Source organism: Triticum aestivum, chromosome 4A, assembly GCF_018294505.1.
Source record: "Triticum aestivum cultivar Chinese Spring chromosome 4A, IWGSC CS RefSeq v2.1, whole genome shotgun sequence".
Taxonomy (NCBI): Eukaryota; Viridiplantae; Streptophyta; class Magnoliopsida; order Poales; family Poaceae; genus Triticum; species Triticum aestivum.
This window is the reverse complement of record NC_057803.1, coordinates 72,214,244-72,277,767: the sequence shown is the minus strand read 5'-3', so window position 1 is coordinate 72,277,767 and position 63,524 is coordinate 72,214,244. Positions and strand designations below refer to the sequence as shown.

The 63,524-nt window shown below is 48.6% G+C and overlaps 2 protein-coding genes across 2 annotated transcripts; one reads left to right on the top strand and one right to left on the bottom strand.

Annotated features, from left to right (window-relative positions):
- The first annotated feature begins 3,906 nt into the window (after positions 1 to 3,906).
- Positions 3,907 to 9,954, top strand: LOC123085216 (RNA demethylase ALKBH10B). Its single transcript, XM_044506839.1, has 8 exons — positions 3,907 to 4,593; positions 6,512 to 6,607; positions 7,070 to 7,170; positions 7,316 to 7,433; positions 7,782 to 7,892; positions 7,978 to 8,093; positions 8,169 to 8,320; positions 8,946 to 9,954. Exons 1-8 carry the CDS (start codon positions 4,092 to 4,094, stop codon positions 9,694 to 9,696), a joined length of 1,947 nt encoding a protein of 648 aa, XP_044362774.1. The 5' UTR covers positions 3,907 to 4,091; the 3' UTR covers positions 9,697 to 9,954.
- A 333-nt stretch (positions 9,955 to 10,287) lies between these two features.
- On the bottom strand, positions 10,288 to 13,344 carry LOC123085217 (probable xyloglucan endotransglucosylase/hydrolase protein 28). Its single transcript, XM_044506840.1, has 4 exons — positions 12,890 to 13,344; positions 12,680 to 12,780; positions 12,343 to 12,551; positions 10,288 to 10,877 (listed from the first exon to the last, which is right to left on the bottom strand). The coding sequence occupies exons 1-4, from the start codon at positions 13,092 to 13,094 to the stop codon at positions 10,421 to 10,423; spliced, it is 972 nt and encodes a 323-aa protein (XP_044362775.1). The 5' UTR covers positions 13,095 to 13,344; the 3' UTR covers positions 10,288 to 10,420.
- Positions 13,345 to 63,524: the final 50,180 nt, after the last annotated feature.

Genomic DNA, 63,524 nt, shown 5'->3' with positions numbered 1-63,524 from the left:
TAAAGAAGGCGAGGAGGAGCTCGTTATAAAGAAGGCGCTCCCTCCACACACTGTCCGCCGCCCACTCTCGCCGCCTCTGCGCCACCATGTCGAACCGCCGCCTGGGCGCTTCGGATTTTCGTGGAGTCCGCGAGCGCCGCTCCGGCGCCTTCTCCTCTGAGATCTGGTTTCGCGAGAAACGTCTCGTCCTCGGTGTTGGGTTTCGTAGTAATTTCAAAAAATTTCCTACGCACACGCAAGATCATGGTGATGCATAGCAACGAGAGGGGAGAGCGTGTTCTACGTACCCTTGTAGATCGACAACGGAAGCGTTAGCACAACGTGGTTGATGTAGTCGTACGTCTTCACGGTCCGACCGATCAAGCACCGAAACTACGGCACCTCCGAGTTCTAGCACACGTTCAGCTCGATGACGATCCCCGGACTCCGATCCAGCAAAGTGTCGGGGAAGAGTTCCGTCAGCACGACGGCGTGGTGACGATCTTGATGTACTACCGTCGCAGGGCTTCGCCTAAGCACCGCTACAATATTATCAAGGACTATGGTGGAAGGGGGCACCGCACACGGCTAAGAATATGATCACGTGGATCAACTTGTGTGTCTAGGGGTGCCCCTTGCCTCCGTATATAAAGGATCAAATGGGAGGGGGGTGCGGCCGGCCAGGAGAGGGCGCGCCGGTAGGAGTCCTACTCCCTCCGGGAGTAGGATCCCCCCTATCCTAGTTGGAATAGGATTCAGGAAGGGGGAAGAGGAGAGAGAGAGGGAAGGGGGGCGCCGGCCCCTCTCCTTGTCCTATTCGGACTAGGGGGGGGGAGGGGCGCGCTGCCCAGCCCTGGCCACCTTTCCTCTCTTCCACTAAAGCCCACTAAGGCCCATATACCTCCCGGGGGGTTCCGGTAACCTCCCGGTACTCCGGTAAAATCCCGATTTCACCCGGAACACTTCCAATATTCAAATATAGGCTTCCAATATATCAATCTTTATGTCTCGACCATTTCGAGACTCCTCGTCATGTCCGTGATCACATCCGGGACTCCGAACAAACTTCGGTACATCAAAACTCATAAACTCATAATATAACTGTCATCGAAACCTTAAGCGTGCGGACCCTACGGGTTCGAGAACAATGTAGACATGACTGAGACACGTCTCCGGTCAATAACCAATAGCGGAACCTGGATGCTCATATTGGCTCCTACATATTCTACGAGAATCTTTTATCGGTCAGACCGGCATAACAACATACGTTTGTTCCCTTTGTCATCGTATGTTACTTGCCCGAGATTCGATTGTCGGTATCTCAATACCCCAGTTCAATCTCGTTACCGGCAAGTCTCTTTACTCGTTCCGTAATACATCATCTCACCACTAACTCATTAGTTGCAATGCTTGCAAGGCTTATGTGATGTGCATTACCGAGAGGGCCCAGAGATACCTCTCCGACAATCGGAGTGACAAATCCTAATCTCGAAATACGCCAACCCAACATCTACCTTTGGAGACACATGTAGAGCACCTTTATAATCACCCAGTTACGTTGTGACGTTTGGTAGCACACAAAGTGTTCCTCCGGCAGACGGGAGTTGCATAATCTCATAGTCATAGAACATGTATAAGTCATGAAGAAAGCAATAGCAACATACTAAACGATCGGGTGCTAAGCTAATGAAATGGGTCATGTCAATCAGATCATTCACCTAATGATGTGATCCCGTTAATCAAACAACAACTCTTTGTTCATGGTTAGGAAATATAACCATCTTTGATTAACGAGCTAGTCTAGTAGAGGCATACTAGTGACACTTTGTTCGTCTATGTATTCACACATGTATTATGTTTCCGGTTAATACAATTTTAGCATGAATAATAAACATTTATCATGATATAAGGAAATAAATAACAACTTTATTATTGCCTCTAGGGCATATTTCCTTCACTCGGCACCTTCGACACCGCAGAGGAGACGGCCCGCGCGCACGACGCGGCGGCGTGGCGCCTCCTGAGGCCTCGCCGGGATATGAATTTTCCCAACGTGTCGAGCCAGCGGGCGCAAGATCTGGCGCCTCTCCCACGACTTTTCACCGACGAGGATCGTCGTGTCCACCGGAGGCGGCAGCGTCGCCTCGCCATCGCAGAGAAAGACGTGGAAACCTTGGTGGTGTGGCGCGGAGACTTCCCGCAGGACATCGTCGACGAACGCCAGTTCTACAAGCAATTGAGATCGGAGAGGGACGCGAGGAGGAGGGAGCGAGCCGCCTATCGGGAGGACAAGCGTTCGCGGAAGCAGGCAGCTCAATTGAAACTGAAGCTACGAGAAACGTCGGGTTGGGACTTTGAAGACGAGCAGCTTGCTGACGTCTACCTTCAGACGTCGGAGGAGGACATTACCGAGTCGGTGACAGAAAGCGACGAGTAGTGGTCTTTTTCTTTTATCTGTGTACACTAGAACTATCTATGTACTGAAAAAATGGCCGGCGACGTCGGCGACGTAGCAGACGGGCGAGGGGTGTGAATCCACAGTGCCACCGACAAACGAGCCCGGTGAGAAAAGAGGGCGAGCGCGCGCGTCCGTCTTATATCCGCGCCGATGCAAATCAGGCTAAAAAATGGGCCGGAAATGGGTCGGCAGGCAGACGAAAACGGACGCGCATACGTTTAGGTCCGCATTGGGCCGGCTTTTTTGTCCATGCCGACCCAAACGGACGGTCACGAACGAAATGGATCACACGAGCGTGGCGGCGGGTCTCCATTTTGCGGGGAAAACACGGCAGCACGCACCTGGCAGTCACACACTTGACTCGTAGCACTACCGAGCTCAGCTCCCGTTCGACACGGACCGAAGACCGTTCCTTGCATTTTCCTCAACAAACAGGGTACTGGCAAGATTGTCATACAAGGAACCTCACGCTTTCCGCAGCAATAACGTAATCTAGTGGCGAACATGTCTCGGTGCGGCCACCTTCGCACCCTCGCCGCCGATCCCCTCGTGCTCGTCTTCTCTCCACACCACACCACAACATAGCCACGGTCACGCGGACGAGAAAATCAAACCATTTTCACGAAAAGCACACGGCGCCACACCCTGCCGGCCTAGGATCGCCCGCTCACCAAACCGAGCGGCCCGCGCCCCGGCGCGCAATCAGCGTTAACTGACTAATCTCCTCCCCTCGCGCCGCGCCGTGCCGTGCCGTGCCGTGCCGGTCACGGTCACGGTGGGGGTGGACAGGAGTACAAGCACAGTACAGTACGGCGTTGGCGTGGGAGCCAACGTAGGAGTAGTATACTACGGTTACCAACACTCGGTCAACACGGGATTTTCTCCAGCTGAACCGAGCGACGGAACTCACTCACTCACTCTTTGAACGAGCCGTGCCGGAGAGCCGAAGCCAGCCAAAGGCGGCTGACGCAGGGCCCGGCGTGAGCGGGCCGGGGGCGGTTCGCCCTCCATGACGGGTGGGCCGCCCACGCCGTGGTAGCGTAAAGCGTGTCCACGGGCGAGGTACGCCGTCCCGTCCTGTCCCGTCGCGTGCCAACGGCCCCATCCGTCAACAACCCGCATTAAAGCGTCGGCCCGCGCAGCTGACACCCACTTACCGGTGGGCCGCGAAGGAAAAAAAATTAGCGCCGTTGTTACTACTACTACTACCCACCTGTCCGGCCAAACGGTCTTCTTCCCCCGTAACCGCACGAGTGTTTCCGCTCCGCCTTTCACTGCCCCCGGTCAAATCCCGAATCTCAAAGCCCACAAAACCCCGCACGCCGACGTGCGGGTCCCGGGGGGCCGGCGCGTCGGGCCATCGGGGCCGTAGGATGGTTAGGTTTTGCGACCCGTCGAGCCGTCCAACGCTCGGCCTTGCATTTCGGGAATCTCCGCTCCCCCAGATCCGCCTCCGCTTCACATACCGCGGCCTCCTCCTCCCCCCACACTAGCACACACTGCCGCTCGCCTCCGTCTCTCCTCCCCCGTCGCAACGCTGCCACCGGGCCGGGCGAAATAAACCATCGGAACCGGGGGGAAAAGCACGCCAAAACCCTAGATCTCCAGCTCGCATTGCCCGTCTATGACCCTCGGCCCCCGCTGAGGCACGGCCATGGCCTCCGCGGCCGTCATCCCCTCCCCCGCCGGCGGCGCCGCGCCCGTGCAGGGGGCCGCCGAGCCCGCCGGCTGGCTCATGGACGAGCGCGACGGCTTCATCTCCTGGCTGCGGGGCGAGTTCGCCGCCGCCAACGCCATCATCGACCTCCTCGTCGTCCACCTCCGCGCCGTCGGCGACCCGGGCGAGTACGACCACGTCTTCGCCGCCGTGCAGCAGCGCCGCCACCACTGGGCGCCCGTCATCCACATGCAGCAGTTCTTCCCCGTCGCCGACGTCGCCTACGCGCTGCAGCAGTCCGGCTGGCGCCGCCGCCTGCCGCCCCCGCAGCAGCACGGCCCCGTCGTCTCGCCGGCCCCGCCGCCGCCTCCGCCGCGCCGCCCCTCCTTCGCGCCCTCCCACAACCACTCCCACTCCCACCACCGCCACGCCGCCCACCATCGCTACGATCCGCCGCGTGGCGCCGGCAACGTCCCCCCTGCCGGATCCGATAAAGATGGTGAGACGCCTTCTCTTGGTTTCTCTCTTTGTTTGGTACACCTGCTAGTGTCGTCTGTTGTTACAAAGGACGGCGCCTTTTCTCGTCTTTTGTTTTGTTGGGTCCTAAAATGGGTCGATCCATGAAATGGGTTTCTGGTGTCGAGACACCTGCTTGCTAATTGAACGAATAGAGGTGTGATCTCGGGTATGCATAGAGTTATCTTCCTCTTCCCTCCAGGTGAGGGTGTCTGCCGTCAAAATTCCTGTCCCGATTGGTAAAGTGCAGTCGCTTCTCTTTGTATTTTTGTATTTTTCTTGTTTAATAATAATATAAGTATTCAGGTCCTAAAAGGGTAAGCCTTTTTGCGTTGTCTTGTGTAGCAGGATGCAAAATTCTAATTGGGGAGGTCCTAACCTACTGGATAAAGTTGTCCAAATATAGCTTTTCTGTGCAAAGATATCTATGTGTAGGGTAGGTACGTGTAAGATCAATTTGAGTTGCTTCACGCTCAAACATTTTCCTTTTTAGCATTCCGCGTTTCTGTTTGTTCAATAGCTGAATCAATCAATGCGATGGCTATTACTTACGGCAGAAGGTATGGCGCAAACTTTCGGCGGAACGTCCTAAGACATGATTCCCGCCCAAGCGGTCTGATTATGCCATGCGGTTACTCCTGTCTGTATTTCTTTTTTGCTTTCTTGTTTAATACTAATAAGTATTCAGGTCCGAAAAGGGTAAGCTTTTGCGTTATGTCTTGTGTAGCTCTATACAAATACTCCTAATTGCACAGGTCCTAAGCTACTGATAAAGTTACCCGAAAATAGCTTTTCTGTGTTAAGATATGTGTAGGGTAGGCACATGTAAGATCACTTTGAGTTGTTTCACACGGAAACATTTTCCTTCTGACCATACAACGGTTTTGTTTGTTCAGTAGCTGAATGGATCAATGGGATGGTTATTTCATACGGCAAAAGGTATGGCGCAAACTTTCGGCGCAACGTCCTAGGGCATGATTCCACCCAAACCGTCCGATTATGCTATGCATCACCGTTGGAGGCGTTGCCGGTGTCGTGCTAACTCATCATGCCGTAGTCTGTCATTAGTTTTGGCTATTTATTATACGATAAAAAGTTGGTTACCTGTGCTTTACCAATGATTCCTGCCCAAGCGTCGGTGCGACGTCCTAGAGCATGATTCCTGCCTAAGTCGTCCGATTATGCCACGTAGCAGTGCGCTCTCGCTCCATGTTGGGCTTCTGGCTGACATGGGAGGCTTTATCAGTGTCGTGCTAACTCGTCACGCCATAGTCTATCATTAGTTTTGAGATATATTTATATAATAAAAGTTGATGACCTGTGCTTTACCAATGCCATGATAAATAAAGCAGTATGATATTATTAGCTTTGCGGGCTAGAAACGCTACATTAATTATATTAATTATAAAAGAAAAATGCCATATTTCTTTTTATTATTAAGTGAGATGAAAAGAGAAGAATCTAAGTTAAGCACCAGTAACTTTTTTGGGGCCAGAATCTGAGGGCATAGAGATATACTCCCTCCGTCCCAAAATAAGTGTCTTGACTTTGATACAACTTTGTACTAAAGTTACTACAAAGTTGAGACACTTATTTTGGGACGGAAGGAGTATATGACAGATATTACACCTGTTTCGTTTGTATAATATATATACTAGAACTCAATTTTCAATTATATCATAACAAAATGGCTACTTATCGTACATAATATCTACGGGCTTTGGTAATCATACTATCCTTATATGTCTTCCGCCCAATGATTTCTGTAGGTGCAATAAGTTTGTATTTTCTGTTCTTGCTGATATTGTGATTATGGCATGATTAAAAACTGTACTTCAAGTTTACAGCTATTATTGAAAATCATGTCCAATTAGTTTCTCATGTACTCTTGATGCTTCTAGGGCGTGAATTTCATAACAAAGAAGGGAAGGGACTGAAGGAAGGGGAGAACATCGCTGATGCTAAAGGTCCACGGTTGGATTCTCCTGTTACTGATGGTACCCCCCCGCCCCCCTCACACAAACATTGTGCAACTTCATTTCTTTATTGCTATTTGACACATCAGATAGTATTTGAACCAAAGAAGTTTGTGTTAGGGTTTTGTAAATAGTGTGCTGCCATTGTGCTCCATATTAAACCTTGTTTCTTCACTTCAAGTGTAAAACTGCTGAGCTACATTTTCAGTTTTTTAGTTGTCAATTAATATTCTGCTATTTTTTGTTTAGTTGTCAATTTATAGAACTATAGACAATCCCGAACTTTTGGATCCTCCTTGTTGTTTATTTGTAATTGAGTGTCCTTAGGATGGACAACTGAACTTTCTGATACATACTATTTTACTTGCATATGCTATTAAATCTTTATTTTGTCAAACTGAAGGGATGCAATTTAATGTTTTTAGTAAGGATTGCAAATTACCCTCTCTGAGCCATGTCCTTGTTTTGTAAATTGTGTGGCAGGTGAGAAAAATTCTAGCCTGCAAATTATTGCTGAAGGAAGCAGCAAGGTGGTTCCAACTCCTGTAGAATATACAACCAGTGAAATCATTGATGGCAAGCCGGTATGTTGCCCTGCAATTCAGAATTTCAAAATCTGCACTTCAGTTTTCTCTTTCATGCAGTTTCCTTGGAATCTCAAACTTCAGTCGAACTTCATTATCCTGTTACAAAACACGCCATGATGAAATGTGCTCTATGCTTCTTTAGGTTAATACTGTTGAAGGGCTCAAGGTTTATGAAGGGTTGGTAAATGTGACTGAGATAAACAAGATTGTTTCTTTAGTTAATGAAACAAAAGCTTCTTCTCGTCGAGGAGGGTTCGAAGGTAATTATGTAGCCTCTAAAGTTATTTGTTTCTGTGCCTATGTGCATCACCCGTGTGATCGTGTGTGTGTAGTGTGTTAGTGTAACTGTGTGCACTTTTGCCACATTGAATTCTGAATTTATATCTAAATTGCATACTGTCAGAGTATTGCCTAGTTGAACATCTAGGGAAATGTCACAACTTAGCAGAGTCTGTTACCCTGGGCTAGTTGGCCATTTGCCTCTAGTTTTTGTTCTTCATTTCTGTACAAACAGATAATGTCCTAATCTGTCTTTATCTAATTTTGGGGGTACTGTGATTCAACTATTTTATTGGACTTCACCATTAATTTTTGCTTGGTGCAAAAAGTGGGCCAGACTGTTATTGTTGGTAAAAGACCACTGAAGGGTCATGGAAGCGTAATTATTCAGCTGGGAGTTCCTATCATTGAAGGCCCTCTTGAAGATGAAAATCAAAGAGGTATGCCAAGCTTTTACCACAGAATCTCATGTTATTATTCTCGTATTCTGATGCCTTCCTTCTTTTATTTTAAATGTGGGTTCAGAGACAACAAGGGTGGAGCCTGTTCCTGGGTTGCTGCATGACCTGTTTGATCGCTTCTTTCGGCAGGGAATTGTACCTTCTAAGCCAGATTATTGTGTTGTTGACTTCTACTATGAGGTAACTTGTTCACGCTGTAAGACGTTCTTCTCTGAAAATGCATTCTAATAATGACCAATTGATTTATTTTTTCAGGAGGAATATTCCCATCCTCAGCAACCTCCCTCTTGGTATGGTAGGCCACTTTGTACCCTCTGCCTGACAGAGTGTGATATGGTGTTTGGCCGAGTTATTTTTGGAGAACGAGGTGATAACAGAGGCCCTTTGAAGTTCTCTCTCTCTACAGGGTAAGCCTTTCCCCAGTAATTTTCATGTCACATTGAAGGGGAGCCTTGGCGCAGTGGTAAAGCTGCTGCCTTGTGACCATGAGGTCATGGGTTCAAGTCCTGGAAACAGCCTCTTACAGAAATGTAGGGAAAGGCTGCGTACTATAGACCCAAAGTGGTCGGACCCTTCCCTGGACCCTGCGCAAGCGGGAGCTACATGCACCAGGTTGCCCATTGATGGTATTCTTAAGAGGCTTGTACTGACCCTTCTTCACTCTCCAATTTTTTCTAATTTACATCTTCGGTAGCAGACATCATATGCCGTAACGTGAGAAGCCTGTGATCATGTCATGTATTTTAGTTGGTACATAAACACATGTTTAGCTGTGCAAACAGTCTTCACGTTTTGAATTTCTCAACCAGGACAAATTAACATAATATCGGTCATAATTAAATTAAAATAGTCCTTTGTAATAAGATGATATGGTAATTATTGATTGGTCAATGCCTGTTATCATCAGTTGTGCGTTCGTAGCTTCACTGGGCTCCATATATAATTCGTAATGTTGACCATGTAGTAAATTTAATAGGTAAACCCTGTTTGACTACACTTTCTAAACATTTTTCTCCTATCTCTCAATTTCAGGTCTCTTGTAGTGTTGCAAGGGAGAAGTGCTGATGTAGCCAAGCGAGCTATTCCTGCTACACGTAAGCAGCGAATCCTTCTAACTTTCGGGAAGTCTGTGGCAAGAAAAGTTGCAGCATCGGAAAGTGCTTCACGGCCTTCCGCCCCGTTAACACCTCCTTCTATGCCCTGGGGTCCACCATCAAGGCCAGCTAATGTGAGGCCACATTCTCCAAGTCCGCAGCACTTTGGATGCACCCCGACCAGCAGCGTACTTCCAGCACCAACAACTGGACCTCATCACATCCCTCCGTCTGATGGGATGCAGCCACTCTTTGTAGCACCTGCTCCTGTTGCTGCCGCAGCCATACCTTTCCCAGCAGCTGTTCCCTTGCCAAATGCAACGGCAGCTTGGATGCCAGAAGCTGCCCCAAGGCCTGCCCCACCTCGATTCCCTGTTCCAGGCACAGGCGTCTTCCTTCCTCCTGGATCAGCTCACCAGCTGCCCCATCAGATGATACAAGCTTCCCATGCTCATGCGGAACCTAATTCTCCAAGAGGTTCAGCAGCTTATGTGCATAACAAGGGTACTGGCATGGAGGTGGCTAATGGCAGTGCTTCTCCAAGGAGCTCAGGAACAACAAGAAGGGCCGATACAACCGAGGCAAAACCAGAGTGCAATGGGAGCTCTAGTTCTGCGGGTGAGGAGCAGCAGAACGGTGGTACGAAGAATGCTGGGCTCAGCAAGGTTGAGCCAAGTGCCGCTAAATAGAAGGAAGGAGGTATAGTACATAGAGAACAGAAACGTGAGATGAGGAAACCTCAATTTTCCAGGTCATGGTTGCGGGCAACTCTCATATCCTTGACAAGCGCAAGTACCTTGATGCCGTCGAGTTGTCTTGAGAATGAATGAAAAGCCGTCTTAAATTTTGTAGCCGATCGATCTGTAGCAAAACTGTATCATGCTGCTTTAACTTATCGCCTGCTTGCTACAATTATGGGAGTATGGGCTAAGATGTTCAACATGTTATCTGGTGCCTGTTCTGTTCTTATTGTGCTGGTGTTACTTGTTCGTCTCATGTGCATATTTCGTCGATTCTTCTCGAGTTGCAATCCTGTGACAAGCTGAAAATGTTGCCCCGCTGACTAGTCTGTGAGTCTTAATTTGTCTACTCGTGCCGTCTTGTTTGTCCGTCTGATGTTAGCTAGGGTCGCCTTCGTTTGGTCATATTCGGTGGCCTTCCGTGGCAACCGGTTGACGAAGCGTTCAATTCGCCTAGATAACATCGCCTCCAAATTCTCGTCCTAGGTATGGGCGTGGCGTTGTGTGGCGCCGGCACCGCAAAGGATGGATACGAAATGCTGAACAGATCAACACAACTGCTACTTACTAGCTCAGTTACGCAACGATGAAGCTACAATCACGTTACACATGCATGACACGGCATGACCCGATTACACGAGCGCACTGCCTACAGTCGGCAACGGTCGTAAGATCAGAGGGCGGCGCCGGCACGGCGGTGGCGCTTGCCGTGCCTGCGCCGGTCCGACGACCTGGCCTCGCCCGACGGGAGGTACATGGCCGCCTCGGTGCCCACCCTGCACTCCGGCAGCGGCGCCGGGTACCGCGCGCGGTCGTAGCAGTAGCCGTACGTCATGTGCCGCGCCCGGACCCTCTCCATCGCCGCCCGCTGCCTGGTCGGCATCGCGCTGCCGCCCTCCGGCTCGCACGCCGACTGGGCTTGATCATGGGCGCAGCCGTGGAGCTCGAGGTCGGTGAACTCGGCGACGTAGGGCGCGTACTTGTAGTCCACCTTGTAGCGGCCGCCCGAGGTGGCCCAGCTGGAGCCGTCCCAGATGGTGGCGTAGAGCGACATGGGCTTGGACGGGAACTGCGCCCCCATCGCCTCGCTCCTCACCACCTCCCTGATCGGCGTCCCGTCCACGTAGAACCTGCACACACACACACACACACACACAAAAACGTCAGACACACCGTCAAACCAACGCATCAATCCAAGCATCCAACACAGCACATTCACGTGAACATATTTGCGGTGAAAACCAGACTTGGGTTGGGCATGTGAACGGTGAACCTGAACAGACCGAGTTGGCTCATGTGAAAACGCACGGTGAAAAGTGGAGGAGGTGGTGGTGGTAGCTTTCTTCCCCATCAATTCAAAAGTTGGCGAGCTGCGAGTGATCACACAGGACTTGCAGGGTAGGGGAGAAAGCAGGTGCAATGAGGAAAAGGCAGCGGCACGGGGATCCTGGTGGAAGGATCAGGCGCAGCCATGGCCCTAGCCATGCACATGCTGTGATGAATGAATGCTCAGGCTCAGCTTCAGTGGATGGATGGAAACTGTAAAAGCCGACGCCCCCATTTCTCATGCCAACTTTATTCACCCACACGATCAGGCAGCATGACTGTGTGAGTAGGAGTGAATGACTGTGAGTAAGTGTGTGTGACTGTGTGAGTAATTTTACGGACCATGCAAATGGATCCGTGATCTGAATTAGATCAGGTGGAGGAAGAAATAAATGGCTTTGATATTGAGATCGATGTTTCTTGTTTGAAGCCAGCAGTGTTGAAGCGTAGTAGCGGGGCAGCGCTATCTGCATGCCCGTTGTGGCAAGGCTATCTACTCGATTTCGGGCCCTCGGTACTTGAAATTATTAAAGCGGCGACGGCATGAGGAATCTGTAAGCTGTAAAGAACAAGAGCCAATTTCTCTCAATCATGTCATGAGGGTGGAAAAAGAAAGGGGGAAAAGGAAAGGGGAAGAGGCAGCAACAAAAAAAGAGTGCCTGAAGCTAGCTAATACCAGCAGCAGAGATTATCTATCTTGCTACATTGTTGTATAGCACATGCAACATTGCTAAGCTGAACTACCATGGCGAAGAGCAGTCAGGTACTGACACTATTTTTTTATGAAAGGACGCAAAGATGGTAGTACTGTGTCCTGTAAGCATTGAAAATATTGATATGTGCTTAAAGGATCACTAATTTGCTGCGTACACGTGTACTTGGAACTTGTATGTACAAAGTACACGACCACAGTTGTGGTTCAGGCATCCACGAGTCGTGTCCACAGAATTCAGCCTACGGGCTATAATAGTTCAGAAACATTCAGAAATGCCGCTTAAGCAACATTGATCCTGGCTGTATAATGATAGCCCTGGAGCAAGCAGAGCCAATCGAAGTCAGGTAGTAATTGGCTACGGCTGTTGCAGCTAAAACTATTCTACATTATGCCAGAAGCCCCACTTGAGGGGGCTCCCAGTCTGAAGTTCTGAAACTCGTTAACTGCTCAAGGTTCAGGCCGATCAAACCTTGCAGCGAATGCAGTGTCGATCGATCGATCACGAGTAAGAGTAAGTGAGATTGGTGGAGGTGAGAGCGGGGGCAGGGGCTTACACGATGGTGCGATTGGTCCAGAGGATGGCGTAGCGGTGGAAGTCCTGCGTGGGGTCGAACCAGAGGCCGTACCGCTCCTCCCGGCCGACCGCCGTGCTGCCGTCGCCGTACACGTTGGTCTGCACCCTCCACTCCTTCCCCTTGACGTTACCCAGGAACTCGAAGTCCAGCTCGTCGTGCGTCTTCTCGTACACGTCGCCGTTGGACATCTGCCGGAATCCACGCAATGCCAAAGTTTGTTAGTAATTCCCTCGCCGCTCTCTCTCTGCATTACATCGGTTGTTTTCCAAGAAGTGCAGTGCAGTGTAGTGAAGGGATGATGCTAATGTTTACTCACGTAGAAGGCGACGACGACGCCGGCGGCGTAGTCGGAGGGCAGCTTGATGCTGGCGCTGAAGAGGCCGTGGAGGTACGCGCCCTGCGACGCGAACCCGGAGCCTGAAGAATACACCAAACAAACAGAGGCAGGCCCGATGAGGATCGGAACTACGGAAGGCGGCGACAAGAACAGGTGGATCGATCGATCGATGAAGCATCGGGCACCTACCGGTCCTCTCGTCGAGGGAGATGTGGACTCGCTTGCCGTCGCCGTGGAGCCTGAGGTTGGAGTCCCCGAACAGCTGGGTGTAGCCCTCCCCGAAGGTGAGCGCCGCCGCCGGGCGGGGGACCATGACCTCGTCCCCGGCGCCGGCGGACGCCGCAACCCAAGCGGACGACGCCAGGAGGACGGCCAAGAGGAGGCGAGACGCCATTGGTTCTCTTCTCTCCCCTGCTTCTCCCCTCTGTCCCTTCCTCGACTCCCCTCGGCTCTCCTCTATATCGTGCTGGCTGGCCGCAGCTCACTGCTGCTTCCTCTCTCGCCTCGTCTCTAGTGCAGCGACTACTCCTAGGCCGCCGATGGATTGCAAAGGAAGCTAGCTTTCCATACGGCGTTTTTATCGGGAGTTGCGCCTCGCAGTTTCGTTTTGAGCGAGCAGCCTGCGCCGCGCCGCGCCGTGGTGGCGGATCTTAATTAATTATCACGCCCACCCCAATTACTTAGACAGGATCCGTATCCTGATTGAGGCCTTGATTGCTGTGGATAACCAAATATATCCCGCCCAATGGCCCAACCATTCTCTCGCCCCGCCATTAATTCGCAAATCAAAACCCTAGTACTACCCACGTCACAACCTCTCCGGTGATTCGATTATTATTGTGTAGTACTCCCTTCGATCATTTTTAGTTTGCATATAAGATTTAACTGAAGTCAAGTCTCGTAAAGTTTGATCAACTTTATAGAAAAAAGTCTTAACATTCACAATCTAAAATCAATATCACTAGATGTGTCATGACTTAAAGTTTCATATTATATAACTTTAGCATGACAGATGTTGATATTTTTTCATATAAATACGGTTAAACTTTGTGAAATTTGATTTCAGAGAATTATAATATGGATAGTAAAAAGGACCGGAGGGAGTACCGTTGAATGCCCGCACGAGCTTCCCGTTCCCTCGGTTGTGACTCGACCGGTCCATACTGATACTGCTGTTAGCACACCACATACATACTGCCCAGGGCCTGGGCCTGCAGGTTGCGGCATGAGGAGGAAGAGTGCAAACGGCACGTCCAGGGACAGGCTGGTCGACAGACATTCGACGTATTGTAGCATTGGGGTGGCGAAGCCATCGTATTCGTGGGGCGTAGCGTGAGCCAGATGATGGGACGCATTCGGGGTCCAGACGACGCGACGACCGGCAAGGTATCCTAGGAATGTCGAGCCGGACGGGAGGAGGAGCAGGCGGCTGCGGCGCCGGTGTCCTGGAAATGGCTCGTCGGGGTTTGGAGCGCTGCCATCAATTGCGCGACGCAGTGTCGACCGCAGGCGCCGGAAATTTAGGGGGCGGGCTGGACTGGATCCGACGGCCGACACAGGGGCCCCGGCGTACTCTACGCGTGGTGAGGTAGGTTTTGTAGCTTTCCCGCTCTGACGCCGTCGTGTATGTGTAGCGGCCTGAAACGGAAGCGGGACAGACAGACAGGCAGCCACCTTTGCTCCTGTGTGCTCGCATCACAACACCTGCGTCTCTTTCTGAGCACTTTCACCGTGTGTGCATACATACAGTAGCACTCCTACTCCAGTCTGCTCTGCTCACATTGTGTGAGAGTGAGAGGCGAGAGCTAGCTACCCTTGCACGGCGAACCACGGAGAGGGTACTGGTACTAGCAGTACGACACTCAACAGTGCAAAGGTTAATCACGATTGAATGTGAGCCTGTCAGTGGTAGATCGAGTGAATGCAGCGGCTACAAACAGCTGTGGGGGAAAAGGGGATACACCGGGGCCTAGTAGCGAGCGGGTAATCCTCACCCTCTTCCCCCTTTTGGACCATCGATCCCGGGGCGGGCAGGCAGGCTGTCAAGCCCAGCCCAGCGCCATGGATTGTCGCTGGGCGGGCGCCCTGCCCGACGCCGATCGGGTCGCTTTCTCGCGGGGGCGCCCGCCCGCCTGCCCGCTTCTTTTCCGCTTGCATTTAGGTCATCTCCATCACGCGACTTCAAACGAATGTCCAGTTTGATCAGATTTTGTTTTTTTAGGGCGTCGATGGGTTTACCCGTGTCTGGTCTTGTCCGTGGGTCGTGCGTGCACCCATCGAACGGCCGTATCCCAAATCACGTTCGCGTTGGACATGATTTAAAAAAATAGAAAAATGTAAATAAAATGACAAAAAAAATTAAATAAGCGCAGTTTTAATAAACATAAAACTTAGTTAGGGTCGCCACGGCCACAAAACGGCCCAGTTTCACATCCAACTTGACATAATTCAATATAAAAAAAGGAAATAAAAAACGGCCGCTGCCAACGCGCTCCTGCCCGTGCCTGTCGATGCCGTCGCCGTCGCCGTCTTCAGTGGCCGCCGGCGTCGTCGTCGTCGCTGACGAGGTCCACGTAGGCCGGCAGCGTCCAGAGGTGGGCCGGCGGTGCGTAGTAGACGGGTGCGGGCTGGACGACAGGAGGTGCCTGCACGACCTCCTCTCGTGGCGACGCCTCCCGCTCCAATGACCGCGGCGGAGTGGCGCACCAGTTCATGCCCACGGCGGCGACCATCTCCGGTGCCGTGCAGGACCAGCCCCACCCCTGGCCCAGCAGACCCGGGTGGCACGCGACCACCAGCTCCTCCTTCATCGCCTCCTCCTCGGGGATGGCTACCTCGCCGGCGGCGGAGCGGGCCATCATCTCCTCCAGGCCCTCCCATTGCCGCTCATCGTGCATGTACATGGAGTCCTCCATGACACGCGTCATGAAACGGGCCTCCTCCTCCGCTGTCATGCGAGGAGGTGGTGGTGGAGATGGCGAAGGCGACGGCGAGGGCGTGGGCGTGAGGCCGCGCACCAGCCTCCGCCCGCGCTGCGCGCTCCCGACGTGGTCGTCGTGGCCCAGACGCCGTGCCGGCGAAGAAGGAGGCACGTCACACGTCGTGCTCGTCCCTGAGTCAGGTATCCCAGAGGTAGGAGTCCGGGGCGTCCTGTCGTTGTAGTACAGGTCGTCCGGGAGGAGGCGGCGGCGGCGCCCGATCTCTTGACGGCGTGCACGGCCGCTCGCGGGACCGGCGGGATCGGCACACGGTCGGCGCTGAGGTGCCATCCGTTGGGGAGGTGGACGTCGCTCCAGGGGAGCGGCGTCCTCGTCTTCCAATAACGGCGGCACACGACGCGTGGATGTAGTGCCGGTCGCGCTCGCTGGCGGACGTGGGGGCGATGAAGAAAGCGGGCGGCGCGGGGGCACGACATGGTGGTGATGCGGCCTCCTTCTTCACGGAGCCGGCGCGGCGCCCCGACGAGGAGCCGGCCTCGTGGTCGTGCTTCCCCTTGCGGTTCCAAAAGCCCATGGCTTCGAGGTGGCCGTCCGGCGAGCTCGACAAGGGAGGGCTAGGGTTTAGCGCGGTCGGGTTTCGAGAAGGCCGCGGGATGGAGTGGGGCAGTGTGGACGACGACCGGTCCACGGGTTCCCCATTTAAGAAGGACGGCGATTTTTCACTGGGCCGATGACAGATGGGGTCGGCCACCCGTGTGCATTGATGTTGGCGGGAGAGAGGTAGGTGGCCGCCCCGCCACACGGGGAGACGCGGACGAGCGGCGCGTCCGTTCGATGTCCGCGGTGACCCAAACCCGGCGCAAAATGCGCTTGAAATGGGTCGGTTCGGACACAAAACGGACTAGATGGGTCCGGGCCGTCGCGCGTTGGGTCGCCTCGTTTATCTGTTTTACCTTAAACGGACGGTGTCGGATAGAAAAGGGTCGCGCGGTGGAGTTGGCCTTAATCAGTAGTTAATGAGTAGGGATGGCCCGACGGGATGAGGAAGCGAAGCGAGTGAGGACTACTGACTGCTGCTTTGCCTTTGTGTGGGTGGGCGACGATGCGTTGGAGCTTTGGCCCCGAGCGTATCTTTTCTGGTGGAGGTTTTGTTTGCTTGCTGTTAGATGTTTATCCTCCATGGCGCTACTGTACTCTCCCTGTCCCCCACTCTCTATATCTCTCGTGTCGTTGTGCGTGAAAGGTCAATGAGAGCATCTCCAACGGCAGAGGGGAAAACATGAATTTGCCATGCCGATCTGAAAACGTCCCATGCCGATCGTTCATGCTCGCCCATCTGGCACGCAAAGCAGTAAACCCAAGTACATAGAAAAAAGTCAGGCACAACCCATTTGCATTCTGTTACGCCCACAAGAAGCCCCAAAACGATAAGACAGTGAGGAAAAAGAAGAAGAAAACAATATAACCTTGCAAAAACAAAACAAAATGATTGCCATGATATATAAAATGGAAATTGCCGGGCCACACCGGACCTCCCGCCTGTACGTCGTTTGATCCAGGCAAACATATTGCAAAGCCTATGACATTTTTGAACTACAACACAAATGTCCATGGCAAAAGTAGATGGCTTTGCGCAAGAAACAAACAAGAATTTGCCATGATCACACTACTTTGCCATGGCAACAAAATTTCATGAAAAAATGCCATGACAAAACAGACTACTTACCATGGCATGATGCTATCCTCGGTAAAGGTCCATGTACATTGGGCTATAGCATTTCTTTACTGAACACAAAATGTACATGGTTTTTGCATATGAAAAAGCAAAAAATGCTATAATGCAAGCAGTTTGCCATGGCAAACACGTGATAATTAACATGGCATAATTTTTTTTATCATTAGTTAGATTTTTTGCCATTATCAATTACTGAATTTGCCATGGTTAAACCTAAAAATGCCATGATGAAAAAACTAAATTTACCATGGTCATTTACTAAATTTGCTGTGTTCAATAAACTAAATTTACCGTGACCGTTAACTAAATTTGTTGTGGTATATGTAATAAGTTTACCATAGTGTAGTTAAAAACTAGTTTTGCCATGGCAAGACTTGTTGTTCTTTGCCATGCTATAAAACTAAAACTAGCATGGCAATAAAACTAAATTTTTTCATGTATGTTAAAGTAAATTTGCCATGGCAAGAAAATAAAACTTTGTGAGGGAAAGAAAATAAAAATTTTCCATAGCAATGAAGAGTTAAGTTACGGACGAGGTCGAGCTCTCTCGCCCCCGCACCCCCGCGTCGCCCGCGTCTGGCGACACGGGGGGAACCAGCGCCGCCGCCCAAGCTCCGTCTACACCGTCGCTCCCCGCAGCGCCGTCGCCGGAGGGAAAGAAATTTGGCTCTCCAGAACAACTGTCTTCTCATGAAATTCGCATTCAAACTTCTTCAAAAACCCGACCTACATTGGGTCAACTGGTTCTTTCAACACTACTCTCTCGACTTCACATCTAGGCCACCAAACCCCCCTACCTCTGGAAAATCGTTAACCAACAGCTATACCACCTTCGTAAAATTTCTTTCGTCCTTACTAACAATGGCACTTCCACTTTCTTCTAGCTCGACACTTGGATTTTGCCGACTCCGCTTGCAGAAAAATACCCCCACCTTTTCTCTCACTCCACTGCTCCCTCTGTCCTGGTATCTCATGTCATGCATAATGGTTTACTCGCTACTCTGCGGAACCGCCTAACCAATGTGGCTTCTGCCGAGCTTGCGTCTGTTTTGTCTTTGTTGCAGGATGTTACCACAAGCAATGCGCCCGACGACAGGTTCCTCACCCACGGCTCCTCGTTCACCTCGAGGTGCGCCTACTCTTTGCTCTCCTCCGACCATGAGCTTGACCTCAAAGCAGGGCACATTTGGGGATCCAAGGCACCAATCAAGGTGAGGATCTTCGGCTGGCTCCTCTGCCGTGATAGGCTAAGCACGATGGCGAACTTACATCGCAAGATCATTACCTCAGGATCGTCTTTCCCTCGCTGCTATTTGTCTTCTGAGGATGCGACGCACCATGGGAAAGAAAATGAAAAGTTACGGACGAGGTCGGGCTCTCTCGCCCCCTCACCCCCGCGCCGCCCTCGTCTGGCGACACGGGGGGAACCAGCGCCGCCGCCCAAGCTCCGTCTACACCATCGCTCCCCGCAGCGCCGTCGCCAGAGGGCCGGCCGCGCGAAGCCGCGCCGTGCCCGAGGAAGGTGGCGGCGGGGCGGTCTCGTTCCCATCTTCATGCCAGAACCCCTTCCCAACCCTCGATCTGGCCTGAGCCGCTCCACCACCGCGCCCCCTCTCCAGCGCCTCCTCCCTCGTCCACTCGACGGCCACTTGTCCCCTCCCTGGCCGGTTCCGGGGCGGCGGCGGCACCCTGATGTCTTCCCCGCGCGCTCGGCCCAGCCCGCCCAGATCCAATCTAGCGAAGCTCCTCCCCTATGGTGGCCGATTCGTGGCTGCATCGGCGGAGTCCTGCTGCTCCTGGCGCTGTGCCCCGCCCCCTGCTCCGCGTCCTTGGGTCGGGCTCCGCGGCCTCCCGCCCTCAACCACTCGCCGTCGGCGACTATGGTTCTGCCGCCACGTCTCCCTCCTCCAGCGCCCCCTGCTCCGCGTCCTTGGGTCGGGCTCCGATGCCTCCCGCCCGCAACCACTCGTCGTCGCCGACTGCGGTTTTGCCGCCACGTCTCCCTCCTCCAGTGCCCCCTGCTCCGTCGTCGTTGTCGTGCTTCTACGTGGTGCTCGCCAACGAAGGTGGCGTCGTGTCTCCTGCGACTTTGGAGCCCTCCACCTCCCAGTTCCCCTGGTGGGTTGCTGCTGTTTGTGGCTTTACCCGCTGGGGGCGCCGCACCGGTGGTCCTCACTGGTGCCCTCCGCGTCAAGGGTGCCTGCCGGCATTGCTCCACCGGTTGGATTCATCTGGATCTAGGGCCGTCCATTTCAGCGCTACCCGGCGCTATTGGCGGTTGTTCTGTGACTTATCGTGTGGCGGATGTGATCGGGGATGGGGAGAAATCCTTGGTCGGCCTGCTGCTGGCCGAGACAGTGGCGACGCTTCCCGTCGTTTCCATCTTGATGGTGTTGTCTTCATCCCTCGGTCTTGTGATGTATGGGTTGTGCTCTGTGGAGTTCTATGCTTGGTGATGCCCTTCGACTACGCCGGTGGCACACAGGTTCTGTGGCGTCGTCTCGGCTCGGCGCGACCGTTCAAATGTATCCCATGACACAGGTGGTGTCTCGGCATTGTGCAGTCTTGGTTTCCCGGTGCTTTTCGATTGCGTCGACGGTGCAGTGTCATGGTTTAGTCTTGGCTCCCCGCTGCAGTTCGAGCACCCGTGGTGCCCCTTGTTGTGTTGTTTTAGGTGTGCTTTGTGGAGTTCTATGCTTGGTGTTGCCTTCCGACTACGCCGGTGCCACACAGGTGTCGTGGCGTCATCTCGGCCCGGTGTGACCGTTCGAATGTACCCCATGACATAGGTGGTGTCGCGGCGTTGTGCAGTCTTGGTTGCCCGGTGCTTTTCGATTGCATCGATGGTGCAGTGTCATGGTTTAGTCTTGGCTTGCCTCTGTAGTTCGAGCGCCCGTGGTGCCCCTTGTTGTGTAGCGTCCCCCTCGCCATGTGTTGTCTGTGTGTTGTTTTCTCTTTATTTCTCCCTCATGTGCCCCCCTGTAGTTCTGGTTCTCTTGAACCCTATCTTGTATTAGGCTGCAAAGCCTATAGACAACAAATGAATACAATTCAGGTGGGGAGGATTTCTTCTCCCCCGGTGACAATTCAAAAAAAGAGTTAAGTTACAAAGCTAAAAAGTAAAAGCTTTTCATGTGGTCAAAAGGTAATAATGTTATGATAATTTTTCATACATTTGTCGTGTGACTATTCCCAAGAAAATGCGTTCTGATTTTCAACCCAAATTATAAGTGCCACACGTCAGGTGCATGACACTCCAACCGTGACGTGTTTCGGTGGCAATTTGAGTCACACAAGGATGGCAAATTCCAGTGACACGCGACAAATTTCTGTCAAAAATAAACTGAAGCGCGAAAGTTGCCATCCTCGCGCCACTCAACTTGCCATAAAAACATTCGAAGTTTCCATGTGCTCGTACCTAATGTTCGGTACTTATCCAATTCCTTTTTCTATGGTGTATGAGACATACTTTTTTGAAAAAAATGCCATATGACCATTGCACACCTTATTTTGGCCTTGTGTTTTGCTGAACTAGAACATGTACTGGCGAAAACTGAACAAAAAGTTGTCATGTGAGATGCATGTTAAAAAAATTACATCGCATTTTTATTAAAATTGTGATGTTATGTGTAAGAAAATTGCCATTTTTCTGTGATACATAGAAAGTTGCCACAATACTTGAATTAAACTTGCCATGATACATAAATTTAGTTTGCCATGATGCATAAATTAAGTTTGCCTTGTTTGAGAAAAAATGAAAATGATTCTTTATTTAAATTTCCAGGGCCCATGTAATAATATTGCCATGATAAGAAAAAAAATAAGTTGCCATGGTCCATTGATCAAATTTGCCATGGTAGTATAAACGAAATTGCCATGGTGCATGAAGTAAATTTGCCTACATTACGCATATGACCATTACAAACAAGTAACTAAAAACTTGCTATAGTTTTAAGACACAAAATGTTTCTAAAACTTGCCATGTAAATGAACCGAAAAGAATGCAAAATTGCCATGATGTTTGGAGTGTTACAAAAAAATGTCTTTTGACATGCCAAAACCTATGTTGGGGACATGGCAAAAACACATCTAAATTGACATAGCAAGAAGTATATGTTAATTTCCATGTCAAAACACAACGTGAAAAACTCCAAACTTACCATGGCAACACATCTTGAATATTTGGATGAAATTCATCATGTAACAATCACAACATAGAGCAATACACAACAACGCCAATCCATCAATTAAATGTAGGCATGTATTTCGTATGTAGTCAGACGTGCTTATAATAAGAACTTGCATGCCATCTTTTATCCTACCATTCCGTGGCAGCTAGGTCCTAATGAAAATCTAAGGTAATTAAGGCATCCTTTTAATAGAGAACCGTAACAAAGTGATGTCTACTACACAACCTTCTTTTTGTAGACGTTGTTGGGCCTCCAAGTGCAGAGGTTTGTAGGACAGTAGCAAATTTCCCTCAAGTGGATGACCTAAGGTTTATCAACTCATAGGAGGCGTAGGATGAAGATGATCTCTCTCAAGCAACCCTGCAACCAAATAACAAAGAGTCTCTTGTGTCCCCAACACACCTAATACAATGGTAAATTGTATAGGTGCACTAGTTCGGCGAAGAGATGATGATACAAGTGCAATATGGATGGCAGATATAGGTTTTTGTAATCTGAAAATATGAAAAGAACAAGGTAACTAATGATAAAAGTGAGCACAAACGGTATTGCAATGCGTTGAAACAAGGGCTAGGGTTCATACTTTCACTAGTGCAAGTTCTCTCAACAACAATAACATAATTGGATCACATAACTATCCCTCAACATGCAACAAAGAGTCACTCCAAATTCACTAATAGCGGAGAACAAACGAAGAGATTATGGTAGGGTGAAACCACCTCAAAGTTATTCTTTCCTATCAATCCGTTGGGCTATTCCTATAAGTGTCACAAACAACCCTAGAGTTCGTACTAGAATAACACCTTAAGACACAAATCAACCAAAACCCTAATGTCACCTAGATACTCCAATGTCACCTCAAGTATCCGTGGGTATGATTATACGATATGCATCACACAACTCATATTCATCTATTCAACCAACACATAGGACCTCAAAGAGTGCCCCAAAGCTTCTACCGGAGAGTCAAGACGAAAACGTGTGCCAAACCCTATGCATAGATTCCCAAGGTCACGGAACCCGCAAGTTGATTACCAAAACATACATCAAGTGGATCAATAGAATACCCCATTGTCACCACAGGTATCCCACGCAAGACATACATCAAGTGTTCTCAAATCCTTAAAGACTCAATCCGATAAGATAATTTCAAAGGGAAAACTCAATACATTACAAGAGAGTAGAGAGGGAGAAACATCATAAGATCCAACTATAATAGCAAAGCTCGCGATACATCAAGATCGTACCACCTCAAAAACACGAGAGAGAGATCAAACACATAGCTACCGGTACATACCCTCAGCCCCGAGGGTGGACTACTCCCTCCTCGTCATGGAGAGCACCGGGATGATGAAGATGGCCACCGGAGAGGGATTCCCCCCTCCAACAGGGTGCCAGAATGGGTCTAGATTGGTTTTCGGTGGTTGCGGAGGCTTCTGGCGGCGGAACTCACGATCTATTGTGCTCCCCGAAGTTTTTAGGGTATATGGGTATATATGGGAGGAAGAAGTACGTCGGTGGACCTCTGGGCTGTCCACGAGGCAGGGGGGCGCGCCCATGGGGGTGGGCGCGCCCCCCACCCTCGTGGGTAGCCCGGACTCTCCTGGTCCAACTCCGATACTCCGTGGGCTTCTTCTGGTCCAAAAATAAGTTCCGTGAAGTTTCAGGTCAATTGGACTCCGTTTGATTTTTTCTTTTCTGTGATACTCTAAAACAAGGAAAAAACAGAAACTGGCACTAGGCTCTAGGTTAATAGGTTAGTCCCAAAAATCATATAAAATAGCATATAAATGCATATAAAACATCCAAGGTTGATAATATAATAGCATGGAACAATAAAAAATTATAGATACGTTGGAGACGTATCAACATCCCCAAGTGTCGTGGTATTCTCACGGGGGGGGGGGGGGTGCAAGATGACATATGCCACAAGGTGGCTTCGTGTGAGGGCAAGACTGTTGCCGGAATATCCAGGGACGGGTATGTGAGTAGCACGCGCTAATTTACCCAGGTTTGGGGCTCTCCGGAGAGATAACACCCTTACTCCTGCATGTCTGAGTATATCTGGTATATCTGGAGTACAGAGTGCTCCTGGAGCTGTATCTAGATGAATGCTATATGCTACTAGCCTCATGTATGTATCTGTGGCCGGGATGAGCAAGCATGCTCTAGTGGCCGAATGAGTGTGTGCTCATACGTGTCCCTGAGGATGGATGGATGGCTAGCTATATATAGTGTGTAGTGGGCATGGGACATGGCGTTGGTTGTAAGCTACCTTGGGTAGCTTACAAGCCAAGCCATGTATGGGGCATGGTGCATGTCATGCTTGTCCCCTGGCACTTTATAGAATAGTGCCAAGGGGACATGTACACTATAGATGACGCAACGATGTGGTTGTCTTGTCGGTGTCTTGTTGGTGTCAGGTCGAGTTGCAGTCCGCAGCCGGCTGGTTGGCGCAGTCGGCAGTCGGCAGCCGGCAGTCGGCCAGGCAGAGCAGTCGGACGGGGAGCCGGCAGGAGCGGCCGGGCAGTCGGACTAAGGGGCTTTGCTAGCCCCGATGTCTTGATTTACTGTCTCGCCGTCTTCGGGGTATCCGTGTCCAATTACTCCGACAGTAGCCCCCAAGCCTCCGGGCAACTTGGCAAAGTTGGCCAGATGTTTTTTGGCGAATGTTCATGGAAATGATCATGAAAAAGACAAAGTTAGTCCACGCAGATATATCAAATGTTTGCTTTTAGCATTGCAAGTTTTATGCGGAGGGTGCCGACTCGGTTTCGTCCGAGCCCCCTTAATCTTTTTCGTGTTCCCTCCGCTTTTTGGCTTGTGCTGTTGCTTGCCGGACAGCCGCTCTGCGGTCTGTGGCTGAGAGTGGGCCGCGTAGTGGAGTGTACAGTACTCAGAGTCTAGGAGCAGATTCAACTGAGTACATACTTGTAAAGGAAACGGCCGGATCGCCCGATCTGTTTTTCTTCCCGGACGTTTTTCGCGTGGGTGGCCTCCAATGTTCACTCTTGCTAGCCGGACAGCCGCTCTGCGGTCTGTGACTAAGAGTGGGCTTTTGGTACCACGCACGCTACTAAGCTGTCTGCGGGAACTAACGTCTCAGGCCAAGCAGTCAGCCCGCGGGCCAACTCTGGTTGGCGCCGGGATGAACAATGATGCAACTGTAATAAAATGCGGAGACAGCCCCCGAGCATTGCTCGGGGTTATCCGTGCTCTTGCGGTGCAAAAATATGCGGGTGAGGATCTCACATTGATTTTCGTGTAGCCGAGGCGGAGTTTGCCGAAGACAGCCGACGCGGCTCAATGCTTGTTGAGCGCGCCGGCGCACCCGCTGGGTGTAGTCTTCGAGCCTCCGGGTGCTCGAAGGGGCTCCCGGCCGGTCAGGCTCGACCGGCCAGGTGGCGAGGCGACTTGCAGCGCCTTTTTTTCTTCTTTTTCTCTTCTGTCGGCTGTTGGCAGCCGGACATAACTCTTCTCTTGTCTGCAATCTTTCGTGGGGGTGCGCCAGCGCACCCACTGGATGTAGCCCCCGAGATTCGGGCCGACTACTGAGCAGTCGGGCCGGATCTTTCGGCAACTACCTTGTCTTCTTCGCGGGGGCGCGTCAGCGCACCCGCTGGGTGTATCCCCCGAGATTCGGGCCGACAGCTGAGCAGTCGGGCCGGGTCTCCCGTTAACTACTTTGTCTTCTTTTTTGCGGAGGCGTGTCAGCCTACCCGCTGGGTGTAGCCCCCGTGATTTGGGCGCTCGAGGAGGGTCCAGCCGATCGGGCTTGACTGGCCAGGTTGTGAAGCGGGGCCAGCCGGACAGGCCCCTCAGCCGGCGGTGAGCCAGTCGGCCGAGTGGCGACGTGGGCAGGCGACCGGAGCAGCTGACGGAGTCCGCGCAGCCGGCCATGCACGCAGCTGCTGCCGGCCACGCACTCGGCCGTGCATTTGGCCGTGGCAACCGGCCATGCATGCATGCATATATATCTTGTTTTTTTTCAGCCGGTCATTGCTTCTTTTCTTCAAGCGCTGGTCTCATCAGGCGGCTGGGAGCGGGACCCAGCAGGGGCGCGCGTGGCACAGCCGGACACGACGCCCGACCCGGGAGCCGGCAGCGGAGGCGCGCTACCCGACCGGCCAGAGGCACGGTGGGGGAGTCAGCACGGCGCGTGGAGGTGCACGCGGCCTCGGGCAGAGTCGGACGCGGACGCACATGGCCGAGCCGGCGCGGGGAGGCGGCGGGGAGCCGCAGTCGGACGGGAGCCAGTCGGCGAGCGCGAAGATGCTAGGTCGTGCGTGGCCGGGTAGCGGAGGCGGCTTGGCACAGCGAGTCGGAGGCCGGGAAGGCGAGGGTCGGCCGCGGTCGTGAGGCGGAGGCGGACGCGTGGTGACCTGGCAACTAGGCGCGGGTGATTCCAGCGAACGGCGAGCCGGGCCGGCGTGCAGGCGGCAGGCGGAGTCGGCCGGACTTTGGGAGGCGACCCAAAGCTGGCTGGGTCCAGAGCCGTCCGGGTGGCGGCGGAGATGGCACCGTCCGGGTTTCGGGAGGACTCGGCGGAAGCAGAGCTACCGGCCACGGGCGGAGGCGGCTGGATGGGGCGCGGGGCGGGAGCGTGGCGACCCGGCAGGCGACTCGAGAGGAGCCGGACCCGGGGCATCAGTGCGGGAGAGGCCGGAGTAGGGCAGGAGGAGCCGTACCCGGCGCGGAGGGCGGAGCAGCGCGGGAGGACCGAGGCGAAGCCGGCGGAGGCGGAGGTGCCGGAGGTCAGCTCCCGTGACCCGGCGGACAGGCATGGGACCGGCGCAGGCGGAGTACAGGCATCCAGCAGCAACGCGGGCGCGCGCCTGCGCGGGGGGCTAGATGCGAGCGGGGTCGGGGGTGCCGGCCGGCCTGCAGGGCAAGGTAGACGCCGGCGCAGCAGTGCGGGGCGGACCCGGCGGAGCTGCGGCAGGCAACGGCCACGAGTGGGCAAAGAGCAACGCCAACGCGAGGAGCGCGACGACGGCCACGCGTGGGGAGGCGTATTATCTCTGGATCATCGGGGATTATCTGAGTGATGCACATGCAATATCCGTCTTTGCCTCTAGCCAGTGTACGGGTTGTGTTTGACCACGCTTTGACTAGCGTCTAGCTAGCTTGTATAGGCGAAATATGGAGGAGCAAAAGCGCATTCCGGCCAAAGAAAGGCGCAGCATGAAGAGGAGCAAATGCGAGCGGTGCGTGGACGGATGCGGCCGACCGAAATGAGGTCCCGTGCACGGCGTGCGCAGATGGACGAACAGCCGGCGTCACAACAGTGGTGACGAAGAGGCCGACGACGAGGACGCGCCACCCCGCGCGGTCGCTCCGGGACGGGTCGAAGTCGAGCCCCCGAGCGCTACCGGAGAGACGGCGCGACGCCGCAGCGGTGAAGACGAAGGGGCCGACAACGAGGACGCGCCACCCCCCGCGCCCACTCCGGGGGCGGGTCGATGTCGAGCCCCCGAGCGCTACCGGAGAGACGGCGCGACGTCGCGGCGAGGCGATGAAGAAAAAAGGGTCCTGCCCGGACTGCGAAACCAGCAGCAACGCGGTAGCATAGTACCGCCCCACGGTGGGTGCCAAATGTCGTGGTATTCTCACGGGGGGGGGGAGGGGGGGTGCAAGACGACATATGCCACAAGGTGGCTTCGTGTGAGGGCAAGACTGCTGCCGGAATATACAGGGACGGGTATGCGAGTAGCACACGCTAATTTACCCAGGTTCGGGGCTCTCCGGAGAAATAACATCCCTACTCCTGCATGTCTGAGTATATCTGGTATATCTGGAGTACAGAGTACTCCTGGAGTTGTATCTAGATGAATGCTATATGCTACTAGCCTCATGTATGTATCTGTGGCCGGGATGAGCAAGCATGCTCTAGTGGCCGAATGAGTGTGTGCTCATACGTGTCCCTGAGGACGGATGGATGGCTAGCTATATATAGTGTGTAGTGGGCATGGGACATGGCGTTGGGTGTAAGCTACCTTGGGTAGCTTACAAGCCAACCCATGTATGGGGCATGGTGCATGTCATGCTTGTCCCCTGGCCACTTTATAGAATAGTACCAAGGGGACATGTACACTATAGATGACGCAACGATGTGGTTGTCTTGTCGGTGTCTTGTTGGTGTCAGGTCGAGCTGCAGTCGGCAGCCGGCTGGTTGGCGCAGTCGGCAGCCGGCAGTCGGCCAGGCAGAGCAATCGGACGGGGAGCCGGCAGGAGCGGCCGGGTAGTCGGACTGAGGGGCTTTGCTAGCCCCGATGTCTTGATTTATTGTCTCGCCGTCTTCGGGGTATCCGTGTCCAATTACTTCGACACCAAGCTCAGTTCCTGCTCGTCCTCGAGTAGGTAAATGATAAAAACAGAATTTTTGATGTGGAATGCTACCTCACATATTTACCTAACGTATTTATCCATGTAGTTCTCTTTATTGTGGCAAGAATATTCAGATCCATAAGATTCAAGACAAAAGTTTAATATTGACATAAAAATAATAATACTTCAAGCATACTAACCAAGTAATCATGTCTTCTCAAAATAACATGTCCAAAGAAAGCTATCCCTACAAAATCATATAGTCTGGCTATGCTCCATCTTCACCACACAAAGTATTCAAATCATGCACAACCCCAATGACAAGCCAAGCAATTGTTTCATACTTTTGATGTTCTCAAACCTTTTCAATCTTCACACAATATATGAGCGTGAGCCATGGACATAGCACTATAGGTGGAATAGAATGGTGGTTGTGGAGAAGACAAAAAGGAGAAGATAGTCTCACATCAACTAGGCGTATCAACGGGCTATGGAGATGCCCATTTATAGATATCAATGTGAGTGAGTAGGGATTGCCATGCAACAGATGCACTAGAGCTATAAATGCATGAAAGCTCAACAAAAAAAACTAAGTGGGTATGCATCCAACTTGCTTGCTCACGAAGACCTAGGGCATTTGAGGAAGCCCATTGTCGGAATATAGAAGCCAAGTTCTATAATGAAAAATTCCCACTAGTATGTGAAAGTGACATCATAGGAGACTCTCTATCATGAAGATCATGGTGCTACTTTGAAGCACAAGTGTGGAAAAAAAGGATAGTAGCATTGTCCCTTTTATTTTATTTTTATTTTTTATTTGGCCTTATTTTTTGGCCTCTTTTTTTGTGGACAATACTCTATGAATGATGGTCATCACACTTCTATTTATTTACAACTCAATGATTATAACTCGATACTAGAACAAAGTATGACTCTATATGAATGCCTCCGGCGGTGTACCGGGATGTGCAATGACTCATGAGTGACATGTATGAAATAATTATGAATGGTGGCTTTGCCACAAATATGATGTCAACTACATGATCATGCAAAGCAATATGACAATGATGAAGCGTGTCATAATAAACGGAACGGTGGAAAGTTGCATGGCAATATATCTCGGAATGGCTACGGAAATACCATAATAGGTAGGTATGGTGGCTGTTTTGAGGAAGGTATATGGTGGGTTTATGGTACCGGCGAAAGTTGCGCGGTACTAGAGAGGCTAGCAATGGTGGAAGGGTGAGAGTGCGTATAATCCATGGACTCAACATTAGTCATAAAGAACTCACATACTTATTGCAAAAAATCTATTAGTTATCGAAACAAAGTACTACTCGCATGCTCCTAGGGGGATATATTGGTAGGAAAAGACCATCGCTCGTCCCCGACCGCCACTCATAACGAAGGCAATCAATAAATAAATCATGCTCCGACTTCATCACATAATGGTTCACCATACGTGCATGCTACGGGAATCACAAACTTTAACACAAGTATCTCTCAAATTCACAACTACTCACTAGCATGACTCTAGTATTACCATCTTCAAATCTCAAAACAACCATCAAGTATCAAACTTCTCATAGTATTCAATGCACTTTATATGAAAGTTTTTTTATTATATCCCTCTTGGATACCCATCATATTAGGACTAGTTTCATAACCAAAGCAAACTACCATGCTGTTCTAAAGACTCTCAAAATTATATAAATGAAGCATGAGAGTTCATTAATTTGTATAAAATAAAACCACCACCATGCTCTAAAAAGATATAAGTGAAGCACTAGAGCAACAACAAACTACTCCGAAAGATATAAGTGAAGATCAATGAGTAGTCAAATAATTATGCAACTATATGAGGACTCTCTAACATTTAAGAATTTCAGATCTTGGTATTTTATTCAATCAGCAAGCAAAGCTAAATAAACTAAAATGACGCTCCAAGCAAAACACATATCATGTGGTAAATAAAAATATAGCTCCAAGTAAAGTTACCGATGAACGAAGACGAAAGAGGGGATGCCTTCCGGGGCATCCCCAAGCTTAGGATCTTGGGTGTCCTTAGATTATCTTGGGGTGACATGGGCATCCCCAAGGTTAGGCTCTTTCCACTCCTTGTTCCATAATCCATCAAATATTTTACCCAAAACTTAAAAACTTCACAACACAAAACTTAAAGTAGAAAATCTCGTGAGCTCCTTTAGCGAAAGAAAACAAAATACCACTTCAAGGTACTGTAATGAACTCATTCTTTATTTATATTGGTGTTAAACCTACTGTATTCCAACTTCTCTATGGTTTATAAACTATTTTACTAGTCATAGATTCATCAAAATAAGCAAACAACACACGAAAAACAGAATCTGTCAAAAACAGAACAGTCTGTAGTAATCTGTAGCTAACGCAAACTTCTGGAACCCCAAAAATTCTAAAATAAATTGCTGGACGTGATGAATTTATCTATTAATCATCTTCAAAAATAATTAACTAAATAACACTCTCCCATAAAAAATGGCAGCAATTCTCGTGAGCGCTAAAGTTTCTGTTTTTTACAGCATGATCACAAAGACTTTCCCCAAGTCTTCCCAAAGGTTCTACTTGGCACAAACACTAATTAAAAGCATAAAACCACATATAAACAGAGGCTAGATAAATTATTTATTACTAAACAGTAGCAAAAAGCAAGGAGCTAAAATAAAATTGGGTTGCCTCCCAACGAGCGCTATCGTTTAACACCCCTAGCTAGGCATGATGATTTCAATGATGCTCACATAAAAGATAAGAATTATAACATAATGAGATCATCATGAAGAATACGACTAGCATATTTAAGTCTAACCCACTTCTTATGCATAGGTATTTTGTAAGCAAACAATTTATGGGAGCAATAATCAACTAGCATAGGAAGGTAAAACAAGCAAAACTTCAAGATTTTAAACACATAGAGAGGAAACTTGATATTATTGCAACTCCTACAAGCATATATTCCTCCCTCATAATAATTTTCAGTAGAATCATGAATGAATTCAACACATAAAACATTCTTTTCATGATCTACAAGCACAAAAAATTTACTACTCTCCACATAAGCAAAATTCTTCTCATGAATAATAGTGGGAGCAAACTCAACAAAATAATTATCATGTGAGGCATAATCCAATTGAAAACTAAAATCATGATGACAAGTTTCATGGATATCATTATTCTTTATAGCATACATGTCATCACAATAATCATCATAGATAGCAACTTTGTTCTCATAATCAATTGGAACCTCTTCCGAAATAGTGGATTCATCACTAAATGAAGTCATGACCTCTCCAAATCCACTTTAATCAATATAATCATTGTAAATAGGAGGCATGCTTTCATCATAATAAATTTGCTTATGAAAACTTGGGGGACAAAAAATATCATCTTCATCAAACATAGCTTCCCCAAGCTTGTGGCTTTGCATATCATTAGCATCATGTATATTCAAGAAATTCATACTAACAACATTGCAATTATGCTCATCATTCAAAGATTTAGTGCCAAACATTCTAATGCATTCTTCCTCTAGCACTTGAGCACAATTATCGGAATCCTTATTTTCATGATAGATATTAAAAATATGAAGCATATGAGGTACCCCTAGTTCCATTTTTTAAAAATTTTCTTTTATAGACTAAACTAGTGATAAAACAAGAAACAAAAAGATTCGATTGTAGGATCTAAATATATACATTCAAGCGCTAACCTCCCCGGCAACGGCGCCGGAAAAGAGCTTGATGTCTACTACACAGCCTTCTTCTTGTAGACGTTGTTGGGCCTCCAAGTGCAGAGGTTTGTAGGACAGTAGCAAATTTCCCTCAAGTGGATGACCTAAGGTTTATCAATCCATAGGAGGCGTAGGATGAAGATGGTCTCTCTCAAGCAACCCTGCAATCAAATAACAAAGAGTCTCTTGTGTCCCCAACACACCTAATACAATGGTAAATTGTATAGGTGCACTAGTTCGGCGAAGAGATGATGATACAAGTGCAATATGGATTGTAGATATAGGTTTTTGTAATATGAAAATATAAAAACAGCAAGGTAACTAATGATAAAAGTGAACACAAAAGGTATTGCAATGCTAGGAAACAAGGCCTGGGGTTCATACTTTCACTAGTGCAAGTTCTCCCAACAATAATAACATACTTGGATCATATAACTATCCTTCAACATGCAACAAAGAGTCACTCCAAAGTCACTAATAGCGGAGAACAAACGAAGAGATTATGGTAGGGTACGAAACCACCTGAAAGTTATTCTTTCCAATCAATCCGTTGGGCTATTCGTATAAGTGTCACAAACAACCCTAGAGTTCTTACTAGAATAACACCTTAAGACACAAATCAACCAAAACCCTAATGTCACCTAGATACTCCAATGTCACCTCAAGTATCCGTGGGTATGATTATACGATATGCATCACACAATCTCATATTCATCTATTTAACCAACACATAGGACCTCAAAGAGTTCCCCAAAGCTTCTACCGGAGAGTCAAGACGAAAACGTGTGCCAACCCCTATGCATAGATTCCCAAGGTCACGGAACCCGCAAGTTGATCACCAAAACATACATCAAGTGGATCAATAGAATACCCCATTGTCACCACAGGTATCCCATGCAAGACATACATCAAGTGTTCTCAAATCCTTAAAGACTCAATCCGATAAGATAATTTCAAACGGAAAACTCAATCCATTACAAGATAGTAGAGGGGGAGAAACATCATAAGATCCAACTATAATAGCAAAGCTCGCGATACATCAAGATCGTACCACGTCAAGAACACGAGAGAGAGAGAGAGATCAAACACATAGCTACTGGTATATACCCTCAGCCCCCAGGGTGGACTACTCCCTCCTCGTCATGGAGAGCACCGGGATGATGAAGATGGCCACCGGAGAGGGATTCCCCCCTCCGGCAGGGTGCCGGAATGGGTCTAGATTGGTTTTTGGTGGTTGTGGAGGCTTATGGCGGCGGAACTCCCGATCTATTATGCTCCCCAAAGTTTTTAGGGTATATGGGTATATATGAGGGAAGAAGTACGTCGGTGGACCTCCGGGCTGTCCACGAGGCAGGGGGCGCGCCCAGGGGGTGGGCACGCCCCCACCCTCGTGGGCAGCCCGGGACTCTCCTGGTCCAACTCCGATACTCCGTGGGCTTCTTCTGGTCCAAAAATAAGTTCCGTGAAGTTTTAGGTCAATTGGACTCCGTTTAATTTTCCTTTTCTGCGATACTCTAAAACAAGGAAAAACAGATACTGGCACTGGGCTCTAGGTTAATAGGTTAGTCCCAAAAATCATATAAAATAACATATAAATGCATATAAAACATCCAAGGTTGATAATATAATAGCATGGAACAATCAAAAATTATAGATACGTTGGAGACGTATCACAAAGCATTAACACATAGTTAATACATTAAATCCTCATATTACAGTCATCGCCGGAGAGTATCCCAATTATTGTCACCTTGGGGTTTGAGGTTCAGAACAATAACATGTGCATACAACTTGCAGATAGGATCAATAACTGAAATATATTCATGAAAACATAAAGGGTCAGATCTGAAATCATGGCACCTCGGCCCTAGTGGCAAGCATTACACATAGCAAAGTCATAGCAACATCAATCTCAGTACAACATGTTTATGAATTTGAAAATATATAGGAATTTAAAAATGTTTGATAATTTCAACAATATTTCTGAATTCAAAAATGCACAAATTTCAAATTTGATTGTGACTTGAAAAAATGTTCAAAAAATAAAAAAATGCTCGCGGTATGAAAATATGTTCTTGAATTCCTTATTAAAAAATATATTTTAAAATTTTAAAATAGTTCATAAATTGATATTACGGCAACACCGCTAACCAACCATTAAATCTGAAGCTACTCCCTGACCAACCTTTTCGACCGTTCAACTTCCTAAACAGCCCAGCCTACTGGCTTTTGAAGGAAATATGCCCTAGAAGCAATAATAAAGTTGTTATTTATATTTCCTTATATCATGATAAATGTTTATTATTCATGCTAGAATTGTATTAATCGGAAACTTAATACATGTGTGAATACATAGACAAACAAAGTGCCCCTAGTTTGCCTCTACTTAACAAGCTCGTTAATCAAAGATGGTTAAGTTTCCTAGCCATGGACATGTGTTGTCATTTGATGAACGAGATAACATCATTAGAGAATGATGTGATGGATAAGACCCATCCGTTAGCTTAACACAATGATCGTTTAGTTTATTGCTATCGCTTTCTTCATGACTTATACATGTTCATATGACTATGAGATTATGCAACTCCCGAATACCGGAGGAACACCTTGTGTGCTATCAAACGTCACTGGGTGATTATAAAGATGCTCTATAGGTGTCTCTGATGGTGTTTGTTGAGTTGGCATAGATCGAGATTAGGATTTGTCACTCCGTGTTTCGGAGAGGCATCTCTGGGCCCTCTCGGTAATGCTCATCACTATAAGCCGTGCAAGCAAAGTGACTAATAAGTTAGTTGCGGGGTGATACATTACGGAATGAGTAAAGAGACTTGCCAATAACTATATTGAACTAGGTATGATGATACCGACGATCGAATCTCGGGCAAGTAACATACCGATGACAAAGGGAACAACGTATGTTGTTATGCGGTTTGACCGATAAAGTTCTTCGTAGAATATGTGGGAGCCAATATGAGCATCCAGGTACCGCTATTGGTTATTGACCGGAGATGAGTCTCGGTCATGTCTACATAGTTCTCGAACCCGTAGGGTCCGCACGCTTAACGTTTGATGACGATCGGTATTATGAGTTTATGTGTTTTGATGTACCGAAGGTAGTTCGGAGTCCGAATTGAGATCACGAACATGATGAGGAGTCTCTAAATGGTCGAGACATGAAGATTGATATATTGGGAGACTATATTCGGACACTGGAATAGTTCCGAGGTGTATCAGGTATTTTCTGGAGTACTGGGAGGTTACCGGAACCCCCCAGGGGGTTATTGGGCCTCATGGGCCTACTGGTGGAAGAGAGGAGGCATGCCAAGGCAGGGCGCGCCCCCTAGCCCAAACCAAATTGGACTAGGGGGGCCGGCACCCTTTTCCTTCTCTCCTCCCTCACCTTCCCCCCTTCTTCTTGTTGGAATAGGAAAGGGGGGCCGAATCCTACTTGGAGTAGGATTGCCCCCCATGGCACGCCTCCTCCCCTTGGCCGGCCTCCTCCTCCCTCCCCTTTATATACGTGGGAGGGGGGCACCCCAAAGGCAAACCAAAGTTTCTCTTAGCCGTGTGTGGTGCCCCCCTCCACAGAAACACACCACATTCATATCGTTGCAGCGCTTATGCGAAGCCCTGCGCCGATAACTTCATCATCACCGTCACCATGCTATCGTGCTGATGAAACTCTCCCTCAACCTCAACTGGATCAAGAGTTCGAGGGACGTCACCGAGGTGAACGTGTGCAGATCGCGGAGGTCTCGTACATCTGGTACTTGATCGGTTGTATCACAAAGATGTTCGACTACATCAACCGCGTTGCTTAAAGCTTCCGCTTTTGGTTTACGAGGGTACGTAGACACACTCTCCCCTCTCGTTGCTATGCATATCCTAGATAGATCTTGCGCGATCGTAGGATTTTTTTTGAAATACTACGTTCCCCAACAGTGGTATCAGAGACAGGTCTATGCGTAGATGTTATATGCACGAGTAGAACACAAAGAGTTGTGGGCGATAATAGTCATACTGCTTACCAGCAAGTCATACTTTGATTCGGCGGTATTGTTGGATGAAGCGAGCCAGACCGACTGTAAGTGCATCTAGTGCCACCCCTAGTTGGTTTTGGAGTATTGACGACAAACCTGGTTGAGGGACTAATGTGTTTGTGAGAATTGCAGGATAACACAGGTAGAAGTCCCTCATTGATTCGATTTTCCTATCAGAGATGACCCCTAAAAATGTATGAAGACATTGAAGTCAAAGGCGGTATGTGAAGACATTCACATTGAAGACTATGACAAGAGAAGACATTGCGTGAAGACTATGGAGCACGAAGACTTAGTTGTTTCGTCGTTCTTTTTCTTCTTTGTTGAGTCATAGGAACCACCGTACTGTTAAGTGGGGTCCAAGTGAACCAGTCAGAATGACTGAAGTGATGCTTAACCAAAATCCTATGTCTTCGAGCGAAGACTATGAGAGCAAATCTTATCCAGAGATAGATAAGTCAGCTTTGCTTGTAGCCCAAGTAAAGTTGCCGTGTGTGTTTGAAATCTGACCGTTGGAGCACGTGTCAGTTCCTTAGTGACCCAGGGTCATTTCAGACAAATCAGGTCAGGTTGCCTAGTGGCTATAAATAGCCCACCCCCTACAACCATAAATGGTTGGCTGCTCAGAGTTAGTGTACGGCTTTTGTCGTTTGAGAGCAACCCACCTCGAAGCCTTTGAGAGAAAATTCCTTGCGAGGACAAAGCCCTAAACACCCAGAGCCAAAGAGTGTTAGGCATCACTTAAGTCTTCATGTCTGTGTGATTTGAAGACTTATTACACTTGAGGACTATGAATCCTCCAGCCGGTTAGGCGTCGCGTTCTGAGCATCCAAGAGTCATTGTGGATCGCCAGTGAATGAAGTCTGTGAAGGTTTGGAAGTCTACCTTGAAGACTTACCAGAGTGATTGGGCGAGGACTGGGTGTCCTTAGCTCAAGGGGAATAAGGTGAAGACACGGTCTTCTGAGTTGAATCTTAGCTTCCCTAACCAGACGTACAGTTGTCACAGCAACTGGAACTGGTCCAACAAATCATTGTCTTCAACGAGCCAATGGTTCCATCCTTCCCATATCTTTATGTGCTGATTGGTCCTGGTGAAGTCATTGCCTGTTCGCATTAGTTATTTGTCTTCACCGTGTGACTGCTTGTTTTGATTGGCTTCATACTATCTTCCATCCCAATCTATACTGCCTAGCTGCTATTAGTCTTTATGCTTTCATTTCATTGAATACTTGACTATGGCTAGCTTAGTGTAGTCTACCTTCCACTGCATGGTAATAGGTTTATTTCTATCGTTTGTCTTCGAAACTTCCATGTTTTGAAGACTTTCATAAAAATCGCCTATTCACCCCCCTCTAGTCGATCACTAGCACTTTCAATTGGTATCAGAGCAAGGTACTCCCTTGTTTTGTGTGATTCGGTTTAACCACCTGGAGTTTTAGCTATGTCGACTGCAAGATAATCTAAGTCTCTGCTGCGTGCCCAGTCTTCGATGGAACTGAATATCCCTACTGGAAGAATAAGATGTGCATGCATCTTGAAGCCATTTATGTCGACCTCTGGTGTGTCGTCAAGAATGGTGTCCCCAAGGCTGGTGAAGGTGTCACCGCTACTGATGTCAAGAAGTTCATTCAACTGGACTCCACTACCAAGAACATCATCTGTGGTCATCTGACCAAAGGGCAGTATGGCCGTGTGAGTGCTCTGGAAACATCTAAACTAGTCTGGGACTGGCTCTCCAAGGTCAATGAAGGCGTCTCAACCCAGAGAGATCAAAGAATCAGTGTCCTTCGCAACCTCTTCAATCGCTTCAAGAGAGACGACAATGAGAATGTTCAGCTCACGTTTGATCGACTCACTAACATCACAAATGAGCTTCAAGCCCTCGGCGCTACTGAGATCACCGAGCATGAAGTCGTCAAGACACTCCTGAGATCACTTGACAGCTCATTTGACACCCTAGCCCTGATGATTCAAGAACGCCCTGACTTCAAGACACTCGATCCGTCTGACATACTTGAAAGTCTCAACACACATGAGTTTCAGCTTTCTGAGAAAAGAGACATCTACGGTCCCAACTATGGGCGAACTCGTGCTTTGAAGGCAAAATCTATTTCCTCATCTGAAGAAGAATCTGATTGCAATTCAGATGATCCTGAAGACATTGGAAAGGAGCTTGCTATGCTTGTGAAGAAGGTTCAGAAATTCACCAAGAAGAAAGGCTACAGAAAGTCCTCACTATCCAGCTCAAGGAATGATGAAGCTTCTGCTCATGACTACAAGAAGAGAACATGTCACAAGTGCAAGAAACCTGGTCACTACATCTCTGAGTGTCCACAGTGGGACAATGAGAACAACAACAAGAAGAAGAGCAAGGAATATGATTCTGACGACAAGAAGAAGAAATACTCAAAGTCTTCTTCCAAGTCTTCCTCAAAGTCTTCATCACACAAGAAGAGCTCATCTGGCAAGGCTCGTGTGTTTGTTGGCAAGGAAATGGATTCAGAGGAGGAGTCCGCTTCTGAGGAGGCGGAGGTGGAGTCTGAGGAGGAGTCCGATTCTGGCGTTGCAAGTCTGGCTACAGCATACGTTGCCAAGTCCATCTTCAACACTGAAGACAATGACTTAATCACCGACGCCGATGCAAATGACAAGGACAACTCCGCTCCCACCTACTGCTTCATGGCACGTGGTGCCAAGGTAAACACACGCGCTACTCACTATCAAACATCCAGTGAAGATGACTCTGATTGTGGTTCTAAACCCAGCTACAAAACACTTGCTAAAATTGCAACTGAACAACAGAAAGCTATGGAACATATTCAAAAACTGTTAGACAAAAGCGATGATCTGTTAGACGCTGAAATGACTTGATCTCAGTCCTTAATTGAAGACATAAAAAATCTTCATGTTAAGTATGAGGAACTTGAAAGTCGTCATGAAACGCTCTCAACAACTCATGAAAAGCTTTCCTATGATTATCTTCAAAGGAAGCAAAATCTTGAGAAATTGAGAGCGGCTCATGAAGATCTTCAAAAGGAAAACGAATCACTTCGCACCAAACAGATCAGTTCCGCTCGGGAAGGATTTGAACCACCATGTCTTAAATGCATTGAGCGTGACAACACTACTTCTGTTGCTGGATGTTCTACTGCTGCTACTATTGCAATATCTTCAACTATTGATGTGGTAACTAATCCCTCTGCTGAGGATACCACTGCTATTGCTGATGAAAATGCTAGGTTGAAGACATTGCTTGAAACAGGGATGTACAAAAGTCTCAAAGGGCATCAAACACTATGTGATATCCTCAAAAGGCAGATCCTGAACCGAAACCCTAGGAAAGAGGGTGTTGGGTTCGAAAGGAAAATGAATGCTGATGGCTCTTACTGGAAACCTGAGCAGTACCTGTCGTGGAATTGTCACGGCAGATGTCCTCTTGCAAGGACTTGATCGTGGAGCCATTGCAACTAGGAAGCTTAAAGGGGTTAATCGGGACAAAGGACACGCGAGGTTTATACTAGTTCAGCCCCTTATAGTGAAGGAAGGCCTATGTCTAGTTGGGTTGGAATTGCTTGAGGTTTCGATGACCAGGGAGCGAGATACGCTATGCCCGGTTCTCGATCTCTTGTTTTTTCTCCTTAAGCCGCCAGCAGGTCGTCCCCTTATATACACGGGTCGTCACCCTACGGCTTACAGAGTCTCGGCCGGCTCATAAACAGTGTCCGGCTCGGTGACTAGTTATTTCTACCTTACAATACAAGTCGCGCCCTCATGCCGGTTTATCACCATGGGCCCTAAATCGTTTGTGGGCCTTTAGACCCTTTACTGAACCGCCATCTTCACATCTTGGTCTTGGGCTTCAGATGGGCTTCTCTTTGCGTAACCCGGCCCCTCCTGGGCGGCTTACGTAAATAATTATATCTCCAACATTAGGCCCCAGATTGATTTGAACCGGTTCATGTCAATCTTTAAAAACCTTATAAACTAGCCCTTAGTCTTCTGTTTTGCGCAGAAATTCTAACCCGCCGTGACGTCATCATCCGGATCCGGGTCAAATCTCTGTGACGTCATCTTCAATAAAATTCATATTTTAATCCGTCATATCCTCCAACGAATCTTTGCCTTTACTGACCATCCCGAGAATCGAGGCGTCGGGGCCGCTGGATAATGATGCTTTGGTCTCCTCGTTTCTTGCGCCGTCTTGGTCGGCCCCTCCTTATAAATAGATGCGACCTAGGCCTTCTCCATTTCCTTCAGTCGTCTTCCTCCTCACACTTCTTCCTTTGCTGCTCAAGCTCCGCCGCCGCCGCCGTCGAACTCCTCGTCTTCACCGACTCAGGCCGCTGCATCACCCTGATTCCGACCAGAAAACGACGGCGACCCTCCGCAGCTCTTCCGCATCTGTGAGTTCCTCTTTTCCCCTTTCTCAGATCTGTCTTGAAATCGTCTTGAGTTCGTCGGTGTTCATCACCGCCCGACGCAGACCTCCATTAATTTCACCTCCAATGCCTTTGTTTAGATTATAGAAACAACATAAAACTGCTGCGGAAAATATTCGTGCTTATCCTGTATAAGAACAGATCTCATTTCCCTTGTTTTGGAAACCCTCCGCGAGTATATGAACTTCTCTGTACTGTTTTTAGGTCTAGAAATATTTTCTTTCTCAGAACCTCGTTTGATCCAAAATAATGATTGCAACTTGTGAAACCTGTTTGTTCCACACTTAACCAAAAAACCGCATCTGTTGACTCTGCTTCAGCCATAATAATTCATGTGACCGGTTTAAAATAATACCGGTTGTCAGCACCGCTTGCTTATGGCGACTTAAGAAAACCTTAATCATCTTTAGTACCTGCAGCTGCTAATCATTATCACATAGTTACCTGTATGTCATTAGGCCCCTTCTTAAGCCGCCATCTCAGATAACCCAATAATGCTTATTCTCCGGGTTATAATGAACCGGAAAATTTCCTTTATCTTGTTGTAGGCTTCAATTTATCCAATGGCACCCAAAGCTGTTAAGCCTCCGATTACCTGCAACTGGGTCCCATCCATTGTTACAGAGAGCAAACTGTCCGAGTTTGTAAAGTCTGGCCATCTGCCCAAGAAGGATGTCATGTCTTATCGCGCTCCTGACCCGTCTGAAGAGAAACCTCAACCCAAGGAAGGGGAGGTGATCATTTTCACCGATCACATGAGCCGGGGATTTGCTCCTCCCGGTTCAAAATTCTTTAGAGACGTTTTGCACTTCTTTGACTTAAGACCTCAAGACATCGGGCCCAATTCGGTGTCAAATATCTGCAACTTTCAAGTTTTCTGTGAGGTCTACCTTGGAGAAGAACCCAGCCTACTTTTGTTCAGGGAGTTGTTCTATTTGAACCGGCAGAATGAACGCGCCAACGGACCCAGTCTAGAACTTGGTGGCATCTCGATTCAGCGACGAAGAGACTGCCTTTTCCCTTATGCTGAACTGCCGAGTCATCCAAAGGACTGGAACCAAACGTGGTTCTACTGCCAGGACACTTCTCCGGCTGGTGAAAACCCGCTGCCCGGCTTCCGTGCATTGCGCCTTGAACCTACTCACCCGCTGCCGGATAAGTTGACAGCTACTGAACGTCTGCCACTCACCCCCAAAATCAAGAAGATAAAAGCTCTTTTAGGGAACGGCTTAGATGGCATTGACCTGGTCCGAGTCTGGGTTGCTTGGAGAATAATTCCGTTAAGCCGCCGCCCCGGCTTAATGTGTAATTATTCAGGCGAGAAAGATGACCCTCAGCGTCATAGCCCTGACGACTTACCAGATGACGTAGTGGAAGCTACAACTCAGTCCTTGTTGAAGGAGGGCACAGTGAATAGTAACGCCTTCGGCTTACTACCTTTTTGCCAGAAGAACCCGGCCCCTGCAGTAAGTTTCCAGCCGTCGGGTTATTATTATCTCTTTTTTATCATGTTAGGCTGTATTCTTACGCATAACCCGTTATAACCTTTTACAGGCAAATGATAACTTCTGGAAAACCCAATATGATCATGAGGCAGCCAAGAAAGCCAGGGCGGCCAAGAGAGCCGAAAAGAAAACCACCAAGCCCACCACCTCAAGGAAGAGGAAGCCAAGCGCCTCTGAGCTGTTTCAGCTTGATGATACTGATGATAATGAGGAAGAGGTAACCTTTGAATTTCCCTTTCTCCTTTATCACTACCTTACTGATACTAACCTTCTTTCAGGAAGACACGGGCAACAGCCAACCCGTCGAGGAAGAGGTAATTATAATCTCCTCCGACTCCGAGCTTCAGCCGCGTCAGAAAATTCGAAGAGTAACCCGGAAAGTAAGATTTTCACATCCTTTGGCTTACCAAGATCCTGACTTTCTTTTGAAGCGACAGATTTATGAGAGCCGGAGGCAGACCCGGACCAGCAAAGACGCGGAACTCTCCTCCGGCTTACCTGATGTGACCAGGAAACGCCAGGCTGAGGTTACCTCCGATTCACACCTTCTTTTTCCTTTGGCGGGTTTCATTCGTTATCCTCTCAATTCTTCTGACTCCAATTATCAGGATATTTCACCTTCCTCCGGTGAGTCTATGCAGTCCAACATGCCAGCCTTCAAAACTGCTCCCGGGTAATATAAACTTGTTGTACCTTATGCCTTTATTTTACTCATACTTTTCGTATTTAACCTGTCTACTTTTTCCGCAGTGTGCAAGTAAAGCCCAGCAAAAGGGCAAAAAAGAATAAGCCGCCCCAAGAGCCGGTTGTGACTGAACCAGAGCTGGGCACAGCTGCTCCTGATGCCCCTGCTCACGAGCCGCCGCCTCAACCATCTCATGACGCTCCTATATCTTCCTCTGACCCGCCTACTGAGCAAATCTTCAACAAGTCTGGTAACCCGGAGGCTCCTAGCCCCGCCAAAGCAAGTGATCCGGAAGTTGAGATCCTCAAAACTCAGTTTGTTGAACCGGCACAGCCATCTGTACTTGCCAAGTGTTCTAAAGAGGAGTTGGTAGAACGCCGAAAGGCCAAGCTGGACGTCACTGACTATACTCATTTGAGTATCGGAGAGATCGTCTCCGGCTATATCAATCAAGTACATAGCAGCCGTGACCTGGAAATTGACATGGTGAAGCAGATACAGCAGAAATCTGAGGTATGACTTATGCTAGCTTTCTTTAACCATACTTACTGTACCAGCCCCCAAGTCTATTGCTTATAAGTAAATATGCTGTAGACTTTTGAAAATTGCCTAGCACTGCTTATCCGGCTTAGGAAAAAGACTTTTAACCCGGTAACACTTGCGATACACATTAGCCCCCAACTGCTAAACATCTTTGCTTGCAAAGTGTTTGGGACTTTAATTTCCATGAACCGGAGTAGTAATTAAAAATTCTTCAGGATACATTAGCCCCCAAGTGCCAAATACCTTTGCTTGCAAAGTGCTTGGGACTTAACACTATTTACCGTAATCTTGAGTGTTATCTGGTGCAATGCAGGTCATGATAAGTCAATTTGAATCGGAAATTGTTGACCTGAAGAACCGCGTGGCAGCCCAGGAGACTGAAACTCAAAAGGCTAACTCCAAATTTGAATTCAGCGTCTCTGAACAAGAGAAGCTGAAGCAAAATTTTGAATCGGAGAAGAAAATTTGGGCTGATGAAAAGGCCGCACTGGTGACCCGGGCCGAGACAGCAGAGGCATCGCTGGCGGAAGCAACGGCCGAACTGTCCGACTTAAAGCGCCAGATATCTCGAATGGTCTCAGCAATCTTTGGTGAGTGACTTACTCAAATCTTAAACACTGCAAAACTCCTTGAATGACCATTTCGGTTGTTTCCTCTGACTCACCTTATGCTTAATAACGCAGGCCCCAGGAGCACAAATCTCAAGCAGAACATGGTGATCAAGCTGAAGGCGGTTTATACTCTGGTGGAACAGCTCTACACCGGGTCACAACGTGCCCTGGCCGTTGTGTCTTTATCAAATGATGTTCCCTATCTCCTGCAAGATGTGCTGAAGCGGCTTGCTGTGCTACCTCAGCGGATCCAAGAGTTAAGACGAGCATCTGCAAGAGCCGGAGCTATAGCCGCATTGAGCCGGGCCAAGGCGTGGCTTCCAGAACTAGACCCTGCTGATATTGCTCTTGGGTATCCAAGTTTAAAGGAAGATGGCACCGTGTTTAATGATAAAGATTTCACCGCCTGTGTGAAAGATATACGTCCGGTGGCTACTCTTATTGGGAACGACACTGACCTCTCCAAGTGTCAGCCGGGTTATGACAAGGAGAATCGGAGAATCCCCACGCCGCATTATGACGACGTCAGCTTGATCCCTCCAACCCGTAAGCACACCTTTGCTCCTGAAGTCGACCCAACCGGTTTAATAGATGATGAAGCTGAGTTTGAGGCCTTGAGTGGCATTGACTGGGCCTCATCATCCTTCCAGGACAAAGCAGCCGGCGGAGAGGCGGAGAAGGATAACCCGGAGGCTTCAAATCAACCCCAAGAGTAGATTATCAGGCGCCACCTGCTTATGTAGTTGTAGAAAAACAATGCCGCATCATTCAGACTCGGAGAGTCTTGTAATAGAGTAAAAAATACCTTGAGTTTTGCTATGCCTTTGCGTATGCTTATGGCCTTTAGTACTTGCATAAGCTGCCGTCACTATATACTTTATATGAATCTGTTATGCCCTTTGCAGAAATACCTTGCATTGCCCTGTAGTGCTTACAGCTGTTTTTCCGGCTTATATAAACCAACCCCTGAGGGTAAACTTAACTCCTGAAAATTGGCACATACAAGTTCACCTGGTTCTTAACAACCTGATGTAACTAATATTAATTCTGGAAGATTGTAATGTATTCCATTGTACCTTCAAGAGGGTCACAAGATATCTAATGTTGGCACTTGTAAAATATGATGAACAAAATTCAAGGGTTTCTGATTCGAATACGATCAGTGACCCGTTCCAAAGGGGTTGAGCTAAGATTCGGATACGATCTGTTAGCCCCCAGTGGCTGTGGCGATGCCGATCAAGTGGGTATCGACAGCTATGTTCTCTTTGGTTCGAATACGACCTATGTTTGAACAGGAAGCCCCCAAGTGACCATAAGAGTTGTTTAATGACGCTGATTCGAATACGATCCACGTCAGACCCAAAAGGAGTTAAGCTATGATTCAGATATGATCAAGAAGCCCCCAAGTGGGTTTGGCAGTATGCCGATCAAGTGGGTATCGACAGCTATGTTCTCTTTGGTTCGAATACGACCTATGTTTGAACAGGAAGCCCCCAAGTGATCACGGCTAGATTCAGATATGATCATAAGCCGGACCAAAGGAAAGCCGGATTCAGATATGATCCGCTTCTCCTTGGTCATCTCCACCACCTGACAAGGAAAACACATAAACCTTTTTGGGAGTGGAAAAAAGGACAGAGGTCCTGCTTTATTGCTTTATATAATATACATAGTATAAGTATATACACATTAGAGCCGACGGCTCAAGTATAATAAGGCCGAAGATGAGCGATATTCCACGGCCGACGGGTCTCCTCCTCCGACTTACGTGAGTCTTTGTGTTCCCGAACGTCGATAAGGTAGTATGATCCATTGTTCAGATTCTTGCTGACCACAAAGGGTCCTTCCCAAGGAGGGGATAGCTTGTGCATGTTAGATTGATCCTGGATGAATCGGAGCACTAAGTCGCCTTCCTGAAAGGTTCTGGACTTAACCCGGCGGCTGTGGTAGCGGCGCAGGTCTTGCTGGTAAATCGCCGAACGGGCTATTGCCAAGTCTCGCTCTTCATCCAACAGGTCAAGTGCATCTTGCCGAGCTTTTTCATTGTCTTCCTCAACATAAGCCGCCACACGGGGTGAATCGTGACGGATGTCACTTGGCAGGACCGCCTCTGCTCCATACACCATAAAGAAAGGCGTGTAACCCGTAGATCTATTAGGTGTAGTATTGATGCTCCAGAGTACAGAAGGTAACTCCTCCACCCAACAACCCGGCGTCCGCTGTAAGGGGACCAAGAGCCGGGGCTTGATACCCTTCAAGATTTCTTGATTGGCTCGTTCTGCTTGACCATTTGATTGAGGGTGAGCTACAGCTGAAACGTCAAGCCGAATATGCTCTCGTTGACAGAACTCTTCCATAGCTCCTTTGGAAAGGTTAGTACCATTATCAGTTATGATGCTGTGTGGAAAACCAAAGCGAAAAATCACCTTTTTCATAAACTGGACTGCTGTGGCTGCATCACACTTACTCACTGGCTCCGCCTCCACCCACTTTGTGAACTTGTCAACCGCCACCAAGAGGTGAGTCTTTTTATCCTTAGATCTTTTGAAAGGCCCGACCATATCAAGCCCCCAGACTGCAAATGGCCAGGTAATTGGAATCATCCTCAATTCTTGAGCCGGCACATGGGCTCGTCGTGAGAATTTCTGACATCCGTCACATTTACTGACCAGGTCTTCTGCATCAGCATGAGCTGTCAGCCAATAAAACCCATGACGGAAAGCTTTGGCCACAAGAGATTTTGAGCCGGCGTGATGACCACAATCGCCTTCATGAATCTCACGAAGGATCTCCTGACCCTCTGCAGGTGACACGCAACGTTGAATCGCGCCAGTGACGCTGTAATGATGTAACTCGCCATTGACAATTGTCATGGACTTAGACCGCCGGACGATCTGTCTTGCCAAGGTCTCGTCTTCAGGCAACTCTCCCCGGGTCATGTAAGCCAAATAAGGCACTGTCCAATCCGGGATAATGTGGATAGCCGCCACCAGCTGTGCCTCCGGGTCTGGTATTGCCAGATCTTCTTCTGTAGGTAACTTAACAGAAGGATTATGCAAAACATCAAGAAAGGTGTTAGGCGGCACCGGCTTACGCTGAGACCCCAGCCGGCTTAAGGCATCAGCCGCCTCATTCTTTCTTCGATCAATGTGTTCCACTACGTAACCCTTGAAATATCCAGCCACAGCATCGACTTCACGACGGTAAGCCGCCATGAGGGGATCTTTAGAGTCCCACTTGCCTGACACCTGTTGAGCCACAAAGTCTGAGTCTCCTAAGCATCTTACCCGGCTCAAGTTCATCTCTTTGGCCATCCGGAGACCATGGAGCAGGGCCTCGTACTCAGCTGCATTGTTAGTGCAAGGAAACATAAGCCGGAGCACATAACAAAATTTGTCACCTCGAGGGGAAGTTAATACAACTCCAGCCCCCGAGCCTTCCAACTGTCTGGACCCATCAAAGTGAATAATCCAATAAGTGTTATCGGGCTTCTCCTCAGGTGCCTGTAGCTCTGTCCAGTCGTTGATGAATTCCACCAAAGCTTGAGACTTAATGGCAGTACGCGGTACGTACTTTAGACCATGAGGCCCGAGCTCGATGGCCCATTTGGCGACTCGTCCTGTAGCCTCTCTATTCTGAATAATGTCTCCCAAGGGGGCAGAACTTACCACAGTGATAGGGTGACCTTGGAAGTACTGCTTCAGCTTCCGGCTTGCCATGAACACCCCGTAAACAAGTTTCTACCAATGAGGATATCTTTGTTTTGACTCGATGAGTACCTCACTGACATAATAAACCGGCCGTTGAACCGGATGTTCCTTACCAGCCTCCTTGCGCTCTACCACAATTGCCACACTGACGGCTCGTGAATTAGCAGCCACATATAACAGCAAAGGCTCTTTGTCAATGGGAGCCACAAGAACTGGCGGCTCAGATAACTGCCTCTTCAAATCCTCAAAAGCAGCATTAGCAGCATCACTCCAGACAAAGGTGTCTGCCTTCTTCATTAATTGGTACAACGGTAGGGCCTTCTCACCTAACCGGCTTATGAACCGGCTTAAAGCGGCAACACGACCCACCAATCGCTGAACATCATTAATACATGCCAGTTTAGCCAAAGAAGTGATTGCCTTAATCTTCTCCGGATTAGCCTCGATGCCCCTATTTGAGACCAAGAATCCCAAAAGCTTGCCTGCAGGTACACCAAATACACACTTCTCCGGGTTAAGCATCATTTTGTAAACCCGGAGATTATCAAAGGTTTCTCTGAGATCAGATATCAAGGTTTCCGCCTCTCTGGATTTCACTACTATGTCATCCACATAGGCATGAACATTGCGCCCAATCTGATTGTGGAGACAATTCTGTACACACCGTTGATAAGTTGCCTGGCCACTCTTGAGCCTAAAAGGCATAGACACATAGCAGAAGGCTCCAAATGGGGTGATGAAAGCCGTCTTCTCCTGGTCCTTAACTGCCATCTTGATCTGATGATAACCAGAATAAGCATCCAAAAAGCTCAAACGCGCACAACCTGCCGTAGCATCAATGATTTGATCAATATGGGGGAGGGCAAAAGGATCAGCCGGACAAGCCTTATTTAAGTCCGTGTAACCCACACACATCCGCCAGGTGCCATTTTTCTTGAGTACGAGTACCGGGTTAGCCAACCACTCCGGGTGAAAAACTTCGATAATAAACCCAGCCGCCAAGAGCCGGGCGACCTCTTCTCCTATAGCTTTTCGTCGCTCTTCATTGAATCGCCGCAGAAACTTCCTGACCGGCTTATACTTCGGATCAATATTAAGAGTGTGCTCAGCGAGTCCTCTCGGTACACCTGGCATGTCAGAAGGTTTCCATGCAAAGATGTCCCGGTTCTCACGGATGAACTCGATGAGCGCGCTTTCCTATTTAGGATCCAAGTTGGCACTGATGCTGAATTGCTTAGATGAATCGCCTGGAGTAAAATCAACAAGCTTAGTCTCTGCAGCCGATTTGAACTTCATGGCCGGGTCATGCTTCGTAGTCAGCTTCTTGAGAGAAGTCATATCCATCGGGTCAATGTTATCTTGATAAAATTTGAGCTCCTCTGCTACACAGACAGACTCGGCGTAAGCCACATCTCCTTCTTCACACTCCAGGGCCACCTTTCGGCTTCCATGCACAGTGATGGTACCCTTGTAACCCGGCATCTTGAGCTGTAGATAAACATAACACGACCGTGCCATGAACTTGGCATAGGCCGGCCGCCCGAACAAAGCGTGATATGGACTCTTGATTTTGACCACTTCAAAAGTTAACTTTTCCGCCCTAGAATCATGCTCGTCTCCGAAGGCCACCTCTAGCTCAATCTTGCTCATAGGATACACCGACTTACCGGGCACCACTCCATGGAAGACGGTGTTGGAAGTCTTTAAATTCTTGTCAGTTAAGCCCATGCGCTGAAAGGTCTCGTAATAGAGGATGTTGATGCTGCTACCTCCATCCATGAGCACCGTAGTAAATTTATACCCACCAACCTGCGGTGCCACCACTACGGCCAGTTGACCCGGATTATCAACCCGGGGAGGGTGATCCTCCCTGCTCCAGACAATAGGCTGTTCCAACCACCTCAAGTAACGAGGGACAGCCGATTCAACAGAATTCACAGCCCTCTTATGAACTTTCTGATCACGTTTACACAAACTTGTGGTGAATACGTGATACTGCCCACTGTTTAACTATTTTGGATGGCTCTGATAACCCGACTGCTGCTGCTGCTGACCTCCTTGACCAGACTGCTGTTGATTATAACCACCCTGGTTTCCCTGAAAACCGGATCCTGAACCACCGCCCGGGCCATGAAAGCCGCCGGCTCCTGAGCCGCCGCTTGGGCCTTGATTGCCATCAAACGTATTAGAATTCTTGAAAGCTTTCATGATTGCGCAATCCTTCCATAAATGAGTCGCTGGTCGTTCCCGGGTGCCGTGTTTCGGGCAGGGCTCATTGAGTAGTTGCTCAAGAGACGGTCCTGACCCACCAAACCGGGGTGGCTTCCCTTTGCGCTTCTGATTGTTACCCTGTGCATTGGCCACAAATTCCGGGTTACCGTCCGCCTTACGCTTATTGCCTCCTTGACTTGTCGGGTTATGCTGCTGACCCTTTCCATTACCGTTCTTCTTTCCCTTCCCCGTCTTTTCATCATCAGACGCGGGGTCCTTGGTACTATCAGAATCGGCATACTTGACTAAAGCCGCCATCAGCGTCCCCATATCGTTGCAATCACGCTTAAGGCGCCCCAGCTTCTGTCTCAGAGGCTCAAAGCGGCAATTCTTCTCCAGCATGAGAACTGCTGAGCCGGCATCCATCTTATCAGACGAATGTATTATATCTTTGACCCGGCGCACCCAATGAGTCGTAGATTCACCTTCTTCCTGCTTACAATTTGTCAGATCCACAATTGACATAGACTGCTTGCAAGTATCCTTGAAGTTCTGGATGAAACGGGCCTTTAGCTCCGCCCATGAACTAATGGAGTTGGGTGGCAAACCCTTTAACCAAGAACGGGCCGTTCCGTCCAACATCATGGTGAAATATTTAGCCATCGCTTCATCACTAACCTCCAGCAGCTCCATAGCCATCTCGTAACTTTCAATCCACGCCCCAGGCTGTAAATCGGCCGTATAATTCGGCACCTTCCGAGGTCCCTTGAAATCCTTGGGCAGACGTACATTACGTAGAGCCGGTACCAGACAAGGAACTCCTCCGGTTCTAGTAGCAACTCCCGCCTCAACGGAAGTCGTCGGGTAAGCCGGTGAGTTCTGTTGGGCTGCTAGCTGAGCCGCTAGCTGAGCCGCCCGCTCGTCCTCCTGACGTATCCGATCCTGAACCGGGTTATACCCGCCGGGCTAGTTCCGGCGCTGAGCGTTACTTGACAAGGCCTCTGACTCCATGTGTCTACTGTAACTCGGGCTCCGATTTTGACGAGGCGGGGCTAACCAGGGCGGAGGAGTCGAGTGAATCCTATCCCGGCTGTAGGAGTAGGTCTCTTGCTGAGCCAGGGCTGTTTGGACAAGTTCTCTGATCTTCCGGGTTTCCACCGCTGTCGGATCATCCCCATCTACTGGGAGAGCTGCCAAACGTGCTGATGCTGCGATTAAGTTCTCCATGGGGTTGGAGAAGTGACCCTGTGGTATTGGTACGTAATTGGGCGGTGCCATATTGCCGTGAGGAGGTGCCATCCCCTGAGGCTGGACTGGACCTCCCGCTCCGGATGTAATAAGCTGATTCGCACCTGGCGGGTTACTTGGGCCGGCCCCGGGTGTAGCAAAGAGATTCCGAGGATCATAATTCTGAGGTAAACGGGACTGAGTTTTCTGATGTCTCCTCCTCATTACCTCATTAGATGCGTTTAAGCTCAACGTGAGCTGCAAGGCCTCTGCCTGAAGTTGCTGCGCCCGTACGTCCAAAGCCGCCCGCTCTGCTGCTAATCTAGCGTCCTCAGCTGCTAAGGTTTCCTTGACTCGGGCGATCTCGTCGCGAACCTGTGCCACCTCTGCCTCATGCTCAGATTGGTTCGCAGGGATGACTGTAACAGTTAACAAAGCCGTAAGCTTATCCATGAGATCCATCAGCACCTGAGCCGGTGAGCGCACGGGGCCTCCTGCCCCGGCTGCTCCTAACTCGGACATTACCACCGCTGAGGCCGTAGAATTTTGGCCGGGTTGAGTACCAGCCATGAAGACTCCTGCCCAGTTTGGCGACTCTGAGAAGTCCGGAATAGTGCTGCCATCGGAACAGCCCCCAAGCACACCATCTTGAACTTGATACAACGAATCTGTTGAGCCGGCGGATGAATCACCGTTAGAGAGGACGGCCGGCTCACCATCACCTTCAGATCCTTCAGGAAGTTCACCTCCATGGATGCAACCCACAAAGGCACGCTTCACGATGGGTTGAGCTCGGGCGGGTTTCGCATGCTGAACCGTCTCGACGAGGTCGGTGCAGATGTCCGGCTCAGGGCCCGGCTCACCAATCCGGCCGATGAAGACGTGAATTCCGCCAAAGGGGACCCGGTAGCCGTACTCAATTGAGCCGGCGTCGGGGCCCCAGCCTTCGTCGTCGATGTAGATCTTGCCGCGACGACTCTTGGTCATCCGGCCAACTGCGTATCCCTTGAGCCCTTCGAAGCTGCCCTTCAAGAACTCAAATCCACCATGCACTGGCCCCACGGTGGGCGCCAACTGTCGTGGAATTGTCACGACAGATGTCCTCTTGCAAGGACTTGATCGGGGAGCCATTGCAACTAGGAAGCTTAAAGGGGTTAATCGGGACAAAGGAGACGCGAGCTTTATACTAGTTCAGCCCCTTACGGTGAAGGAAGGCCTACGCATAGTTGGGTTGGAATTGCTTGAGGTTTCGATGACCAGGGAGCGAGATACGCTTTGCCCGGTTCTCGATCTCTTGTTTTTCTCCTTAAGCCACCAGCGGGTCGTCCCCTTATATACACGGGTCGACGCCCTATGGCTTACAGAGTCTCGGCCGGCTCATAAACAGTGTCCGACTCGGTCACTAGTTATTTCTACCTTACAATACAAGTCGCACCCTCATGGCGGTTTATCACCATGGGCCCTAAATCGTCTATGGGCCTTTAGACCCTTTACTGAACCGCCATCTTCACATCTTGGTCTTGGGCTTCAGATGGGCTTCTCTTTGCGTAACGCGGCCCGTCCTGGGCGGCTTACGTAAATAATTATATCCCCAACAGTACCCCAAAACCACATGGGTTGCTGCAAAGGAACCTTCAGTGGATCCATCCACCCTACCTGGCTTCACTTGTGCTAATCCCATTGTTATTGATGAATCCTTTGATGAAAACTATAAAGTGTTTAAGAATCAGAATGGTGAAGTGTTTGCCAGGTATATTGGTACTAACTACAGGAATGGGCCACCTATGAAGAAAGTCTGGGTGCCGAAAAAGTGTTTGGAGAATCTTCGTGTGAATGTCGTCATGACACCACAAGTGAAGAAGACAAACCCCAGACCACAGGCTTCATATGGTCCAAAGGCTTCATACAGACAAAGGACTCACCTGAGTCGCACTAACGCAAATGTTTTGCAGGGAAACCATACTCAGACCTATGAATATGAGCGTGTTTCATCAAACCGCCATGTTCATAAGACCAAGAACTACTCTGATTATTCTTATGAGTACTATTTTCCACCTGCAATACCATTTGCTAGGGCTCCAAAGCCAAAGTTCTCATATGCTGCACTTAGACTCATTGCTTTGAAGCCACCCTTGAAGATGTGGGTGGCTAAGAAAGCTTAACTCTCTTTTGCAGGGAAAGGTCTCCAGCCGAAAATCAAATGCGTCTGAAGCTATTGTTAGGGACCTTAAACATCTTGTAGGGCACAAGATCAAACGCCCAAATGGTCTTATTATGTATTTTGTTCCTGAGTCGCTTGCTACTTGCCCTATCAGTCCTAACCTCGATCTAAGATTTCATAATCCACTTGCTCGTCAAATGTTTATGCTTCACAATTCTCTTCGTGAAGCCTATCCCCCTAACTGCACTGTAGGGTATGACACCAGCTGCTTCAAAATGGATTATTGATAGTGGGTGTACTAATCACATGATTGGCAAGCGAATTCTTCTCATGGACTCAACCTTACGTCCATCTGACAAGAGTCACATCACATTTGCTGATAATGGTAAAAGCAAGGTATTGGGTCTAGGTAGAGTTGCAATCTCAAGGGATCAACACATGGATAAAGTGATGCTTGTTGAATCCCTTGGTTTCAACTTAATGTCTATCTCAATGCTTTGCGATTTAAACATGATTGTGATATTTTGAAAATATCGTTGCCTTGTTCTAATGGAATCTGACAAGTCTCTATTCTTTGAAGGGTATCGGAAAGATGATTCGTACGTGGTAGATTTCTCAGCAGGACCACAGCTTGCTGTATGTCTTCTTGCAAAAGCTTCAGAATGTTGGCTCTGGCATCAGAGGCTAGGGCATGCTGGCATGAGGAACTTGCACACTCTTGCAAAGAAGAAGCATGTCATAGGCATCGAGGGTGTCAAGTTCAAGAAGGATCACCTATGCGGTGCCTGTGAAGCTGGAAAGATGACGAGGGCCAAGCATCCCTCGAAGACAATCATGACAACGACTCAACCCTTCGAACTGCTACACATGGATCTCTTTGGTCCCACTGACTACTCAACTCTTACTACTACTGCTTGTCTCTATGGCTTCATCATTGTTGATGATTATTCAAGATATACATGGGTGCATATAATCCTCTACAAGACTGAAGTGCAGGATGTCTTCAGACGCTTCGCCAATCGAGCCATGAACAACTATGGCGTCAAGATCAAGCACATCAGAAGTGACAATGGCACTGAATTCAAGAACACCGGCCTCGACACTTATCTTGATACCTTGGGCATCACTCATGAATTCTCAGCTCCGTACACGCCGCAGCAGAATGGCGCCGTGGAACGCAAGAATAGAACACTTATTGAGATGGCCCGGACGATGCTCGACAAATACAAGACTCCAAGAAAGTTCTGACCTGAAGCCATTGATACTGCATGCCATATCATCAACCGTGTTTATCTTCACAAGCTTCTGAACAAAACATCCTATGAGCTCCTCACTGGTAAGAAGCCAAATGTCATTTACTTCAGAGTATTCGGTGCTAGGTGCTAGATCAAGGATCCACATCACACTTCAAAATTTGCACCGAAAGCACATGAAGGTTTTTTGCTTGGATACGGAAATGACTCGCACTCCTACAGAGTCTTCAACCTATTTCACTATAAAGTGGTTGAAACTGTGGATGTGCGGTTCGATGAGACTAACGGCTCGCAAAGAGAGCACCTGCAAAATGTGCTAGATGAAGTTCCATCCAGTGAAACCATCAAGCTTATGGGAACTGGAGAAATCATACCGTTTGAAGCTCAGCCTGAAGAGGAAATCATCATCTCTGCACCTGATCAATCTGCAGACAATGCTCAGCCTGAAGACAACCCTTCTAACGATGACAATGATCAGCAAGAGCAAAATCTTCGTCCTATTCATCCTCGTGTTGCAAATGAAGTACAGATTGAGAGAACAATTGACATCATCAATGCACCTGGTCCACTCACTTGTTCAAGGGCAACACAACTAGCAAATTTTTGTGGACACTTCGCATTTGTCTCAATATCTGAACCCAAGAAAGTTGATGGAGCCTTTATGGAACCTGAATGGATTCGAGCTATGCAAGAAGAGCTTCAACAATTTGAGTTGAATAATGTATGGGAACTGGTCAAGCATCCTGATCCTCGTAAGCACAATATCATAGTCACTAAATGGATATATCACAACAAGCAAGATGAGCATGGTCAAGTTGTCAGAAACAAAGCTCGTCTTGTTGCTCAAGGATACACTCAAGTTGAAGGAATTGACTTCGATGAAACATTTGCTCCTGTGGCTAGGCTTGAAGCTATACGCATACTGCTGGCCTATGAAAATCATCATAACATCCTTCTGTATCAAATGGATGTGAAGAGCACTTTTCTCAATGGCAAGATATAAGAAGAAGTGTATGTTGCACAACCGCCTGGCTTTGAAGATCCAAAACATCCTGACATGGTTTACAAGCTCAACAAGGCACTGTATGGCCTTAAACAAGCCCCTCGAGCTTGGTATGACACACTCAAAGACTTCCTGAAGATCAAAGGCTTCAAACCTGGTTCCCTGGATCCCACTCTCTTCATGAAGATATATGATGGTGAATTGTTTGTGTGCCAAATATATGTGGATGAAATTATCTTCGGCTGCACTAATCAGAAATATAGTGATGAGTTTGGATACATGATGCAAGAGCAATATCAGATGTCCATGATGGGAGAGTTGAAATTCTTCCTTGGTCTTCAAATACGACAGCAACGCAACGACATCTTCATATCTCAAGAGAAATACCTCAAAGATTGCCTGAAGAAGTTTGGAATGCAAGACTGCAAAGGTTACACGACGTCAATGCTAGCTAAACACCATCTGGGTCCCGACGACAATGGTAAAGAGTTCGATCAAAAGGTATACCGCTCCATGATTGGTTCTCTGCTTTATTTATGTGCATCTAGGCCAGGAATCACATCACTTAGCTGTGAAGCGAATTCTTCGATATTTGGCTCACACCCCAACACTAGGATTATGGTATCCAAAGGGCTCAGAGTTTGATCTAGTTGGATTCTCGGATGCTGATTATGCTGGTGACAAGGTGGATCGCAATTCTACATCAGGCACATGTCACTTTCTGGGACGATCACTTGTATGTTGGTCTTTAAAGAAGCAGAACTGTGTATCTCTCTCCACTGCTGAATCTGGATACATTGCTACTGGATCTTGCTGCGCTCAGCTTCTATGGATGAAGCAAACACTCAAGGACTATGGCATTCATCTGAAGCAAGTGCCACTCTACTGCGACAACGAGAGCGCCGTCAAGATTGCTAACAACCCAGTTCAGCACTCGAAGACAAAGCACATTGAAATTCGTCATCACTTTCTCAGAGATCATGTCATGAAGGAAGATATTGATATCATACACATCAACACTGAAGAGCAACTGGCAGATATCTTCACAAAGCCCTTGGATGAGAAGAGATTTTGCAAGTTATGGTGTGAGCTAAATATCTTGGAATCCTCAAATGTCCTGTGATCAGGCACACATCCTAACACTTATGCATGTTGATGACTTAGATGTGCAACACACGAAGTAACTTATGTCTTCAATCAATGAAGACTTGCATTCTGAGTGTGAATACATTAATGTGGAATTTGACTTCGGAGCGCCATGATAATTGTGTGCCGTGTCTGGGTCTAATACTTCCTATACGGTGGGTAACGCCACCACCAAATTCTTCTCTTAGAAGTATTTTCCACATGGCGTTACATTTGCAAAGTCTTCACTTTCTGTTTGCCTTCAATGTTAACATAGCCTCATGTTTATCTTCAATTTGGTTTCTGTCCTCTACATCATTCACTTATAGCTATGTCTTCACATTGAATCTTTTGAACTAAGTGAATGTGATCAGACCCTAACCCCTCTATGCTTCTATCTTAAGTCTATCTATCCAAATCATATGCATTCTATTGATGTCAAAATGTCTTCTCTGCGTCCTTGTCAGTAGAAGACACAGAGACAAACATTAATCTATTTTCAATGCTAAATCCTTCAACCTGAAACCCGGAGAAGTGGGAACGACCACCCGCAATCTAGGCGTGCGTGGGAACATGGAACAACCTCCAATGTGTTGCATGATCACCACGCGTCCTTCAGATGTGAACTGCCAGGGGCACCTGTGTAATAACACTGTGTCGTCCCTGTCCCTATAAAATACACGCCTCACCCCAGTCATTATTTCTTCTTCCACTCTCGCACAAACCCTAGCGCCACCGCTAGCCCTCGACGATGCCGGTGACGAAGCGCTTAGCTGCCGGCCGTGGACATCTCTTCTCCGCCGTCGCCGTAGGTGTCCTCCATCGCCAAGTTAGGGCACGGAAGATCGAACTGCTCGGCCTCCTCTTTCACTCCTTCTAGCAGTTCCTCGTGTGGTAAATAAAACCTCCTTTTTACAGTCCTTTTGATCCGAAAGATTCATCCTTTTCTACCATAAGTAGTTTCTGTTCACACAAATTGGATCTATCTCATACTACATCTCATAACATGCCTAGTATATTCACTTATGCTTCACAAAGCAGTTAGATTCCTCACTTGTACTTATTCGTGGATTCGTACAAATCTGGAACCAACTCTCTACCTATGAGTGAATGTCTTCGCACTATGAGGTCAATGTCTTCTAAACTGATTTATCTTCAAAATCTTCTGAGAATGCATATGACCTCTTCCCCTTCCCTCGCACCTTAATGCTGTCACAGGTACATGTCCGTGGGAGAATCCCTTGGTTCTCATAGTCTGCATTCATTTGCAGAGTTCTTACAGCATCATATAAATTCTCCTGAAGCCAGTTCTTGTCTGACCAGTAGACGGAAGACTTTGACAGTGTTGAAGCCTTTCAGTCTAAACTTCATGGCAACAGAGAAATCTGCAAGGAAGGGTGGCAGACAGCGTCGTGGGAACACCTCAAGAGATTTGCCTCCTGACCTCTATGAGCTGTACAAGACAGATCCAGAGGAGGACTACAATCAGCGGAAAACCCGAATCCAATGGATTCGAAGATATTGGGCAGAACAATGGTTCAAGTACAGGTTTGTGACCCAGGAATATGCTGAGAAAAATGCCATCAAGCGACCATGGGGAGACATCTTGTACAGAAATCTTCAACCCAGATCCAGAGCTGAAGCCATTGAACAAGGCTTCTATCCTTGAATGGTCCGTGGACCACAGCCTACCGATGCAGACCCATCTTCATTGCTATGGTGTCGTGACGACAATCTGTTCAAGCGCAACTTCCAGTTTGCCAAGAACTCGGCCAAAGAAAACAAGAAGTCATGGGGATTAGACTTCAATCCAGGCCCCTCTGCTCCTCGTGCTGACGGCACACGCGAAGCTGAACCCAATCTGGTTGGGCCCTTCTATAACTTAGAAGGTCTCATTACTCACATAAAGGTTCAAGGGGCAGTCGTGGATCAACCTACAGACGTTGCTGATTCTGACGAAGCGCCTGCACCACCGAAGCCAAAGAAGCTGAAGAAACCTAAAGCTTCGAAGCCTGCCCCTGCACCAAAGGTTTCACGGGCGAAGCCTCTAGCCACTGCACCTCCTGAACACAGTGTGCAGTCTGAAGATCTGTCACGCATCTCCAAGCCCTCCAAAGTGAAGATGCCCATGCAACCCACCAGCCAAGCACTGACCCCTGCTGCTGTTCTGCGCAACGAGAATGACGCCATTGATCTATCCAGCGACGACGATCTTGGCGATGACGCTCTTGAGCAGTTGATCAAGAGCAAGCAAGAGGCAGAAATCTTCAATGACCTTCCTCTCTTTGACGTGGAAATCTTAAACAAGTTTATTAATGAGTGGTTTGACAGCCCAAACGTCAGCTTTGATGATCTTCAGCTTCCCATTGGCCTCAGTGTCGCCTTCCACGGAGCCATTGCTGCTGAGCTGGCTCTAGCTCAGAAAATTGTTGAGCTGAAGCATAAGATAGATTATGAAAAGGCTCAGTTCAAGAAGCATATGGCCAAGCTCAATGTTGAAGACATTCAGAACTTCCAGGTCATGATGCATGAGCTCAAGGAAGCATTCCGAACCAAACGCGAAGAAGCCAAAGGTTCTCGTGAGCGCATGAAGGATCTTGCTGCTAAATGTGTTCAAGGATACAATGAAGCTGAAAAGCGCAAGGCTTTGGGGCGACCAGGCATCGACCCCAGAATGGCGGCCAAGAAGAAGAAGAAGCCAGCTGTGGCAGAACCCGAAGCACCAAGGCAGGAAGTACATCCAATTGTCTTCCCAGCCAGTATGACAGGCTCGAAGCCTAAGGTCCCCACAGTGGCTTCAGAACTGAAGAAAACAAGGGCAGCTGAAGCCGAAGCCAGGAAGCGCAAAACCAAGGCCACCACTGATGAAGCACCTCCAACCAAGAAACGAAAAACCAAGAAGAGAGACCGGGCTGCTCCCACAGAGCCCCTTGAGGTCGAGCCAATCTCAGTGGCTCATCCTGCGTCTGAACATCAAGAACGCCAAGTGATAGTTCATGAGCCTGCTTCCACAGAGGCTCCTGAAGCTGAAGACAATCCAGCTGTTGACCCCACCGCAGCTGAAGACATTGGTCCTCACGACAATGTTGAAGATGATGAAGTCCTTCCTCAGATCGAGCACCAGTTGGTATCATCGCCTGTGCTCACGCACAGCAAACTCATCAGTATTGGTCGTCCTTTGACGCCAACTGCTCAGGATGCATCATGGGCTGATCACCCACAACGACAAGACACCCCAAGTTCTCCCCAACCACAAGTCACCTCACCAGTGCAAGATGACGATGACTTTGAGGCCCAGCACACTCCATCTCCGCAAGCGTCGCCAGCATTATGCAGGCTTCGCAAAGGACCGAGGCCCCAAGTCACTCCCACTGTGCACGTGTCAGAGTCTGAAGCCAAAACCGCTGAAGATATTCCGGCTGCATCAGCCGATGAAAGAGAAGAACCAAGAGTTGAAGTAGAAAGAGTTGCTACACCCCCGTCCCACCAAGATGTTGTTCTCGAGGAGAACGTGTCCGACCCTCCAGCTTCTGAAGTGGAGGTTAACAATCCTGAGGCGGCCACCAACATCAACACTGAAGCCAATGACGTTGTCATGGCTGAAGCTAATGTGGTGCCTGAAGCTCATGCGGTGCCAGAAGTGCAAGCACCTGAAGCCACTGCAGCGCCTGAAGCCAATACTGAAGCACCTGAAGCCAATGTGGTCCCTGAAGCCCATATCAACGACAATGCCAATGCTCCTGTACCCCCTCCAAGACCTCATACAATTGAGCTGGCATTTGATCGTGGTCAGCCTGTTATGGTCCGATGGCCCATTCTGGTTCCTCCACCTGCCGCGGGTCCACAATTTGACTATCATGTCGAGCATAGACCTCCCGTCCAGAAGCCCAAGCCAAGACTTCCATGATTCCCAGGCACTGCAACTTCACCTGGGGTCTTCAATGTGAATGGCTTCGTGGCACACAACACCTGCTTCAACAGCGCCAAGAACCCTTACACCAAACCTCGCATTTCATCAGACTGGTTCTGGAGCTATCAGCAACGCAGCTACTATTCCTACGTCTTATACAATCAAGGGCGCATATTTTCACATATGCGTCTCGACACTGAAGCTATAGCTGGCCTGTCCTGCCTTGAAGAAGCGTTGGATTGCTTCAGAGACGCTGGACTCCTGTAGTTTATCACAGATAAGGAACACTGGAATGAAGAGCTTCTGCTACAGTTCTATGCAACTCTTCACATTCGAGGCTACAACAGGGATCAAAAGACTTGGGTCCTTGAGTGGATGACAGGCAATGTCCATCGTGAAGCCAAAGCTCTTGACATCATTGAGCTCACAGGCCTGCCCACTCCTGGTGAATACTATGAACTAGGTTGTCAACAACACCAGAATGCTTTGGAGAGCATTTTTCAGAAGCCAGAACCCAACATGAGCCAAATGTTGAGCATGATGAAGCCTTTGCCTCACGACGCTGACTACCCATCTGAATTCTTTGTTGAAGACCTAGAGTATCTGCCTCGCACCATTTATCATATCATCAGAAAAACTCTATGGCCTGTCAAAGGACATTCATCTGCAGCGAAGCTTGAAGGAGCAATGAAGACTTTGGTTTTCTACATCTTCAATGGCATCAGCTTCAATGCTCAAGACTTCTTCATCAGGCAGTTGGCTGCATCTGGCTCCGACATTTTTGGTCTGAAGTTCTATGCTCCATGGGTAATGCGCCTTATCAAGCTTCACTCTGCCATCAACTATCAGCCGTCTGCGCGCAATCATCTTGTCTTCTTGCCAGAGGTTGATCTGTCTGTTGAAGCTATTTACCCAGAGCCTGCTAAGGATCCCATTTATCTTCACAATGCTGATCACCAAAGCTTCACCCAGCCCATTGAAGGAGTTCAGGCAGTCTCGCGTGTTTATCCCTTGGCTGGTAACACACGTGCCCCTCGCGCTCAAACTGATGCCACTGGTAGCACCATTGCGCAAAGGCCTCGAAGGCGATCTCGTGTTCTCAATGACCGAGAGCTTCTCGTCGCGCTACACCAGAAACGGGACAAGCATCACAACTGGCTCAAGCGTCAGATGCAAAGCCTCTTGGTGGATGTCAACCGCATACGCAATCTTGCCACCAAGAATGCCTTTGTCACTCATGAAACCTGTCGGAGGTCGTGGAAGAGTTTGACTTTGCTTAGTGCTGAAGCTGATCTGCAGGACGATGGCTTCACCGAAAGATTCAAGTTTGACTCAACTCCTCCACGGAATGCTCACTTGCGTCGGACTCCCTCACTTGAAGACTCTGACTATTCGTCCTCAGCTGCGATAGTGAATGCCAGAGTCATCGATGACCAAGATGATGCAACTTCACCTCCTCCAACTTCAGCGCGTGTCGACACTGCACCAAGTTCTTCTGCACCACCGGACCTCAACGACGACCCTGCTGCCTCGCCTGCACCTCATGGGAACGAGTAGGCGCTCTATGTCTTCAAACCTTTTTGGTCCTTACTGACAAAAGGGGGAGAAGCATATGAGTTGATAGTCTTCAAGCGGGTCCATATGGGTGGTTGCTTTACCTTTTGCTACTTTTGCCAAGTGCTTACAACTCTTGCTTTTCGATACATTTGGTTCTTTGAGTTGTAACACTTAAACTCGATGGTCGTCTGCTACTTATTTGCTATTCTGTGATGCGATGATAAATTCCGCATGTGCGATGATAACTTCCGCACTTAGGTCATTTTGCAGACGTCCATTTTTCATTATGCATGTCATTATCTTCGTTACATCAAATCATGCATGATGAATTGTCATCATAAGTTGAAGAGGATCTCCACAAGTACAACCTGCCATGTGCATTTGCATTCCAAGAGCAAATTACTTATATGCACATCTTCAGGGGGAGCCTTTGCCACTTATGAAGACAATACCCTATCCTTTACAATTTCACATATTTTATTCCCCGTTGAAAACTTCAACCAGTTTGTCATCAATCACCAAAAAGGGGGAGATTGTAAGTGCATCTAGTGCCACCCCTAGTTGGTTTTGGAGTATTGACGACAAACCTGGTTGAGGGACTAATGTGTTTGTGAGAATTGCAGGATAACACAGGTAGAAGTCCCTCATTGATTCGGTTTTCCTACCAGAGATGACCCCTAAAAATGTATGAAGACATTGAAGTCAAAGGTGGTATGTGAAGACATTCACATTGAAGACTATGACAAGAGAAGACATTGCATGAAGACTATGGAGCGCGAAGACTTAGTTGTTTCGTCGTTCTTTTTCTAATTCTTTGTTGAGTCATAGGAACCACCGTACTGTTAAGTGGGGTCCAAGTGAACCAGTCAGAATGACTGAAGTGATGCTTAACCAAAATCCTATGTCTTCGAGCGAAGACAATGAGAGCAAATCTTATCCAGAGCTGGATAAGTCAGCTTTGCTTGTAGCCCAAGTAAAGTTGCCGTGTGTGTTTGAAATCTGACCGTTGGAACACATGTCAGTTCCTTAGTGACCCAGGGTCATTTCGGACAAATCAGGTCGGGTTGCCTAGTGGCTATAAATAGCCCACCCCCTACAACCATAAACGGTTGGCTGCTCAGAGTTAGTGTACAGCTTTTGTCGTTTGAGAGCAACCCACCTCGAAGCCTTTGAGAGAGAATTCCTTGCGAGGACAAAGCCCTAAACACCCAGAGCCAAAGAGTGTTAGGCATCACTTAAGTCTTCCTGTCTGTGTGATCTGAAGACTTATTACACTTGAGGACTGTGAATCCTCCAGCCGGTTAGGCGTCGCGTTCTGAGCATCCAAGAGTCATTGTGGATCGCCGGTGAACGAAGTCTGTGAAGGTTTGGAAGTCTACCTTGAAGACTTACCAGAGTGATTGGGCGAGGACTGGGTGTCCTTAGCTCAAGGGGAATAAGGTGAAGACGCTGTCTTCTGGGTTGAATCTCAGCCTCCCTAACCAGACGTACAGTTGTCACAGCAACTGGAACAGGTCCAACAAATCATTGTCTTCAACGAGCCACTGGTTCCATCCTTCCCATCTCTTTATGTGCTGATTAGTCCTGGTGAAGTCATTGCCTGTTTGCATTAGTTATTTGTCTTCATGTGTGACTGCTTGTTCTGATTGACTTCATACTATCTTCCATCCTGATCTATACTACCTAGCTGCTATTAGTCTTTATGCTTTCATTTCATTGAATACTTGACTGGCTAGCTTAGTGTAGTCTACCTTCCGCTGCATGGTAATAGGTTTATTTCTATTGTTTGTCTTTGAAACTTCCACGTTTTGAAGACTTTCATAAAAATCGCCTATTCACCCCCCTCTAGTCGATCACTAGCACTTTCACCGACATCACATGACCGCGT

What these genes read in the sequence shown, in the direction of transcription:
- LOC123085217 (XM_044506840.1), bottom strand. Translation starts at nt 13,094, where the DNA reads ATGGCGTCTCGCCTCCTCTTGGCCGTCCTCCTGGCGTCGTCCGCTTGG. An exon ending in GCGTCGTCGTCGCCTTCTAC is followed by an intron (nt 12,552 to 12,679) that starts GTGAGTAAACAT and finishes GGATTCCGGCAG; the next exon opens with ATGTCCAACGGCGACGTGTA. An exon ending in TGGACCAATCGCACCATCGT is followed by an intron (nt 10,878 to 12,342) that starts GTAAGCCCCTGC and finishes GTGTGTGTGCAG; the next exon opens with GTTCTACGTGGACGGGACGC.
- LOC123085216 (XM_044506839.1), top strand. Translation starts at nt 4,092, where the DNA reads ATGGCCTCCGCGGCCGTCATCCCCTCCCCCGCCGGCGGCGCCGCGCCC. An exon ending in AAATCATTGATGGCAAGCCG is followed by an intron (nt 7,171 to 7,315) that starts GTATGTTGCCCT and finishes ATGCTTCTTTAG; the next exon opens with GTTAATACTGTTGAAGGGCT. An exon ending in TGAAGATGAAAATCAAAGAG is followed by an intron (nt 7,893 to 7,977) that starts GTATGCCAAGCT and finishes ATGTGGGTTCAG; the next exon opens with AGACAACAAGGGTGGAGCCT.